The sequence below is a fragment of the Antedon mediterranea genome, chromosome 8, assembly GCF_964355755.1.
Source record: "Antedon mediterranea chromosome 8, ecAntMedi1.1, whole genome shotgun sequence".
Classification (NCBI taxonomy): Eukaryota; Metazoa; Echinodermata; class Crinoidea; order Comatulida; family Antedonidae; genus Antedon; species Antedon mediterranea.
In genome coordinates, this window is record NC_092677.1 from 11,227,299 (window position 1) to 11,279,309 (window position 52,011).

Consider the following 52,011-nt stretch of genomic DNA (forward strand, 5'->3'; position numbering starts at 1 on the left):
GGTAAATAGTAAAACCAATTGAACATTATTTAAATCAGATTGCAAATGAGATACGATGGGATCTACTGTACGGGTATGCTTATGTTTAATTAGATGATAAGCCTAGTATACATTGATTTAAATATTTAACTTTTTTCATAGAGGAATATCTCACAAGTATATTAGAAGCGAAATCGAAAAATGATGTTGTGACAACTTTATCCAAGTACACTTATGCTGCTGAAGACATCACAGACTTGGTAAACGCAAAGAAACTTGGCGATGACGTTGTTGAGGTCCTGCTTCAAATTTACGTAAAAGTATTCCAGTGTAAATTATCTGACAGCCGAAAGAAAATGATAGATATCATAAAATCTAGTAATTTCTCAAAAAAAGTTCTAATTTCATATGCCACAAATATAGGAGATTTAAGAAAAAGTGATCGAAAGGAAAATGAAATGTGTATTAAACTTGTATGGAGTTTCCTACAAGGGATGATGAGTTCTGGATATGAAGACATAAATGATTTAGCACTAATTACAACCATACTTGACATCCAAAGTAAAGAATTGTTTGAGAAGTTGAAGTTGAATCAAAATGCTCTCATTGATGTAGCGCGTTTCAAAAAAGAATCAAACAAATACGTATCAGATGTTAAGAAAGCAGAGAAGAAAAATAGGCAACGCGAATCTGCTAAACGAGAAGGGATATGTGATGGCCCGCCGCCTAATGACTATCGGGACATTCCGATATTGCCAACCACATATGATGTCCATTCTACAGAGCCTCCATTCCTTCGTCCAAACATAAGCAAAGGAAGCTACGCAAGCCAGTACCATTATCTTGATGTACAATTCCGATTGTTACGTGAAGACTTTATTTGTCCATTGCGTGAAGGAATTCAAACACATCTCGATAGTCTAGCAAATCCACTTCCACGCAATCAGAGGAAGAGAAACACAGATGTTCGCTTATACTATGATGTTAAGATTATCAATCCAGTGTTTTCTCAGAGAGAGGAAGGAGTTCTCCATCGGGTACACTTTAGTCTTAATAATCTAAAGTACGTCAAATGGAAAAACACAAAAAGGTTGATGTTTGGTTCACTTGTATGTTTATCTCACGACAATTTCCAAACGCTTTTATTTGGTACAATTTGCACTAGAGAAGATTGTTACAAAGGTCGTGTTGACATTAAATTCCATGCATTACCCAATACGGAGATAGCCCGCATCTATACTATGGTAGAGTCTACGGCATTCTTTGAGAATTATAGAGCTGTCTTGCAAGTTCTCCAACAGTTTGATGACGTCAACTGTATACCAATGGATAGGTATATCATACAAGCATCGCATGACATAAGACGACCGAAGTATCTTCTTAATAAAACAACAATGAAGTACGACATTAGTCCATTGCTAAAGGCTGACGTTCAGAAAAACTCGATTGATATTCTAGATGAAAATGCTTGGCCAGGAATTGACAAACTTGTACTTGATGAATCACAGGTTAGTGCTGTCAAATCAGCCTTAACAGACGAACTAGCAGTTATTCAAGGGCCACCGGGAACCGGGAAAACCTATATTGGATTGAAGGTTGTTAAGACTTTGCTTATCAACAAACACCAATGGGCCATGAATAACCTAGGCGAAGACAGTGGTAGTGATGCTATAATGGTGATATGTTATACAAATCATGCCTTAGACCAGTTTCTTGAAGGTATACTGCCATTTTGTGATAATTTAGTGAGAATTGGCGGACGGTCAAAAAGCACAAAGCTTGAACAATATAATTTGAAAGAATTAATAAGGCGCATGAACAGAAGGACAAGACATGACTTCCAAAGAATAGAAGAACTTGCAGATTTTGTTAGCAGACAGATGATAGCAGGTGAAGAAATGATGAAACTTTGTGATAAATATATTGTGAGTGAATTTACGTTAGAAAATATCATAGATGCTCGACATCTGGAATGTTTGAGAGATTCTAGAGAGGAATATGGAGTGGATGGACACCGTTCGACTTTGCCTATGTGGTTAGGTCTGCTTTCTGTATCTGATAATTACACACAAGTTGACGTGTTAACTGATGACGACAAACAAGATGATGACGAAAACAACAAGGGTAATACTAATATCACGACTGAATTTGACAGGATATTGGATCAACGAGATTATGATGACGTCAGGTCAAAACAGGATTACGAGTCCAAGAAAAATACGATAATTACTGATCTTTCCTCTAAGCTTGCATATGATCCGAAAATGCAATGTAAAGACGCCCCTTTAAAAAGGCATAGAGCGACGGTACGAAAACAACTGTCTATTGTTAATGACGAAATGTCAGAACATGAAGCAAGTAGAGTAAATATTCGCAAGTTATCCGTACATGATAGATGGCGTCTATACCGATATTGGATAGGAAAGTATAAATGTCAATTACGCCAAAATTTGTTTGAACAACAGCATTCTTATGATGAGATGTTACTCAGTAGTGTTGAGCAAAAAAATGACAGGAAACTTAACATTCTGCAAAAGGCGAATGTAATAGGAATAACAACAACTGGTGCTGCTAGGAATAAAGGCTTACTAAATGAAATACGACCAAGAATAGTTGTTGTTGAAGAGGCTGCGGAAATTCTGGAAGCACATATTGTGACAAGCCTAACAAAACAATGCGAACATCTAATTCTAATTGGAGACCACCAGCAATTGAAGCCTAATCCTACTGTATACAAACTTGCCACTAAATTCAATCTTGACATATCCATGTTTGAACGCATGCTTACTAATGGTGTTCCCTGTAAGAAACTGTCGTCACAACACCGAATGCGACCAGAAATATCACAAATCATGAGGAAACACTTCTACAGCCATCTGCTCGACGACGAGTCAGTTAAATATTTTGATAACATTCGAGGTGTATCTCATAATATGTTCTTCATCAACCATGATATCCAAGAGGAGTCCATGGAAGATATATTAAGCAAGTCAAATATTCACGAAGCTGAGTATTGTGTGGCACTTGCTAAGTATTTATGTCATCAAGGTTACGATGCATCTAGTATCACCATCTTGACGACGTACACTGGCCAGGTACTAAACTTCAAACGAATACTCAGAAAGGAATCGTATGCTTCTCTTCGTGATATTTATGTAAGTTCTGTAGATAATTATCAAGGTGAAGAAAACGAAATAATATTGGTGTCATTTGTACGAAGCAATGAGGCTGGGAATATTGGATTTTTAAAAGTTTCAAACAGAATGTGTGTGGCATTATCAAGAGCAAAAAAAGGTTTGTTCTGTATTGGAAACTTTAAACTTCTCGCTGAAAAGAGTGACCTCTGGATGAAAATAGTTCAAGACATAAAACCATTAAATTGTATAGGAGATTATCTGGAGTTGTACTGCCATAACCATCGTGATACAAAGGTTAAAGTATCTTCCGCTGTAGATTTTAAACAATTTCCAATGGGAGGATGCAAACGTAAGTGTGAAACTCGCTTAGAATGTGGTCATGTCTGTCAGTGGCTGTGTCATCCAGATCCAAATCATATGATGTATGAATGTAAGGAGGACTGCGCAAAATCATGCAGACAGGGTCATGCATGCCGTCGAAAGTGTTTTGAAGATTGTACTTTGTGTGAAGTCAAGGTTAGCAAAACATTACAATGTCAACATGATATTGAAATACCGTGTTATCAATTTGAAACGCCAGTAGATTGTAAGGAACCATGCGAAATGATATTGAAGTGTGGTCATGACTGCAAGAAAGTATGCTTTGAAAAATGTACATCAGAATGTTTAGAAATTGTCACAAGAGAATTTTCTCCATGCGGTCACAAAACAGATGTCCAATGCTACATAACGATAATGACATGCGGGTTACCTTGTGAAAAGACACTGGCATGTGGTCATGCGTGTAAAGAAAGATGTGGCGATACTTGTACAATCAAGTGCACTGAGGTTATAGAGAAGACATTTGATTGCGGACATATCGTAAGGGTTTGTTGCTTTACACAAACATGTCCACAGTCATGTTCAAAATTGTTGCAGTGTGGCCACAAGTGTAAACTAAAATGTTACGAGACGTGTTCCAGAGATAATTGCACAGAAGTAGTAATAAAGAAACTTAGATGTGGACATGAGAAAGAGCTACTTTGTTATGAAGATCCTGAAGAAATGTTTCGAAAGTGTCATGAGAATGTTACTAAAACTCTTGAATGTGGACACCAGAAAGAGCTACCATGTTATGTAGATCCCAAATACATTACGTATTTGGACTTTGATCTAAGATGCAATGTGGAAGTTACTAAATTGCTTCAATGTGGACATGAACAAACAATAAATTGTTGGAAATCTTCGGGGCTTTATAAAACTGGCTGTCTTGAAAATGTCGAGGAAACATTAGAATGTGGACACAAAATCAGACGGATTTGTTCAGAGAGCAAATTGTGCAAAATGAAGTGCTCAAGATTATTGCTATGTGGACACAAATGTAAAAGACTTTGTTCCCAGCCATGTATGAAACAATGTAATGTGGGAGTAGAAAAGAAACTGAAGTGTGGACATATGAAGTCTGTGCCATGCTCTTTAGATGTGTCAGAGATAGTAACTAGTGGGGAAGCAGCATTTGCATTTAACCTGGTAGACGAGCATGAATATTGTACAAAGCGATGTTCAAGAACACTAACATGTGGTCATCCCTGCACGAATATATGTGCAGACAGTTGCAATGTTAGTTGTCAACAACAATGCAAAGACACTTTAATATGTGGACACGTATGCCAAGGAAAATGTATAGATTGTAAAGACAACTTACATAAGGAATGCACAGAATGTTGTAACAAGAAACTTATCTGTGGTCATAATTGTCAACAATCATGTTCAATTATTCCTTGTCAACCCTGCAAAAAGCATTGTAAATCTGCTTGTTGGCACAAACGTTGTCAGCGTTCCTGTTCCGATATTTGCGAACCATGTAAATCTCCATGTAAATGGCAATGCATTCACTTAAGATGTACGAATTTATGCAATGAAATTTGTAATCGTAACAGGTGCAACGAACCGTGTCAAGCGAGTCTTAACTGCGGACATAGATGTTGTGGTTTGTGTGGTGAGCAATGCCAAACTAAGTGTGTAGATTGTGATCCAGCTTCGTACTATGCGGCTAAATATCTCCCAGCTGAAGAAACTAGATTCATTTATGTGTTTTTGTATGATTGTGATCACGCAATTGAAATGGATGAAATGGATGAATATATGGATAAGGATGAAGGTATTCGATTAAAGCAATGTCTTAAATGTCGTAAGACCATACGATTCAGTCCAAGATACGGAAATGTTCTTAAAACCATAAATACAAGAATAGCTGAAATCAAGAAGAAGATGCAAAGTGAAAGATCATTAGATCGAGTGCAAGATATGAGGCGGAAGATTGTTTCACAATTACCATGTCTTGACACAAACGACCAAAGACGGATTCAACGAGAAATGGATTTACGCTATGGAGTTAAATATAAACGACTGCTTGTGTTAGACATTATGATTGTAATGCTAAGAAGAGTGAACATGATTCGTGATTTAAACCAGAGCGATAATGCCACAACGTATAGTATAGATATTGTTAAACAAGTAGAAAATATTCAGGAACGAATTAGGAATTCGAAAAACATTGCCTCTGAACAAGTTGTTGTTGATATATCCTCAGAACTACAACGGTTAAACATATGTATTCAGTTAATAAAGCTTCAGTCAGATTCGGAACATTCTGATGATATCAATGATTTGTTATCCACCCTTCTCCACCCCAAATTACCTTTGATCGGTGAAGTTATGGAAGAGAAACTCAATCTACTTGAAAAAGATAATCAACTAAAAATGAATTCAGGAGAATCACTAGTAAGTGTAGCAAAAGGAACTGTTGACCGGTGCTTGAGCTTTTCCCACGAACGCTGGTCGACGTGTCGTTATGGTCATGTACTTCAAGTTAACGAACTAATTAAAGAATGTAAAGAATGCTCGGCTCCAGAAAAGAGTAACTATGTTTTCAAAGTGATTTTAAAATCTGAAGATGGAAAATGTTCCCAACGGCGTAGTGCCAGTGCAAATAAACAACGTCACTCACAAAAACGAAAATCTGCTGCAAATGTGACCCCAACAACCGACCCTTCTGCTAAACGACAAAGAACGGTTGTTTATTCGTCTGTTGAAAACAAAAGAGGTAGAGATCATACTCATACCAACCTGAAAGCGAAACATAAACAACGTGGGCATAGGTCTACGTTCGGATTGTGGACACTGGATTGCAGACATGTCTCTCCATTTATGGATCAAAGAGATTTGAAGAGATATAAATGTATGAAAGATTGTCTTAGAGTATGTAAACGGGGACATGCATGTTCTCTAAAATGTTTTGAAGATTGTCCACCGTGTGAAGTCATGATTAGGAAGACACTAGAATGTCAACATAAGGCTAAGATACAGTGTGGTACAACTGGAAGCCGAGTGGATTGTAAAAAACCGTGTCAGAGGTCATTGGAGTGTAGTCATGAATGCAAGAATCTATGCTTTGAAAAATGTACATCAAAATGTTTAGAAATTACCCAAAGAGAGTTTTCTCCGTGTGGTCACAGTCTTAATGTGCAATGCTACAAAACTTTCTGTCAGGCACCATGTGAAAAGACGCTAGCATGTGGTCATGAATGTCCAAACGTTTGCGGTAATTTCTGCGAAAACTGTAAATGCAAAAAAAGTTTCAACCACCATCATGATGATGGCAAACATATTATTTGTAAAGCACCATGTCAAAAAACATTAACGTGTGGACATCAGTGTCAACGAAAGTGTTGCGAAAAATGTATCAATTATAGTTGCACAAAAAAGGTTACAAAGACACTAATTTGTGGGCATGATAAAGAATTACCATGTTATGTAGATTATGAACGAGTAACACGTAATACAGACGCTTTCAGAGGATGGTTAAGAAGTAAGCCAGAAATGAAATGTCTAGAATGTTAAAGATACACTAACATGTGAGCACACAATTACACGAATTTGTTCACAGATTGCAGTCTGCAATGAGTTTAAAGTATCGTCTTCATATTTCTTTGAATCTTTACATGTCTAAAAATTACAATACTACGGACATATCGCTAGACATCGGCAACAGATGGATTGACGAGGTGTAACCGCAAAGACCTTCCTGGAACAGGATCTTCAGACATGGAGGAATCCCATCGTTAGTACAGCTGCTCGGACACTCTTAAGCTCTGTCTACACTATCAAACTTTATTTAACCAAAAAATGTCATGTGCCCATATATGGACATGATGATGTCATACAATTACCATGGTATTTGGGTATATCACGATCATATTTGAGAACATCACACTTTTTAAGTCATCTGTAAGAAGAAGAAGAAGATGCCTGATTCAACAATTTGTTACTTAAAAAATATGATCCATTAGATTTAAAATTGTTAATAACTGTTATGTATTGAATAACAATTTTATGTTATACTTGATGGTCTATATACTATACTATATTTGATATGGTTTTGTTTATTACAGTACAATACATACAGCACTTTATGTTATGTTATGTTATTTATTTATTATTCACATTTTTTTTGTTTTGTTTTTGACGTTATCAAAGAACAGAAGATTTCCCTAAAAAAATATGATAATTTGATAATATAAATAAAATTATTCATTTAAATACAGTAGAAACCATCCTTCAGGACACACCCCTAATGGGAACAATTTTTAGATGCCAAAGGTGTCCCCGTAAGCGTGGTTCCCACTAGCGACGCAACAAAAGGACGTAACGCAACGCAAGTTAATTGACCAATCACAAGCGATGGCTTATTCGCTTGTGATTGCTAAAGCGTGGTTCCCACTAGCGACGCAACGCAAGGACGTAACGCAACGCAAGTGAATTGACCAATCACAAGCGATGGCTTATTCGCTTGTGATTGCTAACTGTCTATAACTTCGCTTGTCATTGGTCAACGCGCTTGCGTTGCGTTTACGTCCTTGCGTTACGCTCTAGTGGGAACCAAGCTTAACTGTCTATAACTTCGCTTGTCATTGGTTAAAACGCTTGCGTTGCGTTTACGTCCTTGCGTTACGTTCTAGTGGGAACCAAGCTTTAGTAGGTGTTCTACCAGGCTAACAAATAGCGTCATTCCTTTTAATTAGCACATTAAGTATTACAATACTTGTATCATAGATGATGAAAATAATAAATTAATTTTATTTATTCTTTAATTAGAGGGCCTCAGGTCAGCTGTAGGCCTACTGCTGTAGTATCTGTTAGAGATACCACGGGAGATACCATTGTAAAACAAAGTTGAATAAATAAATGATAAACATAAATACATATTTGTTATTATCATATTATTATTATCATATATTTAATGATTAATTAAAATTACTTTACTTTATTTATCATTTACCATTTTACGCTAATTTTTAGATCTATATAGATAGATTACATTCCAGTAAAATCCAATTAAATTTTGTTTCGGAACAAGTCCATATAAAGAGAAAAAAAACAAGAATACCGTAAATATTAATACGAATGAACATCTATCTATTGTTGTCCCTTTTAATATTATTGGAGTGTATCAGTGCATGCATAAAGTGGAATATCTTTATGAAACGAATGCTAGGCCGCACGTAATTAGGCCTACAGTATAGGCCTACATAGTTTTGTGTAAATCTTTGTTGTAGGCTAAATATTTGTATAGATGGTGTTTTTGTATCTATTCTCGTGGATGTTGAAATAATATATAATTATATTAAAATAATCTATATAGTAGTAGGCCTACACCTTTTATTTATTATTGTGTTTACATACAGCTATATTACACCAATAAAATAATTAAACTTGGTAACGATGTACTGTTTGTCCCCCAAACATAAAAAATACGTTGAATAAACCCATTTCAGAAAGTAAATTTTTGGTCGACCAAATCATGGAGGTATCTTTTTTATACCTCCATGGTCAAATCGACATTAAAATTGAGACATTAAAGTGGCATATTCAATAAAAAACATAGGCATAAACATTTTTTTTCAGAGGGACAAAAAAGGGCCTATATCTTTAATGTAATTTAAATTCAATCGAAAGACTAGTTTCTGATCATTTGGTGTCGTGTATTAGGCCTATCGACCCTTGTGTTAGTATTAGTATAATTTATCAGTGCATTTGGGCCTATTGGTACTGAACTGAATTTGAACTGGATTTCATGATAGGAATTTAATTTTGCAAGAAAAATGGTTGAAATGGTGAGGTGGGGAGGGGGAGGGGTTAATAATGTAGGCATATGACGTCATCATTCAAAGCATGCGCGTTAGTTTTGACCAAGAGGTTTTCCAGACAAAAACATGTGGTAAATTTACCACACTCTCCTCTCTCTCCCCGAGTCCTAGGCTAGGTGGAGGCCTGTGTACTTATTAAAATAACAATAGCTTCGTTTTAAAACATCATGTCGCAAATTACCTACGAAGAACTGCCAGGACGCTTGATGATTGTCATGCAAAATCTATTAACACCTGATAATTCAATAATTCAGCAGGTAAGAAAGAAATAAATACACATGACAGCTAGCCTAGATAGAGGCCTAGCCTACTACACTAGTAGTGCCTAGATAGACTGAGAAGGACTGGCCCTGCTCGGCTAGGCCAGAAACCCATCTCTCTGTTACATAATAAATCCGTAGACCCGGCCTAGCCTATGCTAGTTTGCATAGTTGATATTCTGTAGATGGTTAGACAAGCTGTAGGTAGGCCTAGGCGGACGTTTTATTAATAAATAATATTTAATATTAGTTTGGCTATTTTGAAAATTAAATTACAGAAATCAATATCAAATAACTCGTCATGAATAGAGTCTTCCGCAATGCTCAAAAGGCCGGGATAAGTTTCACAAAATAAATTGGGAATCCCTATTCTGTATATTATCCACTCCAGGTGACACTTACTGTAACTCAACAACGTATACTGCAATAATTTGTTTTATCAAGTAAATAAGAATACATTGCGCTTCAAATCAAGTATTTGTTTTGGATTCAAATTGTGCAAATCTTTCATTTCAAATTTCATACAACATAATCATCATACACTCTTTTATTTTATACTACTGTAGGCAACTCAAGACCTTAGACTCTTGTTTAAACATAAGGCGTTAGTGATGGCTCTAGCTACAGTTATTTCTGCCTCCTCTGAAATTCAGGTAAGGTGATGCCACAATTCAAATTGTAATCTAAAATCTTTTATAATTAAAATGCAAAACAATCAAATTCTGAAGTCTTGGGAGAATGAAATGTCATTTTATATGGTTTGATCTTTTAAACTAAATTATAAATTTGCCAAGTTGCATAAGCACCCCATTTCTTAGTCAAATATTTAACGTTTGTTTCCAACTCTGTATGGGTCCGCCCTAGTTGCAATTTAAATCCTTTCACATATTTGTTGTTGTTGTTTGTTATTTTTCTATCTATCATTTATCTCTCCAATACTATTAACTGACGAATGTATTTTATGAACATTGTTGTTTAAAGATCCGTCAATTTGCAGCAGTTTTGATGCGACGCAAGATTACAAAACAGTGGAAAAATTTACCCTCCGAGTTTCAGGCTTCGTAAGTACCGATTCTAATCATACCATACTAAAAGTATAAACTCTGTTGAACACACATGTGCGTACATTTTGGAAGGTAGATATCTGAAACGCTTTTATTTGTATATTTTACAGATTAAAAACAGCAATTTTTAGAATGATGGAAGAGGAACCAGAGTAAGTAACCTTTAGATTTTGGGGTTCACTTCATGTTTTTGATTTGACAGATTGGCATAAATGTGTATGTGTAGTTGGACTCTTGTAAACATTGGGGGCAGGTTTAAGTATTTTTCATTAACATTCGTTTGTTAGAAAGGCGGTCATATGCCCGTTTAGAGGTACAGTACCATGCTAATGGTTGAGTTTTGTTTGTGCTTGTTATTACTGTACATAGTATTGAAATAACACTAAATCAGGATATCAAATCATAGGTTATATATATGGGTACGTTGCCAGAAACTAACATTGTTATTGGTTGTATTGTACAGTATCACTATGGAGAAGTAGCCTGTGTTATATTATTACACAATTCACAAATGTTTTACTGGTTATCACAGAGAAATAAGAAGCCTGTTATATTATAAAGTACAATTGTTGCTCACTCGGGGTGATGTTATTTGTTTAGGCATATTGTACGTGTGGCATTGGCACAGGTTTGTGCAGCCATTGCAAAGAGAGAGCTACCTTACAACAGATGGGAACAATTTTACCAACATCTTAATGTATGTCTTAAAAGTGGTAATGTCAAAGTTCGAGAGGTAAGAAAGTTCATTGCTAAAACATGAGGTTTTTGGGTGTTCACTGGGACTTTCCTTCTTGGCAAATATACAGTAAAGCTCTGTCTACACTATCAAACTTTATGTGACAAATAAATGTTATGTGCCCCTAATGGACATGATGATGACATATCACTACCATATTTGAGCATGTCACTACCATATTTGGGCACATCACACTTTTTTTGCCAATCTAGTTTGATAGTGTAGACAGAGCTTACCATTCTTCAATTCAAACAACAGGGTTATGTAGACAATAGAATTATATTAAACTGTGCTATGCAACAAACCTGATTAAAAAGATCATCATGTTTTTTTTTCCTAGATTGGAACTATAGTGTTAAGTTCAGTATCAGTTTCTGCTGCAGAGTGTATGAAGCCACATTTCAAAGTTCTTTTTAATATATTCTCAGTGCTTCTGGAGGATACAGAGAGCAAGATAGTTCCCTACTACACAATCAAGTAAGTTATGAGGGACAATTCTAATTATAGAATTAAAACACAACATAAAACGGTGCTTCTGTCTGACCAAAGGTATTGTATTATGCCTAATGTTGTTTGATCGATGTTCCTTAAAATATCAAAATTTATAGTTGTAAATTCAGTTGTATGTTTGACCATAAAAGGTATTCCAATGGCCACATTTTGGTTGGTGAGCTGGACAGATAAAGGCCTTAAATAGGTGGGTGTCTTCCATGGTGTAGGAGACTTGAACATATCTAAATATAATCATTTACATTTATAATTACCTTTCAGGGCTATGACAGTGTTAGTCACATTTATAGGATCAGATGAAGTGGTAAGTGACATTCTTTTTACTAGTCACATTTATAGGATCAGATGAAGTAGTAAGTGACATTCTTTTTACTAGTCACATTTATGTATTTAATTTATTTGGTAACATTTTTTAACCAATAGAACATAATAAAAACAAATAGTGTTATGTACATTTGAAGATATATATAAATCCAAAGGCAAATTACTGACAAAAAATGACAATGCTGTGGGTATCAGTGGCTGGATCTCAATGGAGATACAAAAAAATAAGCACTGACAAAATGACAATGCTGTGGGTATCAGTGGCTGGATCTCAATGGAGATACAAAAAAAAAGCGAAAAGCTAAATCAAAACAATAAAGTAAACAGCCAGAAAAGTTGAAGATATATATATATATATAGGATATAGCAATAAGTCGTAATCGCTGCATTTTTTTTCTTTTGTATTGTTTATACATATATTTTGTCTCCGTCTTAGCCTTTGTTCCGAGCTTTAATACCAAAAGTTATTCTTGTTACAAAAAGCCTTTTGGTAGTGGATGAGGACCAGGGTTGTGAAGCTATGGAGCTTTTTGATGAATTAGTCGAGTGTGAAGTCTCCGTCATTGTACCACACATCAAAGAAATTGTTTACTTCTCGTTAGAGGTAAATAAACTTGCACCGGAACATATGGTGTGCAAAAAGCAGTTAAATGTGTTTTATTGTACTGTACACAAATACAGTATACAGTCCCCTGGGGTCATTTTTGGGCCCCGACAAAGTGTCCACTGAATAGGGGTTGGCCTTAGTTGTAAAAATATTTAGCCCCACATTTGTTTCACATGAAAGTGTCCCCTTAATATGGCTTATAACCCTAACCCTGAATACAGGTTGAATACGGCTTTCCCCTGAATACAAATGTCCCAAAAAAAGGTTTTACTGTTTTCTAATCCTGGACCGACCCACTTAGTGTAAACAAGGTTTCTAATATTATTATTATTGTATCATTTCAGGTTGCATCTAATCCAAACTTTGGTGGAAACGCTAGAGTAAAAGCTCTGTCTTTCATTACTAGTCTTGGACGCATGAAGAAGAAGGTATTTTAATTATTGTGATTGTACAGATATTTAAGCAACATTGCTATGTTACATTGTGATTGTGGATAAATTAAGCCACAATGCTTAATGTTAGTTGATAATTTCATAAAATACAAACAATACTAAGGCATTATTACTAAAAAATGGATTGATTGATTACTAAAACATAGATAGATTGATTGATTACTAAACATTGTCTGATTGATTACTAAAACATACAGTATATTGATTGATTAAAGTTTAATAATTGTAGATGTGCTTGGTTTATTGAAGAATTTCCGTTTTGTTTTTTCAGACAATCTTAAAACAGAAGCTTGTTAGTCCAATTTTAAAATCAATATTTCCAATCATGTCTGCCACACCAGAAGAGGATGAGGAAGAAGAAATTGGTGAGGATGCTGAATCCAGCCATCCTGCATCTTATGGTGCACAGGCAAGTAGAACTGATGACCAGAATGATGATGTTAATAGTATTATTGATGATAATTTATAGTATTGATTGACATTGACAATAGTAATGGTGATAATTGATAGTATTGATTGATATTGATAGTATTAATTATGATTGTTGATTAATTGTATTGATGTTAATAATGATTGTAATTTATAGTATTGATTGATATTTATGGTATTAATGATGGTAATTGATTGTATGGATTGATATTGATGGAATTAATAATAGTATTGATTGATGTTGATAATTTATAGCATTGATCAATGTTGATAATATTAATGATTGATTGATGTTTATGGTATCAATGATGATAATTTATAGTATTGATTGATTGACATTGACAATAGTAATGATGGTAATTGATAGTATTGATTGATATTGATAGTATTAATGATGATTGTTGATTGATTGTATTGATGTTAATAATGATTGTAATTGATAGTATTGATTGATATTGATAGTATTAATGATGATTGTTGGTTGATTGATTGTATTGATGTTAATAATGATTGTAATTGATAGTATTGATTGATATTGATAGTATTAATGATGATTGTTGATTGATTGTATTGATGTTAATAATGATTGTAATTGATAGTATTGATTGATATTGATAGTATTAATGATGATTGTTGATTGATTGTATTGATGTTAATAATGATTGTAATTGATAGTATTGATTGATATTGATAGTATTAATGATGATTGTTGATTGATTGATTGTATTGATGTTAATAATGATTGTAATTGATAGTATTGATTGATATTTATGGGATTAATGATGGTAATTGATTGTATGGATTGATATTGATGTAATTTACCTCCGCCAAGGAGGTATATGTAATCGGTAGCGTGTGTTTGTTTGTTTGTTTGTTTGTTAGCAGGATTACTCAAAAAGTAATCACAAGATCTTTACCAAAATGAATAGACAGATAGATATGTGGTCAAGGACCATTCCATTAAATTTTGGGACCATTTGGGACCACAGTTTAGTATACTTTTTCAGACCTGCTAGGGTTAAAAGATAGGACAGAATTTTTCAAAAGCCGACGAGCAGTCTTAAAGTACCAAGTAAACTGAAATTGCATTTTCTCGAGAACTACTTGTCCAAAAAACTTCATTTTTGAACAAGAGGCAAGAGTTATAATTTGTGATTTGTAATTTTAAAACATAATTTGATTTAATGTGCACGTTTTTTTATGCGAGTAGTTTAAAAAACCTATTTCTTTTCAAATTCACTCGTTCGATTTTCGCGTTGCTGTTCTATTGTTAGTCAACTGAAGCTATTGTGAATTGAAAGGCTTGTTACATAACCATGACACCAAACTCGCATACACATGCTTGTAATGAAATTAGCCTAAATCACAAACAGCATTAAGACTAAAAATATACCGTACTGACGCGGGTATAAGCCCACCCCCCTTGAACATGAAATCACGCCAAGTTTGGGGGGTGGGCTTATACCCGAGGATCCAAAAATGCAGATCGTCAAAAACAGCACATGTACACTGTGTATTATTCCACCATGCGAGCGAGCGCCCTCACGTGTACGACGTTGCCTCTAAATACACGAGGTGTAGAGTGTCGGAAAATTAAGCTTATACTTATAGCCTATAGGCTAGTTCGTGTAATTTATCGTAGAATATCTTATTTTAAACATCAATTGAACAAGAATTTATCAAGCAGAAAAGCAAGTATACAATGTTCGTTAAATAGAAATGTACCAAAGAAATTTAATAAGCTTGTTTATGGCAGCCGATACCAAATAGTGGTTTTCCGTTTTGGCGACTTATAGCGTCGTGTGTGAAGCGATCTTCGACCGCGATGGAATGTAAACAAAACAGGACCGCTAGGCCTCATATGGCCTAGCGTATATTAGCCTGCCTAGCTTGGTTATGATCAAAGGTAGGTGTATTTTTGGTGTATGGACGTCGCCAAATACAAAATAATGTATTACAACACACACTGTAGATCTTCGAATTAATGGGTGGGCTTATACCCGAGTGCCTCATTTTTCATGAAAATTAGTAAAAAGTCGGGGGTGGGCTTATACCCGAGTATGGGCTTATACCCGCGTCAGTACGGTATATTTTTTTTTTTACCGGAGAAATCTTATGTGGGAGAATTTTACAGTAGGCGGAGGTATGCACTCTCGGAGTGGCTTTCTAGTTAATATAATAGTATTGATTGATGTTGATAATTTATAGCATTGATCAATGTTGATGGTATTAATGATGATTGATTGATATTGATGGTATTAATTATGATAACTGATAGTATTGATTGATATTAACGCTATTGACATGGAGATGGTTGAATATAAAATCATATTTTAAAATCTTCTGTACAGGTAATAGATATACTTGCCTTGCATTTACCACCTGAAAAGATTGTTCATCCTCTAATGCAAATAGTCCGACCCGCCCTGGAAAATCCGGATCCGTACCACAGAAAGGCCGGTCTGATTTGTATAGCTGTTTTAGCAGAAGGATGTGCAGATTATATAAGAAATAAGTATGTTATATAAAGTATATAAAATTGAAAACAAATTGTTCTAAAATGAACTGTACATAAACAATAACAGGAAATATAAATGTTTTTAACTAAAGAAAGATCACTGAAGTATCACAAAATGTTGTTATCTTGACATTACTAAATCTGTGTCTTCTGTAAATATATAGTCACATAGTTGTTATAACTTAAATAAAACTGGTATTTATTAGACATTGTCCACCACATACAGTGCAATGTCATTTTAGAAATTTGTAATAGGCAAACAGTACATAGTTTCTTTCATAATGACGAAGCTTATGCAAATGTGTTTTTCTGCTTTACAGACATCTAGAAGTAATGCTACAATATATATCAAAAGGCATGGAGGATGGCAGCCAGGTTGTGCACAATGCGGCACTCTTTGCTCTAGGCCAATTCTCAGAGCATCTTCAGCCTGACATAAGCAAGTATCATAGCCACATCCTGCCGCTGTTGTTCAGGTATCTGGGGCTTGCATCAGAGACGGCAGATAAAGATCCTGCTGGCATCACACGGACATACTATGCACTGGAGATGTTCTGTGAAAATTTAGGTTGGTATCATCGCCATTATTGCTACATGACCCTAGAAGGGTCACTAATGTTCTCTATATTTTATCACAACTGTAAGCTGAGAAATGCATCGAGATACTTAACATCATTGTTTTGATTTCCAAAATTCCAATTACTTGGTGTTATTTATCAAAAACCAACCATAAAATGTGCTGATAAATATAAAAATAATTGTTGCTGCCTGTTTTGCAGGAGATGAACTTCTACCATATCTACCAGCTTTAATGGAAAAACTACTTCACAATTTGCAGACATCAACTGCAGTACACACAAGAGAGTTAGCAATTAGTGCTATTGGTGAGTCTGAAGCGTTTAGTGTGGCTTGCACAAGAATGATACCATACCATTTAACAACTTTTAGACATCTACTGGTGTGAGAACGTTTACTTTGTGCTTAATGCGCATACAATATTAGATTATGAGAAGTTGAATCTGTTCAGGCCTATGCTTACTCCTGGCAAGTTTGTGCTTAAAATTTTCCAAATACATATTATTAATGACATCATATATTTATTAAGGTTTCCAATGCTATAACCATCTGTTAATTTGCATTTCAGGTGCCACAGCAAATGCAGCGAAGCAGAACATGTGTCCATATTTTCTTCAAATTATGGAGCCACTCAGAGGTTATCTACTGGAATCAGATATGGGCTCAGCATTAGTTTTAAAAATTCAGGCTGTAGGTATGTTAATAAATATGTGAATTGTATTTTCTAAAAGTTGTCAAGGGATTAGTGAATTTGATCAGTTGTACTATTTCTAAGGCTAACTTTGAATGATGTATTGGTTAGCTCCGCATGCATAATTACCTGCCTTGGCCCATCATCATCCAAATAATAGTTAAATCCAGACTGTATTCTGGCCTAGTGGTTCCCTTTTTTCTGATCTTTTTTTTATGTCTTGGTATTCCTCTTTTTCTTATTTTTCTGGTGTTCTCGTCTCTCTTCAGATACACTTGGCGTTTTAGCAAGAACAATAGGAGCGGAGAATTTCATACCATTAGTAAATGAGAGTATTCAATTAGGTTTACAGTTAATTAATGAGGTCAACGACCCTGATTTAAGGAGATGCACGTAAGTAGATAACTATATTCCAATTCAAGACAAATTTTGGACAATTTTACACACTTCAAAATTCTAATTAAAAAGTGACCAGTTTGTGACAAAAATCTTTTTTTTTAAAATTTGATAGGTATGGTCTGTTTGCTTCGATATCTACTGTAATCAAAGAAGGCATGGCACCTCACTTAAATACAATTGTAAAGCTTATGATAGACTCCTTACAGTCAACAGAAGGAGTTGTGGTAAGTGGCTGGATGCCTCAGTCTAGCATTATTTTTTTATGGAAAGGTTTTCTCTGATGTAGGGTGGTTAAGAAAATATTTTTGTGTGTGTATGTATATTTGATAAACAAGGCTCCCGTAGGTGAAAATCAGGTGGGAAGTACGATACTTATATTTGATCATGTTTACTGCTTCTTTTAGGCTCATTTCAAAGAAGATGAGAATGAAATGCTGCAAGTATTTGGTGAGGATGATGGGGAATTAGACGAGGAAGAAGACATTAGTATAGAAGAGGAGGATGAAGAGGAAGATATTGAAGGGTACTACCACAGATTTGTTCCTTTTATTGTATTATTTTTATACTCTTTTTATATCTTTTTATATTATAACTCCCTGTTTTATATCGGTCTGTTGTAAAAATATTACACGTTTCTGTACTCTGCAGATACAGTGTTGAGAATGCTTATCTTGAAGAAAAGGAAGACACATGCAATGCATTAGGAGAAATAGCTTTTAACAGTAGGTAAGAGAATAGTGATAAATCAACTATTTGTTACAATCATCAGATATTTACCCACCCTTGTTTGTTATATAAGTATAATAAACTCTGCATGGCTGTGTAATAAAGTCTTTATACTACTGTATAATCAAAATATTTTTGATCGGAATTGATAATGTTTAATCAATTTTCTTTCTTTTAGTTTGGCATTTTTACCACATATCGATGAATGCTTTTCCGAAATAATGGAGCTAATTGAATATCCAGCCAGTAACATTCGTAAGGCCGCCCTCTGTTGTATGGGTACAATCTGTCGTGTACTCTCAAGAGCGCAAAACGCAGTTGACAATGGAGGTGAAGGTAAAGGCTACATTAATATATTTATTGTAAACGTGGTCACATGCTGTACATCATGAATATTCATATTTATTAATTATGCATTTTTCCAAATTGCAGTATTTGCAAAAGCATTGGAGAAGGTTATACCTTGTTTTATCAACATTATCAACACAGACTCGGAACGAACAGTTGTCATGGCAGCGCTAGAAACAATAAATGAGATGCTGAAAGAGGGCAGTAGTTCAATGGTGTCGGAGCAAAGCCATGTTTCAAGTATTACAAGTGCAATAAGAAATGTGCTTCAATTAAAGGTAAACAAATGTGCGATGAACTTTGACCCTGATGTTCTAATAGTGAACATGTGACATGAACTTTGACATGAATATTTTAGTACTTCACAATATTGTCAGGGAGTTTTCGCAACCTTACAAATACGATAACAAAAACGGATACGTCACGCACACGTATTCGTTTTTCGTAAGCCAGTAAAAATCTGTTTCGCGCCGTCCAAAATATGACTGCGGTAAATTTGAGCGAAGCGCAGGTACGTGTTGCTTGGCTGCCTAGGCCTAGCGTAACATCAAAGCAAGTGAGGACTTTAAAAACTGCTATTTATCAAAATTGACCTGGAATTTTAGTAAATTACTTTAGTAAATTACTTTTAATAAAGTATAATTATATTATAATCATGAATCATTCCGGATTCAAATGCAAAATGTGCAAAATAGATCAAAAACTATACTCGTTTTGTAGTTACGAATATGACTGGTAATATTCGTCAACACGAATACGCTTTACGAATATGAAATGGGGATCAGCTCAAAAGTTTCACAAATGTGTGACGTATCCGTTTTCGTTATCATATTCGTAAGGTTGCGAAAACTCCCTATTATAAAAAGAACATATAAAAAACAAATGAAACACAAAAATATAATATAAATGTAAAAGGATGTGAATAGCCTAAATAAAGAATATCATAGTCCAGACTCCATTCGAAACTCGCCATGAATGAATCTCCTAGTTGCAGGCAACAGGACGTTTTTTATTCAATAGATAGTTTACAAAGTTATCAGTAGTTAGTTTTTTGTTTTGTTATATATTTAGGCAAATTGCCAAGCATAACCATAAGCGATTAATTCATTATCCTTAAAAGTGGAAATCCTGTTCACAAGACAAACATATACACAAGATGCTCTACATAAATAAAGTCTTTTTACAAGTCTTTGTGAGTGGAGTTGTAAATTGTCATTAGAAAAATCCTGAAATGACAGGACTTGATCCCAGGACCCTTGGATTTGTAGCCAAGCATCATAACCACCAAGCCACAACTCCACCATGGCACCATTTAGATTATTATATAGTTTAGAATGTCTATGTATCATATAACGGGCAAATTCTGTGATACAGAATTACATGTCTTTCACATGTGATGCTTGTATCATAGGCCATTATATGGTAAGCGATTGAATTTATTTATGTGTGTTTCAGACTGCTTGCCAAGATGAGGATGATGAGGATGACTATGATGAGGACCCTCAGCAGGCAGAACATGATGAAATGTTGATAGAGTATGCTGGAGAAATCATACCATCACTGGCTAAAGCTATGGGTGGCCAGGCCTTTGGACCATACCTAGCAGGGGCATTACCACTACTTGTCATGAAAACCGTACGTATCATACTGTAATGCACGGTTATCAAGGACATTGTGCCCAAAAGGTTTTTTAAATGCACTGGGTATTATTTGTAAACAACACTGAACCGGCAATAGTAAAGAGTAGTGCAGGACTAAAATAAGGTCAAGAGGAGCCTTTTATTGCCCTGGTCTTAACCACTTGACCACTCAACTCAACCCATCTGGTGCAGACACAATTATTTAGAAATAAAGCATGAATAATCTATTGCATAATACCCGACACAATGGGAATTTTCCAGACCATTAGTAGTATACAAAAGAAATTATATTTTTTCCAAAGCTCTGTCTACACTCTTAAACTAAGGTGACAAAAAATGTGATGTGCCATCATGAACATGATGATGTCATATCACTACTATATTTGAGCATATCACTACCATATTTGGGCACATCACACTTTTTATCGAACTAATTTGATAATGTAGACATATTAATCTCTTCATTATTAGAAAAAGACATGCACGGTGGCAGAGAAGTCATTTTCAATCGGGACACTCTCTGAAATAGTCATCGCTATGGAAGATAGTATTCAGCCATTTGCCGGTCACCTTGTCCAAGTATTCGTCCAGGGTATGCAGGAAGAGGACCCAGAAGTACGCAGCAACGCAGTCTTCGGTATCGGGGTCTTAGCAGAACATGGAAAGGAAACACTTTTTACGTATCTTTTAAAAGATGTTCACAACACTTTTATAGTTTGGACAATACTCTGCCTGTCATTGAAATATTTGTTCTTTTAGACCCCTGTAAATAATTCCTTGGCTTTGGACTTATGCATGTAGTTGTTACTGGTTTTTTTAAATACATCATCATTATTAAAGGTTTTCCAGCATGGCTCTCCATGCAGTACAATCTTCAACCACTATCTTCACTTCTACGTAAGATGATTCTTATATCATTATTTGTTAAATCTTCATTCTTTATATACAAATTATTGATATACTGTATATTATGTATAAATTTCCTATAACTTTTACATAGACATTATCCAGTCATACTAAGTGTTATATCAGATCTAATTGGAAAAGAAGATGACCAGTGTGTAATTGATAACATTTGTGGAGCTGTTGCAAGGTTGGTCTTGACAAACACTGAAGCAGTACCAGTTGCCCAGGTAATCATTGAACGGGTTGGTTGTGGTTCTACTGTATCTCGTGACATCTTCCTGTCGCTCTTCTCGATCTTTGGCTATTTATCTGCCCATAATTTCTTCCACTCTCTATATATGTTATCTTTCTTTTAGACGCTTTTCTTCTGTTCTTTCTTTCAACACTGTTTGTAACTAACTCTTGTATATCAGAAGTTTTTAGTCTGATCTGTCTTCTGTTCCTTATGATCACCAGTCAATACTATATGTTAATAAACTTTTGTAGGTGTTGCCACGTCTTGTGCAGCTCCTACCATTGAAGGAGGATCAAGAGGAGAATAACACCGTGTTCAAGTGTATTCATCATTTATATGGTTCTGGCCATGAAGCAATCCCTTCTTTAATTCCACAGCTGCTAGCAGTCTTTGCTCAAGTCCTTGGTACTACACAAATTAAAGAAGGTATAGCATGGGTTTATTATTTGAAACAAGGCTAGACCAAATGTTTGATATCAATAATAAACTGTAATTTTGTTTAACTAGATGGTATGCTCGCTTCGCTCGCGTACCATCTAGGTCGTGCCCACAGATGGTTCTCGAATACACAGTAATTTCAGCGTAAAAAAATGCTTTTTTTTTTATGTACGTACTGCAGGATGATAATAGTTATTATTGTTTACAGAAACGAATAAATAGACACGATGATTTATGTATTAAACTGAAATTAGCACACTGGGAATTACTTCCGAAAGAAAAACTTGTCACAAAATGAGTCCAAATTTGTTATTTGGACTCATTTAAACAAACCCAATTTGTGTTTTGTGTGTAACATTAGGGTTGAGGGATGGGGAAAGAGGATATGGGTACAAAGAAGAACAATGTTTTAATATATTCTTTATCTACTCAGTAACGAAATATGTTTTTCATGTTTGATAGGCCTATAAATAATATACCACTTGATACAGTAACACATTTGCGATTTAATACTTTGTTAAAACTGTCACTGTTATAGTCCATTGAAATAGCATGTACATGTAACGATACACGTACCACTACAACGTTTATATTCTTTGTAATTATTAATTAATACAAACATTGAGAAGCAACTGTCAGTAGTACAGTTTATTTGTATATTGTACGTTTTGTATAACAGTAGGGCCTACTCACAGGCCTATAAATAATATACCACTTGATACAGTAACACATTTGCGACTTAATACTTTATTGTTAAAACTGTCACTGTCATAGTCGATTGAAATAGAATACGGTAGTACATGTAACGATACACGTACCACTGCAACGTTTATATTCTTTGTAATTATTAATTAATACAAACGTTGAGAAGCAACTGTCAGTACTACAGTTTATTTGTATATTGTACGTTCTATATAACAGTAGGGCCTACACTCACAGTAATATGTTTATTTGTACATGATTGTGTTATACATCTAACAGTACCCACACTCACAGTAAATTCAATGGCGACCACAAATGTTAATACGTATTTATTGCAATACTATATCTATATATAGGTTTTAGGTTAATTCCCCAAGGGCCATTAAATTTACCTACAGCTGGTGGTACTTGTGTTAAAGCAAAGAGTTATTATTGGAATGTTCCATTCATCGGAAATCAATACATTTGTATAAATGTATATTAAATCTATCAAAATAGTATGTTTTTAAGAAAATAGGTCTGTCTTCAACATTATGATGCTGTACTCGAGCTGTTCAACCGGTTTTCATCCCTTAAAAACAATTATCGTAGGAGGAGATAGGAAAATGCGAAGCATCCTCGTATTATTGTATGCGGGTATTTTTCAAGATATACATGCATTGGACAGTGTATACCACGATCGGAAAACACCCCTATTTGGGGCAAATCGTTGAACCTAAATTCGTTTTAATCGTCAATAACTAATTATCGAACTCCATTTAATTAGTAAACAGGGTTACATCAGGTGGTTAAAATCAGTATCGAAAGTACGAACCAACGTTATATACCATCGAGTAAACATTCTAGAAGTAAGGCGCGATTTACCGAATTTTGCCCTTACGTAAATTTATATATAGATTACCGTGGAGTAGTTTTTCGTCGGAGAGTCAAGTGTTCTTAATTTACTTGTATAAAATACAAATTATCTCAGAGTAGGGCAAAAAAATCTTACCAATCATAAACTAGCTGAAGAGTAGAGGTAGCCGATGCTTGGTACTGTATCTTTAATTTGTTGCCATAGGTGACATGTGTCATATGTGACACCTGTATCATAGACCATAATCCTACCAAAACCTTAAAATACTATAGGTGCCACATGTGATACATATGTGACACTGTATTGCAGAATTTTCCTATGATATAGGACAGATAATAATATGTAGATACAGTACACAGAATCCAATGACCTGGTAATTTAATTAATTTCATTTTTCTGATATTTAATTTATGGTTAATTTATGTTTTTTCAGAGACGCAGGGACTTATTATTCAAATTATACAGAGTATTCACAATCAAAGTCCAGATGAATTCAATAGATTACTGGCAGCATTACCGCAAGATCTGGCTGTCAGGTTATCTGCTGTTGTTTGTGGTTCATCTTAGCACAAGACAATGGCAGAAATGCAAACTGTTAAGGCCAACCCAGACAGCGTCACACAACGAGGCCCTATGAATAGTCACGTCAGAAGAAAATTAAATATGTTTCAGGTTTAGAAACTACTGTCCAACGCTATCATAAGACTACCCGTCTCGTCTGGATTCAACGAGTCAAGATGTTTCGTCGGGCCTCGTCGTACGATTTCGTTTCGTTTCGTTTATTTATTTTTTCCACTCACTTATATATATATATATATATATATCATTTACATTTACATAACATAACATATATTAAATGTGGGTGGATGGAAGTCACAGTAAGTTCACTGAACTTTAAGTCGTGACTCCCGTATGCCTAAGTATACTAACATTGCTACAGAGTAGACTAAAATATAAATATATAATAGTGAAAGTACATAAAATAAAGAAATAAAAAAAAAATTTAAATTATAGAAGTTAAGATAAACCAGGCAATTATATAATATATGATAAAAGGGATAATGATAACAATTAGAGTACAATATGAAATATAATTAAATATGGTATAATAACAAGTATAACGATACAATGTAGCGGAGATTATTGAATACCAGGGTGAAGGATTTAATGCCATGTATCACCACCAAATAAATAAGGATAAAAGATCGGCGAAAATTTATGTAGCATATTCTGACACCATTTTGTGTTTGAAATTAGATTTAAAACTAGAAAAGGAAGATTTCTGTTTAAGTTCATTTGAGAGTGAAGTCCAAAGTTTGGGACCAAAATAATACATAGAAAATCGTCGAGCCTTAACATTTAAATTATCAAGGATATAATTGTTAACAGAGGATCGGGTTTTATAGGAATGGCGTTCGTCAATTCTTGTAAATAAAGCATTAAAATGTGAAGGCAGTAAATTGTTAGATAAACGGTACATAAATGAGGCAACTTGTAATTTATTTAAATCATAAATGTTTAAAACGTTAAATCTTTTAAAAAGTAATTTTGTATGGGCTCTAAATGATTCTCCCGCGCAAATCCGAAGTGCACGTTTTTGTAGTTTAAAAAGGCGGTCAATTTGAGTTTTCTCTAGACTTGTCCAGGGGCATAACGTATTAAATTTATCTAGAGTAATTGCCCAACATAAATTGGCATAAGAAAGGTAAGGCAAAACTAAAGTATTATAAAGGGTTAATAAGGTTTTTTGAGGGAAGATATGTTTTAATTTGTTCAATATTCCAACATTTCTAGAAACTAGATTACTGATTTTATTTATATGTAGTTTCCAAGTCAGAGAGGCATCTATGGTTACTCCTAAAAATTGGGTTTCATTAACTCGTTTGATCATTTTATTATCAATGTATATTTGTTCATTTAAAGAATTTGAAATTTTACGTTTAGAAAATATTATATAGTTCGTTTTGAATGTATTAAGAGTTAATTTATTGTGTTTGAGCCAATTTGAAACTTTAAGTAACTCATCATTGACAATTTTAAACAAGGTATTTAATTTAGGATGAGAGAAAAAAATATTTGTGTCGTCAGCAAATAAGATAAAATTTAGTAATTTAGAGCTGTTTGGTATATCGTTAACAAAAATCAGGAATAAGAGTGGTCCAAGAATCGATCCTTGGGGAACACCACAGGTTAAACGGGAATAGGAAGAGTTAAAATTATTTAAGGAAGTAAACTGAACACGATTGGAAAGGTAGCTTTTAATTAGTTTTAAAGGAAGGCCTCTGATACCGTAATTTGAACATTCCGATCACTAGTATGGCAATGGAATTTCGAAAGGTTTACCGGAACTATTTCAATGGAATTTCGAAAAGTTTACCGGAATGCCAGTTGAAGTTCGCCATTTTCCAGCCGTAAAACGAAGCTTGGTACCTTTATTGTACATCTCTTTTACTTGTGATCTCCATTTCTTTTTTTCCAGTAGATCGGCAGCAGTAAGATCATCTATGATATAAAATTTCTGGCTATCTAGCGCAGAACTTCGTTGTTTCATAACTTCAATCTTAGAAGCGTATGAGAGAAAACGGGCAATGATATGCCTTGGCTTGCCGTTCATACTTTTACCATCTCGGTGGGCCCGTTCGATTGTTGGCCTGGGATCGAGTGTGAAAAAATCGGAAAGAATGTTCTCAAAGATTAACTTACAGTTTTCTTTTGTGTTCTCTTCCACACCAACAATTCTTACGTTATTACGACGAGAAAAGCGTTCCGTCTTGTTAATTTTTGCCAACAGGTCAGTTGTACTACCTTGTAAATTAGCAACTGTTGTTGTCAGCTCTGTGACAGTCGTTTTTAATTCCTTGTTTTCATCTTCAAGGGCATCTATTCTAGCAGAATTAAACGATATTGCTTCGTAAAGCTCAGCTTTATTAGATTCTTGGCCTTTTAAAATCGATTCAAGTTTTTTTTTAACAAACGATTCACGATCGATGCTGTCTGAGTTGGCCTTTAAAGAATCAGTGTTGATTGTAGCTTCAAAGTTGGCTTAATAAATTGAACACAGTAGAACCCCTATATGGAGGACTCGTCAGGAACTAAAATAGGCGTGTTCATTGATATAAATAGGGGTGTAGTGTTATATATTGCCTCAAATTCTTTTCACAAAAAAATGTCCCCTTAAAAGGGGTGTCGCAAAGGATAGCTTCGAATTGCTCACTGTTGTAGTTATTATTTATTGATTGATTAACATTCAATAAACCAATTGGTCTTTGATCAAATCAAATAATATTTATACGCCATATCTCATCACGCCATATCTCATCTCCCCCCCCCCCCTTTATTGCAAAGAAGCTTTATTTAAAATGATTGATATCCTTTATTTGATTAGATAAGTCAACTGCCAAACTTTGTAAGTGTAACAAATAACAAAATCATTAAAAACAAAATTAATTTTAATTTTTGTACTTTATAAACAAAAATGATTATTATTAAATTATGTTATCAAATAAATTTGATACAGCAAATAAACTGACACCTGTAAGTCTTGTAATAACTTTGAATTTATTTTATACATACAGTATTGTGTAAAGTTAAAGATGTATTGTCCCCCTGAAAAAATAATTGTAAGAATTATTATTTTTTTTTTTAATATTCCATTTTATTGTAACATAATAGTTATCCACTTTTATCAAAAATTAGATGGAAAAAAAATGTATTTCCCTGAAAAAAATGTAATTTAAAGCAAAAAATGGTCAAATTGGCTGGCAGCCAATGGATTTTTGGTTAAATTTAACCATTTATTTTGTCATTTTATAAGTGAAAACATTTTTTTTTTTTTTTCGTTTTTTTTATGGAAGTATTAAAACTACAAAATAACATTAAAAGTCTGTTTTAATAAATCGTCATTTTTCATGTTTTTGGGGGAAAATACATCTTTAATGCTTCTACATTGCAATTACTTTAATTTTTAATCATAAGCTAGTAATTTCATGCTTGTGAATTACACAACACATGGCGTTTCATACGTATAATACATGAGCTCGTATTTTCAGACAAGAACAAGAAATATTTCTTACAAAAAACGCTGCTCGCTTATTGACGTAACAGTTTTAAAGATATATTGTCCCTCTGAAAAATATTTTTATATTAAATTAGTTTTTGAATGTCTCATTTTATTGTCACATTAGTTGATTTTATTGCTGAGGTCAAGTCTGGGGGTCACTTCATCAAGCCTAGATGCTTCAAGTGTGAAGTATCCTATTACAAACAAAAACTCATTGTAAATACCAGAAATGCTTTGGGATTTGTAATTTTAACATGACCTGCCCTAGTTTAAAAAAAACCAAAAAACGTCGGACTCTAGAACTAGAACTGATGCTTGCTTCCAGCTTCTGAATGAGTAGTCCTCTTGGGACGTAGCTGCCTAAAGCAGCAGCGTGAAAAGACAATTAATACATACAGTGGAAAGTCTATAGTAGGCCTAATGTAACGTAGATTTATGTTTATGAAATATTAATAAAAACTAGATATAGATCATAATTATAGGCCTACAAGTTAAACAAATTTTTAAAATTCCAAGGAACACTATTCGTTTTACACGGTTGGTCGTTTATGTCGCTCTAAATCCTGACGCTAAAAAAATAGAGGATATACGATTTTTGTGAATGTTGTATTTCAATGACGACACATAAGTAATACACAGTTCCGGTAATAATTATTACTAAGGTTATGTTTTTGTTCCATTTGTTTTCGGAAAGTTAAAGATGTATTGTCCCTTGAAACACACAAAAATTAAGTTCAAAATATTCTAAATTTAAAGTGGCCATATCAAAGTACTGTAATATTAAAGTTATTCACTTAAAGTTGAAAATTTGAGGCAAAAACAACAAGTTTACGTAATTAACAGGTAAATTAGTTTAATTACATTTCATCTGGAAAATCGTCACGAGCAAAAGTAAACAAAGATTTCAAACCATAAGTACGCATTATGCATATGCTAAATTAGGATTGTTTACAACTCGTCACGGTTAAGAAGGTATTTTCACACAGATCATGAGGAAGTTTTATGATTATGCATACAGAGTAGCCAAACAAGCGCGTTTCATTATGGGATATGTTTTTGTTTGGTGATAGTTAATAACTATTATGATACTTCAAAATGACCCACAGTTTTTCGAAATCTTTTATTTTTTATTTTTTTGGAATTAGTCAAAGGGACAATACATCTTTAATATTTCCACATTATTCATCAATTCAAAATGTCAATTGGTTAAGCTTCTGTTCCCACTGTGACGTACAGTATGAACGCAACTAATTTGACCAATCACAAGGAATGGATCATCAAAACTGGATTTACGCGTAACACAATATGTTTTACTAAATTTTACAAAATGCAACAAATTGATTCAACTTCCTTACATTACAATGTTTAATTGTCGAATCCTTTAGTAAAAACAACTTTAAAGTGATCCTCTAAAACAATTAACTTAAAGGTAAAGATAGCTTGAAATTAATGTACACAACGACTTACCGACGTAATCTAAAAATGAATTCATAAAACACTAAATAGACACAACCAAATACTGTAGGCTATACCAACAATGAATAGAATAATGCCATTAAGCCTACTCACTATAAATTATAGAATGACTCACAATAATGCACTGTATATCAACCGTAAAACGAAGAACAAAATAATTCTTTTGTATAATAACACGGAAATAAAAGCATATAAAGTTCACTCTCGGCAAGGATCCGTCCAGAACCAGACGACATAAATTACGGTAGGCCTACTATCGTTCAAAAGGGCATCTGAGATGACTATATACGTACAGAGAGGAGAATGTAGTGCCAGATATCACATTGCAATACTGTTAGTTCTTTTGACGGTTGGTAGTAAGTAGCTCTTAAAATTGTTTTAGTTAAAAACAAAGGTAGACTAAAATGTTTTATTCTAAATACTTATGTTTCACCTTTCTCTTTTCCAGCCAGAATTTATCGAGAATACATTCCATACATTTGAGGCCACTCGCCGAGTGGGCATCGTCTATTCACATTGCCGATAAAAATTCCTACTTTATCTATTATGTTACGTTTCGCTACGATTCATGCACCGTTTAAAAAAGTCTATAAATAGACCTACAAACAAATAAAATAGTACTTGGCTTTAAGTCAACAAGACGGAAATGCTGTAGGCCTAGATAGGCAATTGTACTAAACTTACTTACCCTAACCAGCATGCATTTCGAGCTAACGTCTAAAAATATAAGTATAATAAATCGTATCCGGATATTCACCCCCTGGACATTTACCCCCCCCCCCCGGAAAACTACCCCCCGGACAACCACCACCTGGACAACTACCCCCTTAGGACAACTACCCCTTTAGGACAACTACCCCCCGGACAAATACCCCCCGGACAACTACCCCCTTAGGACAACAACCGCCTTAGGACAACTACCCCCTGGACAACTACCCTCCGGACAATTACCCCCTAGGAACAATTACCCCTAGGAACAATTACCCCTGACAATTACCCCCTCCCCCGGGTAAATACCCCGCGGACATCTACCCCACCCAGACCATTCAACAACCTGACTCTGCAACAGTGTATTATAGGAATTAATAACTATATTTTAATTCGTTACTTAGACGAATTACTATTCATTATTGTAAACAAAAGTAAAAGATTGAACATAATTATAGCCTGGTATAAACTGAAGATTGTCACACATGATCATAGGATAGTCGAACGTATTTTATAGTACTCCCTGTATTTACTGTAAAGACTGGTTCGCTAATAATAATAATAATATTTTTTGCGTCAGGACAATGCTTCGATAACCACTGGTCTTAAAAGAATTAATTTTTGTCTCAAATTTGTCATATATGTATTTTTGTACACTTGATGAATAATATCACTTTTGATATTTGACCTCAATGTTCACTCACCGAGTAAACGGCGATCTTTAAATAAATTCCCCTCAACTTAAACGGTGACCATGTTACTCCCATGAAACATCATATGGAATAATCGGCGTCTATTTCCATTAGATTATACCCCCTCCCATTGAATAAACAACTTTCTTCCAATAAATGTCCACGTACCTAAAAACCACCTGAACAATAAACAGCCCAGGCCGTTTTTTCAATAAATACGGTACTTTAAATCTAGCACATCTATGGTCTAGTGTGCTGTTAAACAGAATAATCGGTTAAAAACGGGTGTTTCGAAACTAGAGACCCGAGACCAGAGACCAGAGACCCGAGAGTGGGGTCTCCCTTTTCGTATAGTGGGGTCTCCATTTTCGTACGTGGGTCTCCCTTTTCGTATATTTAGGTCTCCCTTTTCATATTGGGTCTCGTGTCAGGTCTCTAGTCTCGGGTCTCTAGTTTCGAAACACCCGTTAAAAACAGATGATTTCATTTTTACAGAAACCGGTGTCTATTTCCATTAGATTATACCCCCTCCCATTGAATAAACAACTTTCTTCCAATAAATGTCCACCTAAAAACCACCTGAACAATAAACAGCCCAGGCCGTTTTTTCAATAAATACGGTACTTTAAATCTAGCACATCTAGGGTCTACCGTGCTGTTAAACAGAATAATCGGTTAAAAACGGGTGTTTCGAAACTAGAGACCCAAGACGAGACCAGAGACCCAATACGAAAAGGGAGACCTAAATATACGAAAAGGGAGACCCACGTACGAAAAGGGAGACCCCACTATACGAAAAGGGAGACCCCACTATACGGAAAGGAGACCCTAATATACGAAAAGGGAGACCTAAATATACGAAAAGGGAGACCCAAATATACGAAAAGGGAGACCCAAATATACAAAATGGGAGACCCAAATATACGAAAAGGGAGACTCACTATAAGAAAAGGGAGACCCCACTATACGAAAAGAGAGACCACACTATACGAAAAGGGAGACCCTAATATACGAAAAGGGAGACCCAAATATAGGTCTCCCTTTTCGTATTGGGTCTCGTGTCAGGTCTCTGGTCTCGGGTCTCTAGTTTCGAAACACCCGTTAAAAACAGATGATTTCATTTTTACAGAAACCGGTGTCTATATATTTGTCTACTTTTGGATTGGGGGGGGGGGGGGAGTTGACCGGGGGTAGTTGACCGGGGGGTAGTTGACCGGGGTAGTTGACCGGGGTAGTTACCTGGGGGGTAGTTATCCTAAGGGGGTAGTTGTCCTAAGGAGGTAGTTGTCCGGGGGGTAGTTGTCCGGGGGTAGTTGTCCGGGGGTTGTTATCCTAAGGAGGTAGTTGTCCGGGGAGTAGTTGTCCGGGGAGTAGTTGTCCGGGGGGTAGTTGTCCTAAGGGGGGTTGTTGTCCGGGTGGTAAACATCCGGGGGTAACTGTCTAGGGGGTAGGTGTCTAGTGGGTAGGTGTCCTAGATAATAAATAATTATCTAGGACACCTACCCCCTAATTATCTAGGACACCTACCCCCTAGACACCTACTACCCCCCCCCCCCTAGACAGTTACCCCCCGGATGTAAATATACTCAAAACTTTTTTTTTTAAAAAAGCGGCCGCCGCCGCGTGTCGTAACCGGCACCTTCACCACGTGTCGTCATCACGTGTGCAAATTCAACAGACAGCGCGAGCAGTAGTCTAGTTAGCAGCACATGTAGCAGAAGATCTCGACAGGAACTGAGGAACATAAAATTAGAAATACAATTATCATAAAATTAGGACTACCTACAGTAGTAGTAGACGCAGCTCCGGCTAGGCCCCCGGCTAGGCCCCAAAACCAAGACAACGTAAGTAAGCCCATTAGGCATTACATTAGTTAAACTTAGCTTAAACATGCGCACTAGAGAGGCCTAGCTAGTAAAGTGGCCAGGGCTAGACTATATAGACTCTAGGCCTCCTACCTAGATAGGCTAGAGGGCCTAGATAAATAGTATTTTAATAGGCCTAAGGCTAGGCTACGTTTAATGTAGTAGGCCGCGCCTAGTTATTTTAAATAGCCTGAGAAATGTTCATTTAATAGTACGGTACCGTTCCGTATCCATACTTCTGGCTACTGATTCAATGAAGGCTGATGCCAGGGTAGGCTGGGAAATGTTCATTTCTAGATACGGTACCGTACCGTATCCATACTTCTGGCTACTGATTCAGTGAAGGCTGATGCCAGGCTTAGGCTGGGCCTACGTAGTAACGGTGGTGCCAGCACTACAAACGAACCCTTCCCGGCCAGTTGTAATCGGAATCAAAAGATATTCGCGTATTTCGCTCCAAGTACGCTGTTACAAAGAATGCAATGATATAATGTTAAGTATACGAAGTCGGACGGTACGTTTGGGAAAACGACTAGTAGTAGGCCTATATTAGTAGGCCTAATCTACTACATTTCGGCAAACGTCACACGACGAAGGTGACCAAGTTTGTTTAGAATACGTATATATCATTACAAAATAACAAAAGGTCTACATGTATTATTTAGGAGAGCTTTTCCTGCAATATTTTCAATCCATCTTGCAGGTAATGTTGCATATGACATACGCTTAGTGAACGGTAATTCAAAACATGAGGGTCGTGTTGAAATACTCGTGGACGGTAGTTGGGGCACGATATGTGATACAAATTGGTGGGTAGCAGAAAGCGATGCCGTATGTAAAAAGCTAGGCTATGAACATGGATCTCACACGTATAAAGGAGCCCATTTCGGTGAAGGACCGGATCAGATTTTGTTCTACAGCGTTAATTGTAGTAAAGGTATGGACTTTGATGACTGCCATTTTGAGCCTACGTCGATTCAACCTTGTTCACATCATCGTGATGTTGGAGTAAAATGTAATACCGGCGAGGATGATGATGGTAAGTTTTAAACATCCTAATAAAAAAAGTTGTCTAACAACGTTTAAGACGTACTCAAGAAACAATATGCAATTAGAAAAAAATTCTCCAATCATTTAATTTATATGCTGCTAATTAGAACTTTACAGCTTAACCTATAGGCAATCTATACAGTAAAAAAAATCACCATAAGTGTTTTAAAGACTTAATGTTCAACAAACTCTCTATAGACCTAAAAAATTAAACATTTTAAATGTGATTGAAAAAATTCATCTCCTTCCCAAATTGAGAAAGTGCGATGCTAACGCACGAAACGTTGGTAAGTTTCAACGTTTATTTTTCACCTTCATGAAAAACGAAAATTTGATTTCAAAAATTTTAAATGTGAATTGATATCTTTTAATAGGTTCTGGTAACAACAAAATGTTGGTGGGCGTAATAGTCATTGTTCTGTTAGTTATTGTCTGTCTGATCTTCGGAATTCATATAATCCGCAACAGAAGAAGAGCTCGTAATGAGCATGCGCATCGCAGAATTAAATCAGAAGAAGAGGAACAACAGACAAAGCCTATTAATGAAAAGGAACTTATAGAAAATGAAGCACAAAAACCTGAAGAAACCGAAACGAAAGACGTTTAGATTTCTATACAATGTTTATATTTTTCATCAGACTAATATACATTTAGCGTTTTGACAAACTTGCAACCTTATGTCTGAAAAGTTTGTCTAAATGTCCGACATTTTGCTTATACCATATTATACAGACAATTGATTTAAAAATTCTAGCGACAATAATTTTTCTTTTTGATTTAGTGGATTTGTACCTTAACTACTTAAATATTCCTGGTAAGAATAACAATAGTTAAATAAAATAGTATTTTAATTTAATATGTATACAGATACTAATCTACGTACATTAGGCCTATACGTAAATATTGATGCATACAATGCAAATATCACAGTTCAATTATTAAAGTTTGCAATTTTAGGTGAGTGTATTCAAGTTGTGGTGTCTATACACACGATCCCCGATTGAAATACTAATAATTATAATACATGGAGTCGGGAGTATTCCCATCTTGTTTTGAACTTAAATTTTCAAAGTTGACTTTGAGCAACGGTTGAATGTCCTGCTGCCGTCATCGCGTTAGTACTTTTAGTCCCCTGTTGTAAAAAAAAAATCAATTAACTTAGATAATAGGTAAACACATTACACAGATAGGAAATTGATCTAATAATACTCAGTAGTGATTAATGACTATAACTCTGTACTTACCTGAGAGGTCGATAGATCTTTGATCTTGTTGTTCCATCGAAAGTGTTTTGCCATCCATTTTTTGCCAGCTCCGCAGATCTGTAAAATAATATTTATCTATAATATAAATGATAACTAAAAACAAAATAATCAGTAATATAACGGTAAAAACTCAATCATTGCCAATGGTTTTACTAAAAATAACCAACAGAACATCTCGTGATTTCGTATTTTTATAAGGCCTATATGTTTTTTTTTTGCTACTGACCTCATTGTCCAGCAGGCAGCAAACAACAAATACAAAAACACCTTGTAAAGAGTTCAGAATATTAAAGAGGTAGACAACAAACAGGCTCGCGTTGGCAAACGCTCCCAATACCCACGTCACACCCAGAATAGGGAGAAGTACGAAGCTTCCTCTGACAGCGGTTCTAAAAATGGCAATGTCAGGGTGTTAAAATATGGGGAAACATGTATCTGTACTTTATATTTTGCTAAGTTTCTCTAGTATTGTCACCATAATATTGTAATGTAGATCACCTTGAGGTGGTTTCATAAAAGATACTCAAAATCACTGATTTATACCAGTGGTATCTGCATATGACAATATTTGTCTAGTATCATAGACAAATTCTGTAATACAGCATCCCATGTGTTCAGATATGATGCCTGTATCATGGACGGTTAAGTTAAGAGTTAGGTTATGAATTAATACATGATTTACATATGTTTCACCTAAGATACTGTATCACGAAAGTTGCCTGGTCAAATTTAGAAACAGTACCGAGAATCGGCTACTATGGCTCTGTCACTGACAGTCAGATATCAAACTGTACATATTCATTGAAACAGCTAATAAGCTACTCTTTTTAGATCTAAATAATACGAGGTATACCGCTCAACTTAACTTACCATATTCATTATTTTTATCAATAGGCCTATATTTCCCTAAACAGGTCACGAATTTCCTTAATACCAAGTTATTATTTTTCTCCGTTGTGGCATAACCACAACTTCATCTATTACAATACGTAGTTATACCACGAAGGAAATGAATAACTCATATATATTGATATACACAATTATCTTATTATTGACACATTGTTGTTGGCCAGATTGTTACGGATATAGAACTTTGTATGCATTTAATTTGTATTGATTATTTCTAATTTCAACAAATTTCATCCGTTAATAATGATATTTTCCTTTCTTGGCACATTAGATTGATTATAGAAAATTTACATTATAATGAGGTTTTATTTTAATTATTATATGCAGTATGCCCAGCCTATCCTAGATTGTATAACTGTTATTAGGTTTTACCAAATTGCTTTTTCAAATCAAATTATTTTACTTATTTATGATTGACAGATCTCTCTCATTTTTCTTGTACAGTTTGTAAGATAATTATAATGTAACATTAAGATACATTGCCTTACATTCGTTGTATATGATTTTTTTATTCTTGTTATAAATTTCAGTAACTTTAAACTCATTTAAGTCTGCGATGAATCTTTCCAATACAAAACAGGCACATGTATTATTTTAAAATTTCATTTTGAGTATAACGAAATATGTTGATACAGTAGCATGCTTGGTTGTCTCCGATTCAGTTCATAGGGCCTAACAGACAAGACAGAACTAAACAAATTTCGTTACCTTAGTTGTTTATATTCCTTTTGTATCTTCGGCGGTTTTCTTAACATTGGTCCCGATCTTTTGTAAATAACGTAAACCATTTTTGCCAATACTACTATATTTACCTGTAATAATTGTAATATAAATTTATGAATTGTGACTTGCGAGTTTGTGACAATGGTGTTCCAGTGTACGCTGTAGGTTCTCTGTACAAACAGACACAGTTTTATTTATTTAATGTTGTTGAAATAAAAGCTTACCCCAACTATTAAAAGTGCTGGAATTGCAAAAACCAATCGGCAGCTACTTCTCAGCCAGCACCTAAAATGTAATGAAGATCGTAACCTCAACTTGATATTAGTTTTTGGTGGTTGTTTTTATGGTCTCCCGGAGCCAACTGCATGGTCACACTTAATATGTTAAACAATTTATTCGAACTATAACTCTCCTCCTCTAACGTACTTCCGGTTATTCACATTCCCTTATCGGTATCTATCAACTCTTACGCACTTCATCCATCGTTTTCTTTCCAACTTGGCCACCTAGCATCTCGAATCCAAATCCAACCTGTTCCGTCTCTCAAAGCAATAGGCACACTCTTCCACTCTCAAGCAATCTCTCTACTTCCACCTCTCAAAATAATTTAGTGAGCTGTCTCTTACATTGTTTCAGTGACATAACAGTCATATCTGACTGCAGCAAACACGCCGATGAAACATGCTGGTGTCAGGTAACAAAATAGCATATAATGCATCAGCTTCAATTTGTTGGATGCGTTCTTGATCACCTTAATGACAAGAAAACATGCTTCCGCCAGCATCCACATGAACATGCAGAAGATGAGATAGTGCAGAAGAATCGCAACGAACTTACACGACTATAATAGAATAAACAATAAGCATTTACGTCGCTTTGTCAGTCAGTCTTTCGGTATCGGGCAACTACTCTATCTTTGTCATTGAATGTCACTGATCTCACCAGTACTAGTGGTTTATGGGTCATTCTTTCAACCATTACCTTTTGTTCTGTTTTGTTAATGGCTGTCAGAAAGAGCAAGTCAACACCAAGCATACACACAATGAGATTGACGTGGATCTTGTGACGCACAGACATTTTGTCACATCTACCAATAAAAGAAGAGGAGAAAGTGAATCATAAGCCTCTTTCTCTTTCATTTATTTGTTAAAAGTGTCCAAATTGACACCTATATCTGATCATAATGTTAGGGCCTACATGAGATTCGAATTTTTTAACAAGCTACTTTGGGAGTTGCGAGCATGGTTCGATATCATTTTAAAACAACCGCCGCTACTGTCTGGTCTCCTAGTTTAGTGACAGTGAACCGTTAACATGTATCAAATCACCGTCAAGCTAGATACAACGTCAGGCCAGACTATGTTAATGGTGGTTGCAGCTTTTCAGACATATCGAAGAACACTGGCCTAGCATACTTTGGAAATATTACAGGTGGACCACGACCTATCAGTACGCGCTTTTATTGTGATGACTATGATGATTCTATGGAGTAAAGTAGTGAATTAATGGAAGGCAGGCTAAGGTTGTTAAACGAATTAAATACCTCAATACAACATATACCAATAGACATATTATCAACGTCACAACCGAGAGGCTTAGTCCAATTATTGTAATCCAGGAATTTATGACGTCGTCTTTTGCTGACACCTTAAAAGGTAAGAAAACATACGGTATAAATGTGTTTGTAGTCCCTGTTATTACTTATTATTACTAATGTCGAACTGTGTTAGATTGCCTTAGTTAAAACAAAGTAGGCCTATATACCTCATCATCCGAGACTTGCATAAGAACAGCAAAGCTTGTCATATGAGAACAGAAACAGTGAATAACCTGTGTTGTAGAATTGTAGTTGAGCATCTGACATCCTCTTGTTGACCATTTGCTGAAAGTTGAACACAAGTTATTTTTCGAACTGAACTTATAATAATTATTCTCACGGAATCTCGAATATTTGTGTCAAACTGTCGATTTTAGGCGTATTAGTATGATGTAAAGGATTTTCCACATTATTATTTTCATGATACCGTACATGCGTTGCAATTGAAACATCATGAGGTGCTGTATCACGGAGTTGTCCAGGAAACTGGACAAATCCAGATACAGTACCTTGTTCGGATAACATTTTGGTGAGTACCCGGTCTGTAGATTGCATTCAGTTTTTAAATTTTATGCTACAACGACGAAATATAATTACCTCGATTTTATATCGTAAAATACACACAGAGAATTCTTTTCTATATATTCTGATGATTCCTGTAAGAGAAAGGTATTGTATTATTCACTCCGACTGATTTTGTCATCATGCATCTGGATTATTGTTTTCTCATTTTTTTAAATATAAAGTTTGCGGTACAACACGTATATTAGTTCTGAAAAGAACATTTTATGATGTGCTTCATTGTTATTGAAGAGTTTATTGTAAACTTCTGTACTTTTTCTAAAAGGTAGTTTGTTTAGCTTACATTAAATGGGTTGATCGGTAAACTTAACTCCACTTGTCCGGCAATAAGGGTGTCGTTTATTCCATAGATACTTATCGATAATAACCCACTTATGAGTATAAATATATCATCTCCATCGTGTAAATCATTGCTGCAAAATTAATATTATTGCTCATACCATGGATAAATAAAATAAATAATATTAAATAATATTTTTTTCCTCCATGATCATACATATTAGTAAATGGAAAAAATAGCTCTTGTTTGTACAGATTAAATTAACCATGATGGTCCTGGTCATCGCAAATTGAAAGCTCCCTAAGTTAGTGGAACTTTGAGAGAGAAGAGAAGAAAATTAAAAAGAATCCATTATGAATTGTAACAGTCAGAGTGACATGGTTAAAGATCATTACAGACGATTTACCATTTTTGTATCAATATATTAACGGGTATGTCGGGTCCGTTAGCCACTAATCACGTTCAAAATAGATTATATCAAAGTATTAACGTTTTACTTACGTCGTGTGATCATAATCTACGTAGACATCTGGTCCGTTAGCCACTACGTCACGTTCAAAATAGATTATATCAAAGTATTAACGTTTTACTTACGTCGTGTGATCATAATCTACGTAGACATCTGGTCCGTTAGCCACTACGTCACGTTCAAAATAGACAGAAACCAGTACCGGTACCACTATATAGTTTTCTATTAAAACATAAAATATTTAAATCGTTTATGTTATATTTCAATGAGGTATGGCGTTAGTGACGAGCAGGTTAATCAAAAGAGTACATTTAAAATTCTGTAAATTATAATTTATCCCGTATAACATTAATTTCAATATCAGTTAAACTGGTAACCTTGGCATTTTACGCTTTCGCCTGTGGGATAATTGTTAGAATACACGATTGTTTGATTACCTATAGGACTTTTTCTAAAGTATTACTTGCTATTGTCTGTATGTTTATTTACACGTTAACGTCCACAATTTAAAGTTATCATCCTGGTTTTGTTTATATAAGCATATAACAGACACTGTAATGAAAATATATTAATATTGGTACTTCACAAAACGTTTTGAAATCTCGAGTTATCTTCTTCAATATGATACGAAATATTATATAACACGTCCTCTGTTGTTTCTTCATTTTGTATATGCATTCTGTATATTGCTTATAGGAGTCCCTTAGTTTGGGTTTCAGACGGAGTTTTGATTTAATATTAGATAAATATATTGGCACACATGGCGTTTCATACGTGTACTCGAAATAACTACAGACTTAGGGAAAGTCTCTAGGAGTCCCTGTTTCTAAATGCAAAATTTAGTTTTTTACCTTCGTTTGGCGAAACTTTAACACTGAAAAACACGGATTTGTCGTTGGCAGTTTTAATCTCCTGGTGAACGACGCTACTTGTTTTGCCAATCCATGAGGCCTTTGAATCTGAATTTAATTTCACGGAATTTAGGTATCAAACATAATTATGCAACGATAATTCCGATTATAATTTTTTGTATACGGTAATTGTTTATTACAATGGAAAACATAATTTAGTCTTTCTCTGTTAAAAGATGAGACAATTACTGAATTTTATTACCCTGGTAAAAATGATAAAAATAACATGTGATTTATTTCTGTCATCGATAAAAAAATGGAAGTCGTCGACCAAAATATTTGTTTTAGGAAACACGACTGCTGTAGTTGTACCAGTGTACTACTAAGAAAAGTGCGTTATACATTTATTTTTTGAAGTATAAAACTCACAGACTGACTGGTGCTCAAAAGATATAACATCACTTTCTGTACTCCTCAGAGCATGAACAATATCAACTTCTTTTGATGCCATCCATGAACTCAGTGTTTGCCCAGCCTTTATATGAAATAACAATAACTGCATTTAGTATATAGCAAATTTTTATATTTTAGTTTGTAAGAGATAATATGAATAAAAAAAAACATTAGCGAGACCAACCTGCATTTCTTCTTCTGAAGAAGCTGTCCGAGAAGGACAGTGAAATTGCCAAGCAGGTTAGTATCGTTAACTTTTGGTTCTTTCGAAAATAATTAATAATGACTATCCAAAACCAGAGGTTTTTATCATATGAGATAATATTGTATGCACTTTTTATTTTATTTCAACTACATCCAACAGCGAAAAAATCTCCAATTATAGGATGCCTTAAACATATTTTGATATAAATATTTACGTTAAAACACAGAAAAATATGTAACATACAAAATGGTAAACGTAGCTGTAAAAACTTTAGATTAAAAAATTGACAAACTGTAAAAAAAACAATATTGAATCGTTTCTTAGCATATGCGCTTAAGAAACACCATATCCAAAGAAATGACAGATAAAACAAAAAGAAATGAATGAGAAATGAAAATAAAGATAACTAGTGGGGTTTAAGTCGAGATTAAAGGGAGAGAGAGAGAGAGAGGTTCATCGGAAGTTGGTTCCAGGGCTTCTAGCAAAAATCAGTCGGTATTCAGAAGACAATTTAGAGTTTGTTAGAGAAAAAAGCATTAAAATTAAAACTTACAATATTACCGTCGGCAGAAAGAAACAGGATCTCCGTAGTTGATGCCGCAGTTGACGGTAACGGCTCGCTGGTAGTTTTAATGGATGTTGTCGGTGTCGCCGTTGTCGGGTTTGCTGTTGTTGATGTCGCCGTTGTCGGGTTTGCTGTTGTTGATGTCGCCGTTGTCAGGTTTGCTGTTGTTGATGTCGCCGTTGTCGGGTTTGCTGTTGTTGATGTCGCCGTTGTCAGGTTTGCTGTTGTTGATGTCGCCGTTGTCGGGTTTGCTGTTGTTGATGTCGCCGTTGTCGGGTTTGCTGTTGTTGATGTCGCCGTTGTCAGGTTTGCTGTTGTTGATGTCGCCGTTGTCGGGTTTGCTGTTGTTGCTACTACAAACACAACAATATAATACTATGTAGAGGTGATTCTAAAGCTTTGTCAACACTAGTTTGACAAAATAGTGTTATGTGCCCAAATATGGTATTGATATGACATCATCGTGTTCCATATATGGACACATCACATTAAACATAAATGTGTAGACAGAGCTTTAGACAACATAGGCTACACGACGATGTTCTAATAATACTGAAAACAAACTTATCGTAGAGTTGATTTTTTTAAAGTTTCCTAGTAGTAAAGTAAAATATAAAAAAAATATTACCTTTACATCCAATAACTTCAAATCGTAAACTGACATGGCCACTCCACCCCGTTGGATTGATACGGATGAAGCGAGCCAAGACAGACTGATAAAATGTGTTTGTTACCTGGGTATTACTATCCGAATTTCCTGGAAAAGCCTAAAAGATCGTCACCAGTACTTTATGAACAATTACAGAAAACTATATACAAATACAGGTAATTCATATCGCCATTTGCCTAAATAATTAGCCTACGTACCGCTTCTGATCCAAACTCATCCACTATATTTTGCAACGGTAAACTGATATCAGTCGTGTAAAGAACTTTGTATGACGTCACGTAAAAAGACGCATGACTTCTTCCTTGTGTTATTACTCCAGTTACTTTGTTGATTTCTAGAAGATCAGCTTGTATCCATTGGTTATTGTCTTGAGCACCTGCAGTCCAACCTCCTCTTCCCCCACCATCATGTTGCATATTAAGACGTCCACGATCGGCTCTACGTTCGTAATTGTATTCACTAGAAGCCGTCAGCTCTGCAGTTCCCTGTTCAACGCCAAGAGCTTCGGGCGCTGTACATGACTCCGTTGCCGCTGCAAGACAAAGATGATAATGATTGGAATTTTTTTTCAGTAACATAAGCCTATTCATATAGCGTCGTTCGATGAGGTAAAAGTTTTTTGTTTTTTTTGACAACCTAAAAACTACGCCCGACGCTATCTCAAGACGACTTGTCTCGTCGGGATGATTCAAGGCAACTCAGACGGTATTGTACGACGAGGCTCGACGAAATGTCTTGACTTGTCGTGCTGTTGAATCCCTACGAGACTAGTCCTCTTGAGACAGCGTCGTGCGTAGTTTTTAGGTCGTCGGTAGAACAATCAACATTTTTTTTCTTCCGACGAGACGATTGGTCGCTGTCTGAGTTTTGGAAAATTATAGACCTTGTAACAAACATTGAATAATTTACGTTTAGACAGAACGGACACTATTACTGCAAAGGGGACGAAGACAAACATTTCCAACCGTTGTTCATCTTTACAAATCCGAAATTCTTTTTATAAAAGAAAGCAACACATTTATGTCATATACTTTTTAATGTATAACGTTTTAATGATCAGCTGGTTGGAAGAAAACAAAAGATAAGGAAGAATAAGCCACAAGGAGACAAAATCGTTCTTACCGAACACACTCACGGACAACACGATACCAGACAACACGATACCAATCAACAGGTTCATGTTGTTTTATAAACACGTCCAGAAGGTAAACTAACAATGATATAAAAAATATCTATTAGAATTAGAAATCGAACAAATTATGTGAACCGGTAAATATCGAGAAATAATCCGTTGCAAATAATCTACAAAAATAGCCGTTGACCTACTGTACTGCGCGGGTTATGAATACTCTGCATATTCATAATGATTAGGCCTATCCCATTTTTTTGTCTTATGTGAGATCGTCCCACTTTTATTTCCATCACCATCATCAAAATTTTTAATATAAATACTGTATAGTAATTTATGCATATTTGTTTTAACATTTTATTTTTGTTATGTGTATATCATAAATGATTATTGTCGTTTATAGTCTTTTCCATTATCATTATTTACCATAATTCTCTCTTATCTTTTAATGTATGATTACCCACTTTTCTATCGGGGCCATGAATATTTTTTTCACAATGGAAATTAACATATGTTTTTAAATCTATTAATAAAGACCTCGTTGCATGACTGTTGTTGCATGGATACAACAATTTATTATCATTATTGGGCTTTATTATTAAAATACCGAAATGATAAATGAAAGGATTAGTTTATACGAGGGTGGTATCATTTAATGATAAACGGTTTACATTCAAATAATAGTTTTTTGGGGGTTTTTGTTCTAGTAAATGTCTTTTGAGGCCAGTTCGAATTTTTGTTATCATCTACTCTTCTGTTTAATTTATCGAAAACTTTAAAATGTGAAGCCCATACAAATTTACGAACTACGGATGTTCTCTAGAAATTTATGTTATTTCTTATGACCATTACACAAAACGCGGAGCTTACGGGCGGTTTCCGCTCAGGAGGATAGATACATAGGCCTATTCTTTGTGCGACAAGCTACGCGTTTTTCCGCTTACAGTTACCGCTCGTCCTTGTAAATTGGCCTTTACCAGTTAATACTACTGTATTCCCTTACACTATTCTCTCATTCACTGTGCATTGTCGAGGTGGTTGGAGAGTCCTTTCCACTGTCCGTTCGTAAAGAAATAAAGTGAAAAGGTCTTTACATGGAGAAATAAGTTATTTCTTCATGATTTGAATAACGTTAAACGTATTTATTGAAATATATTATAAAAGACACTTTCACTGATGAAGCCCGAAGCTAATTTTTCTGGTTGTTTTACTTTATCGCTTTGTTTCAGATTTTTGCTTATTTCATTTTGTATCTCTATTGAGATTCAGCCACTGATACCCACATCATGGTCATTTTTTCGTTGCTTATTTTATTTTGTATCTCTATTGAGATTCAGCCAGTGATGATTCCCACACCATTTTCATTTTCAGCAATTTGCCTTTGGATTTATATTTAAGACAGATAGACATATTGCATTAAAACACCTTTTGGTCTATGCTTGTGTGTCCAAGGTATGCCTAATATACCAATATGTTCAATAACTGTCTTTACCGCATACACGTTATGCCTACTTATTTTGATCGATTTCTCTTTCCGTTATAATTAATATTTATTTGCAATAAAAACTAACTAGAGTTAGGGTTAAAAACAAATAAAATATATTTTTAAATAAATATGAAGCATACTTACATTTTGTAATCCCAGTGATGTTTTTAAATAGATAGGCTTAATGTGAACTTGGTTGTAAACTCGACAAGAGCACGTCATGCACTTATATCACAGTTCCTCCAATCATCGCACAACACGTGTAGGTTTGTTATTGGAAGAGAATTGCTATTCAATAATAATGTATAAACAGAGAATAAATTACATTCTTCAAATTTAATTTTTTTTTAAAATATACATTATAGGATACGGTTTCCATCGGTCTTATAAAAAAAAAAACAAGATTTAAATTGCAGAAATTTTTGAGTAAGGCCTATACCGAAAAATGCACCAAATGTGAAATTAAGTACAATACAATTGTCTATTGTAAACATTTCATTCGATGACACTATTATAATTCTGTTCATCTCTGTGGTGGTTTATATAACTTAGTTTACTATAGAATAGAAACTGTTTTATACTCTTTATTACGATTATATATTGTTTATACACGGAGTATTTATAGGTTGATGAGACTATTTTATGATTATAAAATATACTGTCAGATAATCGATCTATTGGATCGTTTTCGTTTTTACACCGCATTGTGATAATTGCTCTTTATTATTTTTCTGTATAGAAAAGAAAGATTAACAATACAACATACGTGTTTATAAGGGTTTAAACCACTGCTATATTCAAAACATTTTAGCAGGTCATCACAATAGTTTACCATTACAAAGCGCTTTGTAATTCCAACTCACGTCGCACGATAAAAACGTACTAAAAAAAGTACTAATAAATCTATAATATGTTGTGCCTTAGCTAGTTAGATAGACTTGTGCCCCAAGTCTGTCGTTATTTCGAGGCTTTTCGATGTTTACAAGCTCAAGTAGTACACGTATGAAACGCCAAGTGTGCCAAAATATTTATCTTTTAACTAATAATTAAGTCAAAACTCCGTCGGGAACCCAGACTATAGGTTAGATTGTGCGTCATATTACAATACTCGTTGCTGTATTCACTCAATAAGCCATTAAAATATATATAAACATTGTCACTGAAACGAAGTGAAAAGTGTACCTTTGGCCTATAAATTGTTAATAAAAACACATATTAAGGAAAAAATTACTGACGTTTCACCCGATTCCCAGATTTGGGTGTACCTCCACATTATTTCCGAACTATTAGGAATATTTGGTAATACACAGCATCTCATTTATGGTGCCTGTATCATGTAAGGTTAGGTTAAGCGTTAGGTTACTACTCTAGCATGGAGGTATAAAATATATATATTTTTTTAATTGTATACCTCCATGCTACTAGATACATGTGAAACACATGATTTTGTATTAACAAATATGATACTTCGGAAATTGATACAGAGTACCGAGAATAGGCTGGACGTGAGCAGTATACAACAACTCGATTCTGCAGCTGTCATGAGATAGATTCTAATTGACTATCGACAGTCACTTGTGATTATGTATTACGGAATTTTGCATAATACTGGGGAAATATTATGATGTAGATGTGATGAGAGGACTGATGATGTCAATGTGTCTGTAAGCCATGCTATTTGATTTGAGTGACTGATACAATGTACTGTACTATTATACATATCGGCTGTGTTGTTCTATCTTTCACTGAAGATAAAAAATAATATGAGAAATGATACTTTTTACGTGACGTTAATCAAATGAACAGAAACCTATAATTAGAAATAATTATGTAATGGAGTCTTTGATTATGCACTGTTATATTGTAATCATGTGTCAAGTTTGTCATTATTGTAATTGAAGAAGATATCTTGCATAGCAACGTTTTTAAGTTGTTGTAAAGAACTAAAATAAATTTCCAATATTTAAAATTATTAGGTGTAAATTACCATTGTGATATTAATGAAATAGATTGTAGGGTTTCGATATAATATGATTAGATAGAATAAATCGATACATGCTGATGTTTACATCAACCTTATAAATATTATGTGTCCTTGGTTGTTTCACGCCAACGGGTTTATTTTACAATAATGAGTATCAACTTTAAAGATACTTTCCTTCTGGAACTATAGTCTAAAGCTTTGTCTACACTATAAAACTACTTTGACAATAAAGATGTGATGTGCCCAAATATGGTAGTGATATGCCCAAATATAGTAGTGGTATGCCCAAATATAGTAGTGATATATCATACATATCGTCATATCCATTATGTGGGCACATCACATTTTGTTGTCACATAAAGTTTGATAGTGTAGATGAAGCTTAATAGGCCATTTTAATGTGACATAAAAGGTCTTTACTTTGACCAAAAATTGGATCGGAAAGAAAATATTTATTTTATGAAAATGTGAATTTAAAAAAAAACCGGAAGCAAATTTTCTGTTATTTTCTACAAAATGGCCCATTTAAAGTTTTATTTTATACATTTTTAATTATTATATTGTACATAATGTAAATGGATGAAGAGATACAAAAATGTCCAAATATATACGTTTTTCGTTTAAAATAGAAAGATACCTAAGATCAAAGGCTCACGAATTTCAAAAGACAAATGTTTTATATCTCGTATTCTACGCAACTCTGTGATCCAATGATTCTTCGTATGTAGGCGGTACACTTGATGTATCTGATGGTGGTGCAATCACATTAGGTGCCGTGTAAGGAGGGGGTGGTTCTCCTGTATATGGTACAGTCTCCTCAATCGACATGTGATCACCAACACACGGATCATCGCCCGACGATAGTGGAGGATCTATCACATCACGACGTCTTCTATCCTCTTCACTGCCTTGTCTATGAAAGCTACTATAAGTCCCATTTAACTGGGATTGTTCGCCTGTTGTTAAAGGCGGCGGTATTATATCGCTATTATAAGGAAAATTATGAAACTGTGATGGCGATTCCGGTGGTGCTGTATCTGAAATTTCTGAATATGCTGGACATGGATCGACTGTCATTATTGTGGGCATGTCCACATAATTGGGTGTCTGTGCAAATTGAGGTTCTTGTCGCACTGTTTGCGTCCGATTCGGGTAGCGATGGTGTCTTTTAATCCCACAAAACAACATTAGGACAGACAGGAGACCGAATGTTCCAAGTCCAATACTAGTTAATCCAACACTTGTGTTATCTTTATTATGTATAAAAAAAGAGAAGCTTAGTTGAGTAATCACATTTTGACATACATCAAAGCTTATTATTTTAGGATAAAAATGAAAACAAAAATTATTTGTTATGTATACTACAGTACAGGATCCCTGTAGTAAGGAGACACTTAGATAGGGGTTCCTGTTTACGCAGGGAACACCGATATGGTTTCCCATAAATACGGGGTGTCAGATGGAAGGGATTCTGCTGTCATTTTCTTTTCAAATGTTTTCTTTCTTTTTCATATTTAGGCCTATATTTTTTTTTGTGTAAAAACAATCAATGTTGTTTGAACGAGTTTTACTCACCAGTCTCGTGAATAAATAAAGTGTATTTATATATATATATATATATATATAAATAAAATAAATAAATAAATAAAATAACAGCAGAAAACTTGGTTACATATATATATATATCAGTGACGTTGGTAAATATGTTCAAGAAACTTACCACCATCTTCCTCACCCTCACCCTCACCGGTATTACATCTTACTCCAACTTCACGATGATATGAACAAGGTTGAATCGACGTCGTGGGAACAAACTTGCAGTCATCAAATGCCATGCCTGTAATACATTGAACGCTGTAGAACAAAACCGGACTTTGTCCTTTTTCAAAATGGGCGCGTTTATACGTTTGAGATCCAGGTGCAAAGCCTAGTTTTACACATACCGCATCACTCTCTTCTGTCCACCAGTCTGTATCGCATATCGTCCCCCAATCGCCGTCGTCCACGCGTATTTCAACACGGCCCTCAAATTTACTTTCTGAATTTCCTTGCATTAACCTCAATTCATAGACAGCATTACCTATACAAGATTGATGACATGTTCTCATATTAATAATATATCTGTAATATCTAACGTTTGTAAAGTAAATATAAATAGTAAACATTAGACTATACTCTTGATAACCAAAAAGAAACCTAAACCCACACCCCCACCCCAGTTTAAATCCTCCTAGATACTAACTATTCCGGTTTTGATGTGTCCTATTAAAAAGATTGACTGTAGGGAATAATCTCTCAAATAGAATGTACACGTCTTTAGTTATACGTTTCTAATATCAGTTTCCTAAAGATCATTGTTTATAGGAAAAGGACCCATAAAATATATGGCAAAACTCTAGGGGCAGGGCTGGGGCAAGGTGTCAAAATTTGTCAAACATATATTTAACACGCCCACGTACCTCTAGCTCCTTCGCAAGGCCCTGTTTGGAACAGGTTGTGTGTAGGAAAAGGACCCCATAAAATGCTACTCTCACTGAGAGTAAATTCAGAAGAATCTTAGATTGGAGCAGCAAATTGTAAAACTCTTAATTGAGAATGATTTTCTCAAATCTACACTTAATCTAAAATGTCTGTACGGATATTTTAACGTGACGTGATGCTACTAATATTAAGACTGACGTAATGGAAAAGAGTTAGATAGCAAAATAAAATAATTTGAGATAGACATTTCGTGACTAATAAAACTGGGCCCGGATGAAAGGAACTTACCACCAACGACCATCGACGTCAAACACGCTAAAAATACTATGACTTTGGTTCGTCCCTTTTTTGTTGTCATGTCAAATGTAGGCTTCTCTTGGCTCGTATATTATTGATACCTATAAATACTGTACGTGTTGGTTTTCGTAGTTCCTGACTTGCATAGTATATTAGTGTTTACTGAAGCCTGTACAAGAGTCATTGTTGTTTTTATATTGTATTTCACCAGTGTCCCATTCTAGACGTTCCTTTCAATTTATCTATTGACTATATGTTTGGTAACTGTTATGTAATCCCAGACGATACGTTTCAGTGATTTGCACATAGTGTATGTTTAATGATCGTCACATAAGAATTCTTTTGAGCTTTTCCTTTTAATGTGTGATCCAGTGGTCTAAATATGCCTATTATTTAGAGTTAGACATACTTTATATTGTATATAGTCTACTGTCAACTTTGTGAATTATAATATCGTATCACTATAAAAGCAATCTTTGATAAAAGCCATACAATCCGTATATAGAGGGCGATGTAGTTAACTATATACAAAACAGAATATGAGTTATTGCTAGCGTTTATTAAGGTAGATAATTCATCAGCGGTCATCACTATTCCAGTGCCACCTTATGTGATATTAATTACTCATAAAAATTCTTTCGCTTTTTTAAGAAACAGCATATACTGTACCTCTTTTATTTTTTTTATAATCTATACAGTATTTCTAAATTTCAAAGATGGAGGCGCGATTTTACATCGGGCGTGTAATGCGCATTGGTCGATAGGGCAACAACAAATAATTATTCATTTTTAGTATAATCCATTGGTTTTTTTAGTAGAAAAATATAATATACTTCTCTCGCTTTCATCCGGCGTCCCCGGATGATAAAAACTACTGACCAATCAGAAACAACTTCCCAAATATGACCCAATCACGGCATCATAGGCACCGTCGTCGCGATGACACGTGGTGGTGTGAAATCTTGACAAATCGTGAGTGTAAACATTGACCTAGGCCTATATAATTTAATTAATTAATTAATCTTTGGTTTCCATTATGAGACCCAACAAAAACATCGCCAATATCTTATCTTGTAGGTCTCAGCCTCTTATTTAAAGAAATCACGAACCAGGCCGAGACACTTGTATATAGGGCTTTCCCTGGGAAAGAGCAGGAAGGCCTACAGTGGGAAAGAGCAGGAAGGCCTACAGTAGGCTAGATCTAAAACAAAATTTATCTTCTGTAGTTTGTTTATTTTATTCAATCGAAACCAACAGCAATAAATTACCCCCACTAACAGGTTTCATACAAACAATGCCACCATGTCCATACACTGGGCACGCTTTTTAAAAAAATTGATGTTTTTCAAATACACGTTTGAGTGAAAGTAGAAAAGAAAGTTCAACGAATAAAAACAAATTCAAAGAGTATCAGATGGTTGATTTTTTTGTTTTCATCATTTATTTTGTTAATAATAGTACAGTATTTAAATACAGTGACTGGACTGGACAAATTACACAATACATTGTGCATGAATTAATGTCCAATGGCTAGTAAATCCATGTAAAATGTAATAATTTTCATAACAGCTAAATTTAATATAATTTTTATTATTCTTGACCAATCATTATTCTAAATTTGCAAGTTTTCACTTCATAAAATGTCACGTGTCAATTGTTTAAAAAAGGTTTGATAAAAGTTAAATATCTCAAACCAGACATCATTGGTGACGTACAGATTTTTCAGAATACAAATAAAAAGAGTAAGTACCGTAACAATGTTGGAATGTTCACTGGCTAAGATTCAGAGGATTCATTTGTGTTTTTTTTTTAGTTACCGTATTGTAATGCTGTTGAGTGTTTTGATGTCAATTGTAAAACAAAGAAATCAACAAAAGATCTAATCTCTGTATCTCAAATTAATCCATAACTTGCAGTTTTATTTACTATGCTTAGTGTAAAAAAAACCAGATAGTTATTTATTTGTTTAATCTGGAAGTTTCATGTGGGCTTTACTGTACATGGTACAATGCAATCTGCACTTGGTACTTCTGTTGATTGAAATTCCTGTGTCTTGATCCTGAAAAGAAAATATGGAAAAATGATGGTTATGTGTTGATGGAATGTACCATTATCTTACAGGGGTGGCTATTTTATTTCTTTATTCTGATATAAAATCAATAAGATAAAAACACAAAAAAGTACGGAGACGGCAAACTTATTTCCATTGTGGTCCTAAAGTTTAATATATTTGAGTTGTATGTAGCTTGTAGGTTAATGTCGGTTTATCCAGGTAAGCTAGGCACAGAATAGACTTACAACTGTGATTTCAAATTCAAAGCAATTTATTGTTGAGAGAATATTTATATAATGAATAATAAAATAGCAAATTTACCAAAATATTTGTTATCCTATGAAGTTCATAACCACAAGATGTAAAACAACGCTTGCGAAAATAAAATCTGCAAATGCTCTTTCAGATGATATTCCTTGAAATGTGGTTTTATTTTGAGG

General features: G+C 34.7%; 4 protein-coding genes across 4 annotated transcripts; 2 read left to right on the plus strand and 2 right to left on the minus strand.

Moving 5' to 3' along the window:
* Window positions 1-9,366: 9,366 nt before the first annotated feature.
* Window positions 9,367-24,479, plus strand: LOC140057432 (importin-4-like). The gene is made up of 25 exons (XM_072103088.1): window positions 9,367-9,561; window positions 10,131-10,217; window positions 10,546-10,625; window positions 10,739-10,780; window positions 11,229-11,361; window positions 11,705-11,841; window positions 12,136-12,178; window positions 12,635-12,802; window positions 13,150-13,233; window positions 13,529-13,666; window positions 16,038-16,201; window positions 16,525-16,772; window positions 16,984-17,088; window positions 17,349-17,474; window positions 17,741-17,864; window positions 17,983-18,094; window positions 18,275-18,393; window positions 18,519-18,596; window positions 18,775-18,932; window positions 19,029-19,222; window positions 20,400-20,579; window positions 21,056-21,264; window positions 21,585-21,717; window positions 21,977-22,151; window positions 24,155-24,479. The coding sequence occupies exons 1-25, from the start codon at window positions 9,472-9,474 to the stop codon at window positions 24,286-24,288; spliced, it is 3,261 nt and encodes a 1,086-aa protein (XP_071959189.1). The 5' UTR covers window positions 9,367-9,471; the 3' UTR covers window positions 24,289-24,479.
* A 4,990-nt stretch (window positions 24,480-29,469) lies between these two features.
* LOC140057452 (macrophage scavenger receptor types I and II-like) lies at window positions 29,470-35,070 on the plus strand. Its single transcript, XM_072103116.1, has 3 exons — window positions 29,470-29,613; window positions 33,226-33,561; window positions 33,947-35,070. Exons 1-3 carry the CDS (start codon window positions 29,535-29,537, stop codon window positions 34,177-34,179), a joined length of 648 nt encoding a protein of 215 aa, XP_071959217.1. The 5' UTR covers window positions 29,470-29,534; the 3' UTR covers window positions 34,180-35,070.
* On the minus strand, window positions 34,574-44,934 carry LOC140057608 (uncharacterized). The gene is made up of 19 exons (XM_072103325.1): window positions 44,901-44,934; window positions 43,264-43,351; window positions 42,339-42,673; window positions 42,100-42,238; window positions 41,460-41,824; window positions 40,678-40,783; window positions 40,249-40,356; window positions 39,523-39,619; window positions 38,932-39,061; window positions 38,664-38,722; window positions 38,234-38,351; window positions 38,013-38,116; window positions 37,451-37,556; window positions 37,096-37,310; window positions 36,694-36,754; window positions 36,455-36,558; window positions 35,064-35,226; window positions 34,817-34,894; window positions 34,574-34,704 (listed from the first exon to the last, which is right to left on the minus strand). Exons 2-19 carry the CDS (start codon window positions 43,319-43,321, stop codon window positions 34,639-34,641), a joined length of 2,412 nt encoding a protein of 803 aa, XP_071959426.1. The 5' UTR covers window positions 43,322-43,351; window positions 44,901-44,934; the 3' UTR covers window positions 34,574-34,638.
* A 1,092-nt stretch (window positions 44,935-46,026) lies between these two features.
* LOC140057446 (antigen WC1.1-like) lies at window positions 46,027-49,751 on the minus strand. Its single transcript, XM_072103110.1, has 3 exons — window positions 49,510-49,751; window positions 48,461-48,820; window positions 46,027-47,990 (listed from the first exon to the last, which is right to left on the minus strand). Exons 1-3 carry the CDS (start codon window positions 49,577-49,579, stop codon window positions 47,431-47,433), a joined length of 990 nt encoding a protein of 329 aa, XP_071959211.1. The 5' UTR covers window positions 49,580-49,751; the 3' UTR covers window positions 46,027-47,430.
* Window positions 49,752-52,011: the final 2,260 nt, after the last annotated feature.

Bases quoted from the DNA above. Each gene is read 5' to 3' on its own strand.
- LOC140057432 (XM_072103088.1), top strand. From the start codon at position 9,472: ATGTCGCAAATTACCTACGAAGAACTGCCAGGACGCTTGATGATTGTC. The intron at 18,394-18,518 runs GTACTACCACAG...TGTACTCTGCAG, and splicing joins GAAGAGGAAGATATTGAAGG to ATACAGTGTTGAGAATGCTT. The intron at 20,580-21,055 runs GTACGTATCATA...CTTCATTATTAG, and splicing joins CACTACTTGTCATGAAAACC to AAAAAGACATGCACGGTGGC.
- LOC140057452 (XM_072103116.1), top strand. From the start codon at position 29,535: ATGACTATATACGTACAGAGAGGAGAATGTAGTGCCAGATATCACATT. The intron at 29,614-33,225 runs GTAAGTAGCTCT...TCCATCTTGCAG, and splicing joins AGTTCTTTTGACGGTTGGTA to GTAATGTTGCATATGACATA. The intron at 33,562-33,946 runs GTAAGTTTTAAA...ATCTTTTAATAG, and splicing joins TACCGGCGAGGATGATGATG to GTTCTGGTAACAACAAAATG.
- LOC140057446 (XM_072103110.1), bottom strand. From the start codon at position 49,579: ATGACAACAAAAAAGGGACGAACCAAAGTCATAGTATTTTTAGCGTGT. The intron at 48,821-49,509 runs GTAAGTTCCTTT...AATCTTGTATAG, and splicing joins GACGTCGATGGTCGTTGGTG to GTAATGCTGTCTATGAATTG. The intron at 47,991-48,460 runs GTAAGTTTCTTG...TACATAATAAAG, and splicing joins TGAGGGTGAGGAAGATGGTG to ATAACACAAGTGTTGGATTA.
- LOC140057608 (XM_072103325.1), bottom strand. From the start codon at position 43,321: ATGAACCTGTTGATTGGTATCGTGTTGTCTGGTATCGTGTTGTCCGTG. The intron at 40,784-41,459 runs GTAAGTTTTAAT...TTTCATATAAAG, and splicing joins TTTCTGCCGACGGTAATATT to GCTGGGCAAACACTGAGTTC. The intron at 34,895-35,063 runs GTCAGTAGCAAA...ATTATTTTACAG, and splicing joins GCTGCCTGCTGGACAATGAG to ATCTGCGGAGCTGGCAAAAA.